This window comes from Cornus florida, unplaced genomic scaffold, assembly GCF_030987335.1.
Source record: "Cornus florida cultivar Cherokee Brave unplaced genomic scaffold, ASM3098733v1 CherokeeBrave_3.0.0_Hap2_Chr01, whole genome shotgun sequence".
Classification (NCBI taxonomy): Eukaryota; Viridiplantae; Streptophyta; class Magnoliopsida; order Cornales; family Cornaceae; genus Cornus; species Cornus florida.
In genome coordinates, this window is record NW_026775571.1 from 74,277,213 (window position 1) to 74,342,209 (window position 64,997).

General features: G+C 35.1%; 1 protein-coding gene across 1 annotated transcript; it reads left to right on the plus strand.

Annotated features, from left to right (window-relative positions):
* The first annotated feature begins 42,193 nt into the window (after nucleotides 1-42,193).
* Nucleotides 42,194-59,209, plus strand: LOC132301082 (probable E3 ubiquitin-protein ligase ARI7). The gene is made up of 15 exons (XM_059798374.1): nucleotides 42,194-42,615; nucleotides 46,642-46,766; nucleotides 47,051-47,156; nucleotides 47,311-47,401; nucleotides 47,621-47,793; nucleotides 50,762-50,866; nucleotides 50,965-51,053; nucleotides 52,358-52,465; nucleotides 52,729-52,819; nucleotides 52,967-53,056; nucleotides 53,839-53,886; nucleotides 54,631-54,702; nucleotides 55,711-55,810; nucleotides 55,927-56,053; nucleotides 58,523-59,209. The coding sequence occupies exons 1-15, from the start codon at nucleotides 42,463-42,465 to the stop codon at nucleotides 58,788-58,790; spliced, it is 1,746 nt and encodes a 581-aa protein (XP_059654357.1). The 5' UTR covers nucleotides 42,194-42,462; the 3' UTR covers nucleotides 58,791-59,209.
* Nucleotides 59,210-64,997: the final 5,788 nt, after the last annotated feature.

The window sequence follows — 64,997 nt, forward strand, 5'->3', positions numbered from 1 at the left end:
TGGCGTGATATCGGATCAAAGATTAGGTCTGACTCTAATACCAATTATAACGGGTGGGTACTTTACAATCCAACCCAAAAGCCTAACCTATTAGATGGGGTTAACACTCAATCCATATATGCCCAATCATTTTTCCATGTAGATTCGATGTGGGACAAGCTCCCCCTGGTTACACATAGCCTCCACCATTGTGACCAATAAATGCTGTAACATTGCCTTTGGAAGTATGAAATCAATGCATTGGAATTGAAATTGAGGGCTAAAGTAAATGAAAATTTACCATGAGTTATTTTAACACTTGACACGCAAAACAAAAATAAAATCCTTAAAACTAGTTTGGGAGCATTTTTCCCAATTTCCTAATTTTAAATTCAATGCGTCCATTCATTCTCCTGAACGCAACATAAATAAGTAGAAAACACAAAGTGAGTTATTAATATAAAATGAATATAAAAAAATGAAAAAAAATGAGGTAAATTACACTAACTTTCCCTTTGGTTTCGTCAATAAACACTCACCTCCTCTGTTATTTGTTAAATTACATTGACTTCCTCTGTCAAACTTGTCGAATTTGTAATTATGTTTTTGTCCTTATATAATATATATTGTATTTTATTACAATAAATATTTACAAAAATTGCTGCCATCAAATCTCAAAGGAGGGTAAGATATTTGTTATTTACTTATAAATTTCAAATGAGGCAAGTGTAATTTGACAAATAATAAAAATGTTAGTGTATATTAATAACACTTCAGAAGAGGACGGTGTAATTTATCCAAAAAAATCAGATAAAACTAGGATAGAGAAACCCTTAATTTTTTTTTTCCCAAAATTTTAAGCAAAAGAAATCATAATGTTGCGTTTTGGTGTGCATGAATAAAATAGAATACAGGTGGGAATTGAATGGAATGGTCATTCTCATTCTATTGTTTGGTTGTAAATATGAAATGTGTAAGAATAGAATAATAATAACCATTCTAGTGTTTGGTTGGACCAATTTAAAATTTAGAATGGAATAAAATTTAAATTGAATTCTCCAAAATATCCCTCTTAGTAACAAATAAATTAAATTAACAAATGACATTCTCTAATAATTTTTTAAAAAATAAATGGTGGAAGTGGCGGTGGTGGAAGAAAGCGGTAGTGGTGTAGTTGATGGTGTTGGAAGGCGGCGGTGGTGGCAATGGTGGAAGGCGGCGGCCGTGGTGGTGGAAGACGGCAGTGGTGTTGGTGGAAGGCGGTGATAGTAGTGTGGTGGTGGTGGTAGAAGGAGATAGTGGTGTAGGTGGCGGTGGTGGAAGCCAATGAAAGTGACTGTGGTGGTGGGTGGAAGGCATTGGAGGTGGTGATGGTGGTTGGTGATGGTGGTGGAAAGTGGTGACGATGGTGATGGTGAAAGGTGGAGGCAGCGGTGGAAGGCAGTGGAAGTGGTACTGGTGAAAAGCGGTGGTGGTGGCGGTGACGGCTGCAGTGGTGGAGGCGGTGGCGTGGCGGTGGTGGTAGTGGTAATGGTAAAAGGCGGTGATGGTGGTGGAAGGCGGTGGTGGCGACGGTGATGTGGTGGTGTAAGGCGGTGGCGATGGTGGAAGGTGGTAGTGGTGGTGAAAGGCGGTGGCGGTGGCGATGGTGGTAGAAGGTGGTGGCTACGGTGGTGAAAAGCAATGGCGGCAATGGTGGTGGTAGAAGGCAGTAGCGGTCGTGGTGGAAAGTGGTGGCGGTACGTGATGGTGGTGGAAAACGGTGGGTGATAGTGAAAGTTAATGGTGATGGCGGAGGTGATGAAAGGCGGAGGTGGTTGTGGTGAAAAGTAGTGATGGTTTTTGAACTTAGACCATGAGGGTTTTTTTAGAAAGTTGATTTTAAAAATTAAAAAAAAAAAAAAAAAATTACTTAGAATGGAATGGAATGGCTATTTCATAGGTTTAGCTGTGGAATGGATTTTTGTGGAATAGATTTTCATTCAAATAGAATGATCACTTTAAATTGCATATTAAACAAAAGAATAGTTGGAATGGGCATTCCATTCCATTAATGGACACCAAACGCAGCATAAGGGTCATTCTGGTAGATTGGAAATGAGAGTAGAAGAAAAGAATGGTAATGGAAAGAAATAAAAAAAATGTGCTTGGTAGGAAATGCTAGATTGAAAGGAAAGGAAAGGAAAATGACGGATTTGGGGGGATAAAGCTAGGCATGAATAGTAACTTTTATTATCATCTCAAAAATGGAGGAAATGGAGAGAAAGGGAAGAAAGCTAATATTTTTAATGAAATTTTATTAATACCAAATTTGCTCTTATATTTATGAAAGAAAAACTCTATGAAAAAAAGTATGATTGTAAATTCAATACATTAGTTTCCTTTTCTACGGATGCTTTTTCTTTTGCTTCGAATGTTGTTGCTTGGTGGAAATCTGTCTGGCGATGTGATCTTCCTTCTAAAGTTAAGTTGTTTTTGTGGCGTTGTTGTCATAATGTTTTACTTACAATTTGTTCTTTTTTTAGCCGAGGGTTAGGTCTCACTCCTGTTTGTGCTCGATGTGGGGTTGAGAATGAAGATATTGTACATCTTTTTTTCAAATGTCCTTATTCTATGCAGGTGTGAAAACTGTCCCCACTTCGCCTGGATTTTTCAAATATTGGTTTCAGTTCTTTTTTGGATTGGTGGATGTATATTTTTTGTCATATGGGTAGTTTTACTGATGCTAAACCTGCTTTGGAGCTGATCTCTTTTTGTCTTTGGGGGTTATGGAAGGCTCGTAATCGTTTTGTGTTTGATAACGTGTTATGGAGTCCTTTACAGTTTGTGCATCATGCATTGGGCCGATATTGGGAATTTGCTGATTTGCGCATGCAGTGTAGGAGGATTGTGGGTGCTTCACATTTGGTTTCTTCTTCTCCTTCAGTTTGGCGTAATCCTTTATCCGGTCATATTAAGTGTAATGTGGATGCTTGTTTCTCAGCTGTTTCTTCTAGGGGTGGTGGTGGTGCAGTGTTTCGAGATTCAAATGGCTTAATCCTTTCCAGTATTGTGTTTCAGTCTTTTCTAGATGATTCGGCATTGGTGGCTGAGGCTGTGTGTTTTCGTCGTGCTATTTGTTGGGCTCAATTGTTTCAGATGACACACATATGTTTTGAATCTGATGCTAAACTACTTGTTGCGGCTATCAAAGGTGAGGCCGATGGGGCGGTGCAAATTGCATCGTTGGTTTTTGATATTGTTGGCGCATTGAAGTGTTTTCCGCTGGCTACGGTGTCTCATATTCGGCGTAGTGCAAATTGTGTGGCTCATGCTCTTGCAGCCTTGTCGCATGGGTAGTTGATATCTGATTGTCTTCTTCCTTCACTCCCTTCTCACATTACTGTAACAAGCTTTTGTTGTTGTGTCTTGCTGTTTTTGCTAAATAAAAAAAATAAAAAAAATAAAAAAAGTTTCCTTTTCTTTCATTTCCAAAATATAATTACTATTATTTTCTTTATTTTTCTTTATTAATCAACTAAACATAATAAAGAATTAACATTATCATCTCCATTCTTTTTCTTTTCTTTTTTTAGTTATATAATATTATCTTCTCTTTTCTTCCCCATTGTAACAAACATAGCCTTAAAGTAACAAAGAGGTTGGTGGTGCAGATTAGCATAACCAGACAAAGGCAAACACACCGAGGGGAAATGGAATCATGGTGTGATGCTTTGGTGCAAAGGGACCAAAAGCCAAACTTACTTTCGTGTTGATTGGAAAAGGAAATGACATTTTTGGACCACACAAGGGGATCGAAATCATGTGGCTCACGGTAAAACGATGGAAAGTGTTTCCAGTTCTAACTTCAGAAAAGAAAACAAACAAAACACTTTAACAGAGAGGAACAAGAAATGCATGGAACATGATTTACATGAGACGTAGTTTGATACTTTGTCTTGGTCTCAAGTGCGACAAACATGTGGGACTTCTTTAATTTGGCAACACATCAGAGAAATAAGAAAGAAAAATAAACAAAAAACGAAAATAAATAAATGTTGAAACCGTAAATGACCTTACAAAATATGATAATTCATGCTTTGGCCATTACATAGTGTGACACAAGTGTGTTTAAATTAAATTCAAAGTATAATTTAGATTAAGTATTTAGGAACTCAAATGAATGATTCAATAATTTAAAATATTAGAAACATTAATTTTATATATATATATATATAACATAGAGGAACAAGAAATGCATGGAACATGATTTACATGAGACGTGTAGTTTGATACTTTGTCTTGGTCTCAAGTGCGACAAACATGTGGGACTTCTTTAATTTGGCAACACATCAGAGAAATAAGAAAGAAAAATAAACAAAAAACGAAAATAAATAAATGTTGAAACCGTAAATGACCTTACAAAATATGATAATTCATGCTTTGGCCATTACATAGTGTGACACAAGTGTGTTTAAATTAAATTCAAAGTATAATTTAGATTAAGTATTTAGGAACTCAAATGAATGATTCAATAATTTAAAATATTAGAAACATTAATTTTATATATATATATATATAAAACGTAGAGACTACGGCAAAGATTGAATAATTCAATAATTGAATAAATAGAAAAAATGTATTTTAATAAACTCATAAAAGAATTTCTAAATTTTAAATTAAGTCAAAAGTTTAAAATTATTAGTCATCATCACATTAATTAACTTTGTACACGCCACTTCATCTTTATCAACATGGTTCGTCAACTAGAGTCTAGACTGAGTCAGCGTCAATCCATCAAGTTTCATCAAAATCATTCTGAGTCCGGCGGAAGCGGTTGTAAAGATACAAAACAAAATTATGAGTTATTTTACATTTTTACCCATCGTCTCACTCTCACCCTTTTTTTCTTACCCTACCAGCTCTCTTTCTCTCTCTAAAACTCACAACTTAAATTGGTGCCTCAAACATCAAAATCAACAAATCAAATCACCCCAAATAAGATCTAATTGGTGAGTTCTTAATTTTTTGTTTTTTTTGGGTTTATTTTGCGTCACTAGTATTTTTCTAAATCCCTTTTCACTTGATCGTATACTATGTGATTACTTAATAGATTAATGTGTTTTATGTGATAAATTTTTAATTGTTTCATGTCACATTCTATTATTATTCATTAATTTAGTAACAAGTCTAATTATTAAGTTTGTTTTTTTTTTTTTTTTCTTTAAAGCATGTGTACAGATCCACAACACAGTATCATTCAAGTTAAGAATGCGATTCAAAAGAAAGATTTCAATAACTTACTGCTAAATCCATAAAGACATTAAATTTTTATTGCTAACAAGTTAAAATTCATAAAAAAAAGAAAAGAAGGAAGAAATCAAAACAAAACATTAAAAACTCACATTGATCGGATTGTAGAATTTTACATATCAGAGTATCTAGAGATTTATGTGTAAAGTAGAGAAAACAAAAAATTTACAATCCCATATAACCTATTTCATTATGTTCCCGGGCACAATCATGTGTCCTACATAAGGTACAAGGGGTGAAATAGTATTTTTACATTATAAATGGGGGTGGAATGACATTCTCCTATCTCGTTCAAGTCCCCAAAATTGTTTTAAACTTATGGGACATAATGTATAACTAAAGAGGCGGATTATTTTGCCATCCATATTCTTGATTGTAATTTATATTGTCTGGGTGTGGAAAGGAAAAATATTATATATATGAATATATACATTTCAATTGGTACGAGATCTTTTGAGATAAAATTAAAAAGCAAAATCATGCAAATTCAGGTCTAAAGTGAACAATATTAGACTATATGGTGAAGTAAATCATTATAAATAGTACCAGAGTCTGACTAATTAAAAGTGTGACCAACGAAAACATTGGACCCCTGAAGTGGGGTGATTATGGCAGCCTTGTAGATAGGTGTAAAATTCAAGAGTAAAAAACTTTTCGGAAAATAAAAGTAAAAATAAAAATTCTCATAACAGAGTTTAACTTAATTTGCCAATGATTATTTTGGGGAAAACTTTTACAGAGAAAGATTTAGGTTCATAATTATCCACTTAATTGAATGTAATTGCCAATTACATTGTTGGTGATGTAACACCACAATACAATATAACCTAGTGATATATGGTGTTAATTTATTCAAATTTTGTTTTGAAAGAATTTTACCCTTATCCACTTAAAAATTCTCATAAAAGAGGTTACCTTAATTTGCCAATGATTACTTTGAGGAAAACTTTTACAGGGAAAGATTTAGGTTCATAATTATCCACTTAATTGAATGTAATTGTCAATTACATTGTTGGTGATGTAACACCACAATACAATATAACCTAGTGGCATATATGGTGTTAATTTATTCAAATTTTGTTTTGAAAGAATTTTACCCTTATTGGTCCAACACTTTGACCACTTATTTTCTATTTGGGGCAAAAAGTTTGATTTTAACCCCCTTAATCTGCAAAAAGTGTCAAAGTGTGACATAAATATATGTATATACCCAATAAAAAAATTTACTCTCCTCTAACATGTATGAATTGGCAATATGTGATTGATTCATGCTCTCACCAAATCCTGGTCTTTTGTAATCTTCCAACTAAAGAAACTTTTGATCCGGAATCTTTGGGAGATAATGCCTTTTATGTTCAAAGGACACCATCAACTTGTCAAGGTTTGAGTAAATATATACACACTATATATGATAATATAATACAATATATAAAAGTGTTTTATTTGTCAAGCAAATCATTCATGATCTTTTACTTTAATACATTTCCACTTGCCCAATCATTTTTGCATATAGCAAGCTGGCTACCAGCTCAGCTTTGCTGTTGTTTGGTGCGCCATACATATTTTATATATGTATACATTATACACCTATCACATATGTGGATATATAAATATATATATAGTAATGGAGAGATCCTGTGTCTTGTATTTAGTGAGCAAGTCGCTGATTCTAACCGTTCCCAATTTGTTACTCAACAAAGCATTTAATTTGAGAGCCTTTACATCTTGATACCACCTATCCATTGTGCAACGGAAACATTTGAACCGTCCGTATAATATACGTATGTTCTGAAACATTGCATATATTATAAGGATGTTTAAAAATTCTTGTTGCACGGTAGGTAGGTAAAATCAAGATGCAAAGGGAGCAGGCAAAATTTTCTCTTTTGTTTGCTTCCTCAATTTGAAATGTGGAGATATTTGTCAAATATTACCTTAGATGGGATGATTTTTTTCTGTTCAAAATAATTGAGTATGTAAGTCTTAGTCACATAAAGTGGGAAATAGTGCGTCAGGATAGCATGAAAATGACAAAATTTAAATCGTAAAAAGTGATAATAAGAGCAAAAATGCGGTGAAGTGTAAGAGCGGCACCCATGCAACGAATAAGCTCTCAAAGTTGTTATTGTTATTATTATTATTTTGTAGTAGTAATGTAGATTTAATAGAAAATCTTACTAATCAGAAGACGATAGATTAAATAACCTAATTGCAAAGGTGAATTCAGGAATTGTTAATAGGGGACTAATATTAAACAAGGAAGAATTGGGGATAGAAAGATTAAAGAGTTGGAAAATTTTAGAGGAAATAAGAAACAAGGAAGAATTGGGGATAGAAAGATTAAAGAGTTGGAAAATTTTAGAGGAAATAGGGTTAGACATTATAGGGAGAGAAGGAGTGAGCTCTCTGATTTGTGCAAGATTAAGAATTTAGGAATTCTCTGTGCTTTAGCTTAATGATTGCTTAGAGCTTGTTTAGCTTGGACCTTTGTTTTAAAATTGTGGCTTATATATTGGGCTTGTTTGGATGAGTTAAAATTCCAGCCAGGGGGATAAAACATTTGGCTAAATATACCTATACTAAAAAAAAAAAATAAGGGAGGGGCTCACCCAAGCCCCCCCCCCCCCCCCCCCCGGCGCGCGTGCGCGGGTGAGGCGAGAGATATCATGTGTCTATAGGGTACCCTAAGAGCGCGCGCGCGCCCGCCGCCGGGGGGGAGGGGGGGTGGTATCATGTGTCTATGGGGTACCCTAAGAGACCTAATATTACCATCGTCGACCAAAAAAAAAATCACCACAAAGAATATAAACAATAAGAATCTCTCATAAGTTCACAAAGTAGGTTAATTAACACAAAAAAATAAAAATAAAAAATACATGGCTAAACAGTTGCAAATAATTTCGTATATATAATTAATCACTTTTTCCTTTCTTTAAAATTTAAATTAGCTACCGAACCTTATTCCCTCACTTTTTTTGTTTATCAAGGTTTTAATAAAAAAAAAAAAAAAACTACTTTAGTAAAAAATTGTTTCAAGAGAAAATTACTTTTTTTAAAAAATTTAATTCTTGCTAGAAAACATTATAATGTTGTGTAGTGTGTAAATGTTGATTAAGATAACGAGGATGTGAGTGTGAGCCAGCCGAATTGAGCTATCAGCTTTCGGCGTGGTGGGGCCTATATCACCCCGCTCCGCTCGTATATATCACTCCATCGGCAATCATCCACTTGCTGTATATGCAACATGCGTGCATCATCATTCCATCCACTTGCTGTATATGCAACATGCATTGATGATTCAAAGTATATACACATGATGGCATGACATGGCCATGTGATTCATGATGTGTCAAGTGGGCCATTCAAATTGGATGTATTCCAATAGACAATCACAGCCCAACAACCCACGTGGCCCGTCACTGTCGGGTCAATAATTTGGCGGCAATTTCCAGTCAGCATTTTCCTACGTAAATGAATATACCAAGTCCACATAAGCATAAATTATTAGATGCTCCTCATTAATAAATTATTTGGTGGTGGTCCGTTTAATTAAATTTCATTTGAATATTTTTGGTTGTATTTTATTAAAATTTTATGAGTCTATTTTTCTTAATAAAATAATTATAATTAGACTAAATGACATGATTCATGAATATCTATTATTTAATAATTTTCAAAGCAGGCGATCTTTTATATTATTTTTAAAGTTCAACTGAATGTAGACATATTTATAATATTGTCTTTAATATGTCTCGAAAATGAGATATTTTATAGGAATGACAATTTGACCTGCCCCGCAGTTATTTATCCCGCCTTGTTTTGGCGATTTTAGGAGATCGTTTAGTTTATTTGGGCCGGGATAGTTTAATGTAATAAAAACTCGTGCGGGTATGATGCGGGGACGGCCCCGTCCCGTTTAGATAGACAAATTCCTTTAGTACTCTTATTTCATTAGTATATAAATTTCCTAATATATATTAAATATCATGTATAACAATATTAAAGTAACAAATGAATTTGATAATAAAAAAAGTTGCAATGGTGAAGAACTGAAAAAAAAAAAAAAAAAAAAAAAAAAAAAAAAAAAAAAGGCAAATCTATTTCAACAATAAATAAATTATGGTTTTAAATGGGGCGGGAGGGGTGGGTACCCGTGGGAATAAAAATGTTAAACGGTTACGAGGATGGGGTGGAAAGTCGCTCCATTTTTGCGGTTTTGGACAGGAGACGGGATTTTTAAACGGTTGTGGGGGCGGGGGAGAGTACGCCCACCCAAACCCGCCCCTGTTGTCATTCCTAATATTATACCATCTGAACTAATTTCCATTAGTTAACAAGTAACATTATAGGGATTCACTTGCATATGCAATTGAATTTGATTGGTCATTCTTTCAAAATATGACCTTCGAAAAAATTTAATTTATTAAAAATCAAATTACGTTCAAGAGTGTGGAGAGAGTCCCTTTGTGTGAATCATACTAAATTATGTTATTTTTCAAAAATCTACATTATCTAAACTATTATCACTTACCAAGCAATTTGTATTTTATTTAACTCAAGAGTGTGTTGGAAATTCATTGTATATTCTTTTTTTCTTTTTTTTGGGTTAAAAAAATCAATGGTTAAGCCATCAAAACCCATGGTACATGAACCAAAGAAAATATTATTTATATTTAATTTTGACATAAATATAAATCATACTAATCACAAGGGCTAATAAAATTTCCCTTTAAAAAAAGAAATTAACGATCAAAGGTCAAGCCATCATAACCATGGTACATGAACCAATGAAAATATTATTTATATCTAATTTTGACATAATCACAAGGGCTAATAAAATTTACCTTTAAAAAAAAAAAAAAAAAATTGATCAAAGGTCAAGCCTACATAACCATAAACCATGGTACTATTGTTTTTTTCGATGTCATCAAAGATGATATGATAAGCGTAAGATAGTATATTAAGGAATAGTGTTGGTGCAAGTTATCAAAAGTATTGCTTATAAGTAGAGGAACACATCCCTTGTAAGATACTCCGAATTTCTAGAGACTTCTCTGGCATATTTGAATTAAACTATTGGATTCGAATATCCGGAGATCTGCTCCTATTTGTCCATTGTTACCCAAATGGTATCGTTTTTGGTGTATATACCATGTTTCCGACTTTTGAAAATATATATATATTTTGCATCCATCTTTTTATTTTAGATGTTCTAAAATAAAAATATATGTTTTATTTTAAAAATAGATATATTTTTTACATAATGTATTTAAATTATTCTTTTAATGTTGACTTGTGCACTAATTACAATTTAGCAATGATAACTTAAAAAATTCACCCCACTATCATAAAAATTCTCAATAAATCTTACAATTTTGAGACAATAAGAGTAATAGAGTAATTAAATGTATTGATTGTTTTATGTAAGAAGAATAACGATGTCATGACATAGACATGCATTATGAGGAGTAAATATTGAATGACGCATCTAATATCTCCTCTATTATGAAGACACATAAATGTAATAAAATATATTTAACTTAGATCATGATTTTTAATACTCACAATTCTCAAAGCGTTCAAATATTTTGGAAAGAAAGAAATAATATTTTGGGAAGAAAGAAACAATAACATATTACGTGTTATCACTAGTTAATTATATTTTATTATTTTGGAAAGGTAGAAATAATAACATATTACGTGTTATTACTAGTTAATTATATTTTGTCATACCAGTATAGATCTATTTATTTGAGTAGATTTTATCACCAACATTTAATTAGCCGTTGCTATCAGGTCACACACAAGCATTTAAAGTTTTTTCCACCCAATAGGGTACAACAGTCAACAGAATGCTGGACCACACAAAAAAATGTATAATTTTTGACCCCAAAAAAAGAAAAGAAAAAAAAAAAATCAGAACTGCATACTTTTGCTATAAAAATTAATAAACATAACAACATAAAAAATAAAAATAAAAAAACAAAAATAAAAATCCGAATAAGCCACATGTATATAGTATATAGACAATACCACCAATGATTTAACTTATAAAGCAGTATCTCATACTCCTTTCAAAAAAAAGGTTGAGGCTAAAGTGTTTGTGATATAAAAATAGTGTGCATAGGTAAACAACCACTAAAGGCCCAAGGGCCAAAGCCCAACATTACTGTTGTGAGAAGTTTCAGGATATTTTGAAGGAAAAACAAAGGGAAGTGATATTGGCACCACTCCACTCTCCGATTCTTCTAATATAAAATGACATAAAATCCCCTAAACCACACTATTTTTTAATGTCATATTTGTCTTATAAAACCTATGATTCCTTCATATCCTTTGTCACTCTCTCCCTCATTACCCTAGCCCTAGGTCACGAGAAGATATTCGATACGTTGGGCATATTATGTTATTTGTATGTCCAGCCAATAGAAATATATCATTATATAAAATTGGTCTCACTTACTTTTCAAAACTGCTCTCAACTAATTGTTATATTGATTTTCATTCGTCTGGCATACCAATGACCTAGTGTTACAAGTGAGACTTGTCCCACATAGAATTTGGATGGGGTTGAAATCAGGGGCGGAGTGAAGAAATAATATTTGGAGGGGCCAAATTAGTTAATATAAAATCAAATTAGTTAATATAAAATCAAATACTTGTAATTTTTTTAGTTCATTTTTAACATTAAGAGCATGTGTTTATAGATGATATGTGTACACACAAATTTTGTAAGTCTGTAATAGAAACAAAATATAGAGTAAATAATATAATTTGAGAAATTGAGGTACAATCCTCTGTAATATTCTTTACAAAAGAAAGAACTGATCATCTGATTAAATCTCCTTTTTTTGTTGGTTGGTTGGATCCAAGGGCTATCTTGAATCACCGTAAAATTTAATGAAGAACGGCACGTCTTTGGCTGTGCTTGTTGTTGATCACCGTGGAATTTGATGAAGAACAGCACTATTTAATGTGCTTGGTGTTCTTTGCTTTTGGGTTTGGATGTTGGGAGGAGAGTATTTGTATTTTTCTCTGGAATTCTAGATTTCTGAATTCTGACTTTGTGTGTCCCCTCTCCTTTCCTCCAGACCTCTATTTATAAGCTTCTTGGATCCATAGATGATGACACGTGTCCTCTCTGATAAGGAAAATATCATAACTGGGCAGGGCCAGATATATTATGATAATTATCTTTAAAAATAATTATTCCAAATATATTTTATTAGGAATAATTATTCTTTTTATTTGACCATCTAGACTAGGCTTAATTAAATAATTTAAGTGGACCACACTTGGGCCAATTAAATAACTTAATTAAACATTAGGCCCATATTTAATGGGTCCATTTGTCCAAATCAAAGTCCACTAAAATTTTAGTGTTTACAAATTGCCCCCACTTCGTGTTCTACGCTTAACAGGACTTGTCTCCTTTTTCAAGTTGGACTGAAGTATCCAACTTTTTTTTTTTATTTATTGGATTTTTACTTTCCAATTTATACAAATCCCTTGCCTATATATACCACCCAAGTCATAGGGTTTGACATCAATTTCAATCAGCTCTGAAGAACTTGTAAGATTGCAGCCTCTGAAGATTGTGTTTGATTGCGGCATCTGCTTGAACACATAGGTATGAATGTTCTTCTTCTTTTTTTTCTTTTTTTCTTTTTTTTTCCTCCACGCCTGTTGTTGGAGGGAACAATTTTTTTTTTTTTTTTCCTCCACGTTTCCTAGAGGATTGAGATTTGAAATTTATTTATTTATTATTATTTTTTTTTTTCACACTTGCTGGAGAAACACAAATTTTTTTTTCTTTCTTTTTTTTTTTTTTTTTTTTCACGCCTTGGAGGAATCAATTTTTTTTTTTTCCTCGCACTATTTTTTCCTTTCTTTTTTTTTTTTTCCCTTCCTTTTTTTTTTCCTTCCTTTTTTTGTTTTTTTTTTTTTCACGCTGTTTTTTTTGTTTTTTTTTTTTTTCTATTTTCCTTTTCTTTTCTTTCCTCCTTTGTTTTTTTCTCGGGTTTTTTTTTTTTTTTTACGACTTTTTTTTTCCCTTTTCTTTTTCACGCTATATTTTTTTTTCTTTCCTTTTTTTTTCTCTTCTTTTTTTTTTTTACAACTTTTTTTCCTTTCCCTTTTTTTTTCACACTAGATTTCTTTTTCTTTTTTTTTCACACTTCACTATAGGATTTTTTTTCACACTTTCTAACTTTTTTTTTTTTTTTTCACTATAGATTTTTTTCACGCTTTTTAACTTCTTCTTCTTCTTCCTTTTTTTTTTTTTTTTTGAAGGACTTGAGAAGGTATAGCAAATTGGTTTTATCAGCCATAACAGAAATTGAAATCCTCCTTCTAAACAACACCGATCGAGCTTCAAATTTGTTCGTTGTTCCATCATGGTGGTATTCAAGTGTTTTATGAAGCAAAAGGTGACTATCTTAGAGAGCGAAAATTGTCGAAGAAGTCAAGGAACCACATTAAGCATATTCGATTCACTTCTCGGTCGCGATGCCATTCATATGCCTGATCCCGAGAATAAACATTGTTCTTCTCATTGGACACGCATTCAAATACCTGATCCCGACAATGAATAATGTTATTCTCATTGGACACGCAAAGCTACAGGCGACCTTACCAACTTTGGTCTTGATCAGATTAATGAAGAATCCATTGAACTTGATATTAAATTCTCAACTTCATTGGACATGCAAAGCGACTTCTTCCTTTCAGTATTCAATTGTCTGATCTGACACTGAACACTGTTCTTCTATTTGGACACGCATTCAATTGCCTGATCCCGACAATAAACACTGTTCTTCTCTTTGGACATGCATTCGAATGCCTGATCCCGACAATGAACATTGTTCTTCTCATTTGACACGTATTTGAATGCTTGATCCCGACAATGAACAATGTTCTTCTCATTGAACACGCAAGGCTACTGGCAACCTCACGAACTTTGGTCTTGATCAGATTAATGAAGAATCTATTGCCTCAGAAGCCTTGATCTTAAATTCTCCACTTCATGATAGCATAATTGAGGAAAACCAGTTTTCTCTCTTGGGTCTCAACATTCAAGCGAAGAAAGTATCATGGAATATTCCTTGTATACTTTCTGCTGAATTGTCACACATCGAACTATATTGGGAATGGTTAAAAGATATTTTGGCGCGCTTCCATGACTTCCTATCAAAACAACATCTATATGGTGCTCTATTCGCCTCTCTATTTTCATATGATCGCCATGAAGATGTATTCAAAGCATTCCTCGAATGTTGGTGCCCAGCCATTAATATTCTTTATGGTTTAATTGTTTGCAGCTACACTTTGGCGGTGGGCCTAATTTTTTTCTTCAACAACACCCCAGCGGAAAGCCAAATTTTTCTTTCAGTAATACCTCGGCGGCGAGTAGAATTATTATTTTTTTCTTCAACGACACCTCAACAGTGATTCAAAATTTTGTTACAACAACACCATGGTGATGAACCGGATTCTTCAGCGACGCCTTAGCAGAAAATCAAATTTATTTATTTCTTCCAGCGATACCTTGATGATAAACTGGATTCTTCAGTGACACCTTGGCGGCAGATCGAATTTATTTATTTCTTCCAGCGACACCTTGATGAAAAATCGGATTCTTCGGCGACACCTTGGCGACAGATCAAATTTCCTTTGTAACTACAATTCTGGAGACGAACCAAAATTATTGTTTGCAGCTACACTTTGGTGGCGTGCCAAGTTGACAGGAACGACGAGCACTTTTTGATATCGCATGATGAATGACTTTGCCATTTTGCAACTTTGAGGAGTTTTTTTTTTTTTTTTTTATGGTGGACTAAACTTAGAATAGGTCTCCAAGATGCCTACGTACCCTGAACAAGGATCAAGTCATCACGTAGTTCAATTTTTTCCTTCTTCCAAACAGTTTATACTCGTATCAAAGAGTTCTTGACTTTTTTTTTTTATTGGGGAGATAGTTTAAACTCGTATCAAGGAGTTCTTGAATTTTTTTTCAGGGACAGTTTAAACTCGTGTTAAGGAATGAGTTTTTTTTCATCATACTGAACTTAGAATGAAATTCTAAGCTGCCTACGTACCCTCAAACGAGGGATCAAATCATCACGTAGTTCAAAGGAGACATGATTTTTTTTTTTTTTTTTTTTTTTGGGGTGCTGTACACAGTTTTAGCTCATACGGGCCAGGAACATAGTGTAGTTTAAGCTTGTACGATCAGTAGTATTGCCTTCATGGGCAATAGCGCTTTAGGAACTTGCCATTCATGGGCCCCACTCTTACTCCGTCTTCATCAATAATGAGATATATGCCGTTAGTATAAACTTCACGAACAACATATGGTCCATCCCATTTAGACACAAATTTACTTCCCTTGTGATTCATGATACAGCTAATACTAAGTCTCGAACTTGAAATGACCGAAGTTGAACTTTCTTACTGAATGCTTTAGAAAGTCGAGCTTGATAACACTCTAGCTGTTGTTGAGCTTCTAATCTCTTCCCATCCAATGCTTCCAGTTCTTGAAGACGTAAAATGGCATTTTTTTCACTTGTAAGGCCTTCCTATATGGCAATCCTTAATGAAGGGATCTGTTGTTCCAATGGAAGAACCGTTTCTACGCCATAGACAAGAGAATACGGAGTCGCTTAAATAGGTGTACGATGTGTAGTGCGGTATACCCACAATGCTTCTTCCATTCGCTCATGCCAATCTCTCTTTGTCTGGTTAACTACTTTCTTCAATAACTCACAAAGAGTTTTATTGAATACTTCCGCAAGACCATTTGCAGGGGCATTGTACATGGAGGATTTACGTTGTTTTAAACCAAACTTCTCACAAAGGTTAGTTACCCAACTATTTTTGAAATTCGTCCCATTATCAGTGATAATATATCGAGGAACACCATATCGACAGATAATGTTAGACTTAATGAAATCAACCACTGTTTCCTTTTTCACATGTTTATAGGGTGCAGCTTCCGCCCATTTGGAAAAATAATCAGTGGCAGCCAAGATATACAAGTGGCCCTTTGAAGATTTTTTTAGAGGACCAACTACATCTAAACCCCATGCATCGAATGGCTATGACGTCACAGTAGGGTGTAACGGCTCCGGTGGTTGGTGTATGAAGTTAGCATAGAATTGACAGGCTTGACACCTCTTCGCATACTCCAAGCAGTCTTTGACCATAGTGGGCCAATAATAACCCATTCTTTTGACGCGAAAATGAAGTTTTGGTCCAGACTGATGGGCTCCACAAATCCCAGAATGTTTTTTCTTCATTGCATGTGTGGCTTCATCATTTGTAAGGCAGCAAAGGAAAAAGCCCTCATATGAACGCCTATACAACGTATCATTGTAATAGATGAATCGAGGTGCTCGTCTTCGTATTTCAATCTTGTGGCATTGATCTTCAAGAAGCTTTCCATGTTCCAGATAATCAATGTTAGGGAGCCTCCAGTCTTCTTCCTCTTGTGTCCAGCAAGAAACCAAATTACTTTCTTCACATTTATTTTCGAAGACTTGTGGCAAGACCCATCGTTGACATACAGGAACATCAACCAAGTCATCAGTAGTTAACGCCAATGTTAGAGCTAAATTTACCAAAGCATCAGCTATCCGATTTTCTTTCCTCGAAATGTGTTCAAGCATGACGCTATCAAATCGTTCCAACAAATGAGAGGCATAACGATGGTACGGCACTAGATCATCTTTTTTAACCTCATATTCTTGAAGAAGTTGGTTAATCGCCAACTTAGAGTCTCCATATATTTCGAGATCCATGATCTTCATCTCATTTGCCATTTAAAGGCCGATAATCAAGGCTTGATATTCAGCTACATTATTTGAGCAGTTTTTAGCTAGTGCAAAAGAGTACGGAATAACATGTCTTTTTGGAGAGACAAATACTACTCCTGCTCCGGCTCCGTCTCCATCTGCTCGTGCTGCCCCATCGAAAAACATCATCCATGGAGGGAGGATGTCCACAAGGAAAACTTCTTCATAAGGAAAATCTTCAGAAATTTCCCAATCGGCAGGAATAGGATGGTCAGCCAAGAAATCTGTTAGGACTTGTCCTTTTACTGCTTTTCGTGGCACATAAACAATTTCAAATTCGTTGAACAAAATTGACCACCTCGCCAAGCGCCGGGAAAGGACCAGTTTAGACATGACATATTTAAGAGGATCAGCCCTTGCAACAAGATGTATCGTATGAGCCAAGAAATAATGCCTCAATTTCTTAGAGGCGAAGACAAATGCGAGACATGTTTTTTCAATTGGAGGATAATTTCGCTCCATCGGGGTGAGTCTGCGACTTAAGTAATACAATGCCTTCTTTTTATGTTCTACATTATTTTAAGCAAGTAAGGCACCCAGGGATTCTTCTTGCGCAACAATGTAAAGTATGAGCTACTTTACAGGTATAGGTGCTCCCAATACCGTAGAATTGAGAATGTACTTTTTGATGCTATCAAAAGCATTTTGGCATGATTGGTCCCAATTAAATGGAACATCTTTCTTCAGGAGTCAGTTAAAAGGCTGACAACGACCAGCTAAATTTGAGATGAACCGACGAATGAACACAAGTTGATCTTGTAAACTTTGAAGCTCACGTAAATTCTTTGGTGGGGGCATCTTTTGAATGGCCTCAACTTTATTAGGATCAATCTCAATACCACGATGACGTATAACGTATCCAAGGAATTTCCCTAAAGTCACACCAAATGCACATTTAAGGGGATTCATCTTAAGCTGATATTTTCGGAGGCGAATAAAAACTGTACGTAGATCCTGTAAATGATTTATTCACTCTTTCGTCTTTACCACTAAGTTATCAACATAACAATCAACAATCTTGTGGAGTATGTCATCGAAGATCCTTTGCATGGCGCGTTAGTATGTTGCTCCCGCATTTTTGAGTCTGAAGGGCATAACTTTGTAGCAATATATACCTTTAGGAGTGCGAAAAGCAGTTAACTCCTCATTTTTCGGAGTCATCCTTATATGATTATACCCAGAATAACAATCCATAAATGAGAGAGCTTCATGCCCCGTGGTTGCATCTATAATGAGCTCGGGGATGGAAAGAGGAAAATCATCTTTTGGGCATGCCTCATTCAAATCACGAAAATCCACACAAATTCGAATCTATCCATTTTTCTTCTTCACTGGAACAATGCTCGAAATCCATGTTGGATATTTGACCTCACGAATGAACCCTACTTCAATCAATTTGTTGAGTTCTTCCTCTATCCTCGGAACTAGCTCTGGACGGAAGAAACGTTGAGATTGCTTAATCGGACGTGTCCCATGTTTGACAGCAAGATTGTGCACTGCAATTTTAGGATCAAGACCGGGCATATCTTTGTATGTACAAGCGAAGACATCCTTGTACTCAGACAATAATTGAAAGTAATCATTTTCTTCTGAGGGGCTTAGGAATGCACTAATGAAAACTGGTGTGGGTTGATCAGCAGTCCCTAAGTTGATTTCTTTGAGTTGATCAACGGTAGCCTGCCCCCCGTCTTCTAGTGTTGGTGGAGTTTTCTCGATGTCATCTGGTTGTTCAGCGTCAGGTTCCTCTTCAATAGTGATGTGGTATAAAGTAACATAAGATGATTCGCCAATGTCTTCCACTTCTTTTACTTGATTAGTGAATACAACGGTTCGCCTTCTAACTTTTAATGTAACATCATTGGTGACATCTACCTCTATCTTACGTTTCATTCGCGAGGGCACTAGGCTCTAAACTTCACTATTGTCCACCACGTCAATGCTTGTTTCCTCTGACTCCCACCCTTGTTACTTTTTAGCGGTGCATCATTGATAATACCAATTCGAGAAAATACTGACTTTCGAGGTTGAGGTTGTAGAGCTTTTCTTCCTTGGTCATGAAAGCTTATTCTATTAAAAACAAAGGCACAAGGCAAACTGCCGACATGAGAATTTAAAACATTTGATTCTTGGCTTGACAACCTGTTGAATACAGATATTCGATCACATGGAACTCCAATACGGTCGAAGATCGATTTTTGATTTATAGTCTGTTGATCTTATTCATCCTCAACTTCTTCAAACCCAATGTAAAAAGTGTTTGAATTCTTATCCTTTTTTGTGATGTGAATTCGAAGTGGCTCAGAAAGTACGAAACCAATACCAGACTTGGGTGGAATGATTTTATGCCCTTGATCTTTCAACTTCTTCTGTGTCTCATTGAGGCCATGCATTTTCTCACTGGTGACCTCTGAATTTAGTTTTCCAAGGTTTGTAGGATTTGTAAAATCATACCCCAATTTAGCCATAAGTTGGTATGCTTTAGGATTGAATCCTTCATCAGTCCTTTGTTTTAGAAGTGATTCATGATTGACCAGAGATTGAGAAGGCCGCATGAACCCTTTTAACGGAGGCTTGGAAGGCGAAGACTTTTGAATCTTGGTGAGAGGAAGAGTTAACTCTCCTTTCAGCTTTGGCATATCTTCTCTCTTTGGTTTGTGACATTTTCAATTTAAATTCCTTGGTTTCAAGTATCTCAATGACAGGTGACTGCCCTTCTTGTCGTTGAGATTTTGGAACATATTTTAAAATAGGTTTCGTCCGATGTGCTTTTATCGAGACCCCTCTTGTTTTAGTTACCTTTACAATGTCTGTCACTGAAACGTCTAATGGATCACTTAATGCTTCTTTTATTTTTGTAGATTGAACCTCTTGTGCAGATGGATGGCTTGGGATGGGCACTTCCGAAGGTGTATCAGGATCGATATAGAACTTGGCATCGGCAAAATGAGATTCTACTTCTGTAAATGGTTTATGGTCCGCCACAACTGTTTGTACGCCATTCTTGTAGAATTTAAAGCACTGATGAAGAGTCGATGGAATGACACCATTACTATGTATCCAAGGCCTTCCTAACAACAAATTGTAGGACGTCTTTGCATCAATAACATGGAATAAGGTTTCAGCATGGAGCTCACCAATAATTAGTTTTGCTCGAATCATGCCAATAGCTCTTTGTCCTCCTTGGTTAAAACCTTGAATAATAAGACGGCTACAAGATAACTCGTCGACTGTGATGCCGAGATTTTTCATTATAAATTTTGGCATGAGATTCACCGCTGATCCGCTATTAACAAGAATTCGAGTAACTCTTTGTTCCTTTATGTAACCGGAAACGAATGCGGCTTCGAACCCAACAGAAGATCTTCGTCAGTGAAAATAATTGGTGCATAACATGAATCCAGTGTACCTCCAACTACTTCATCATCATCGGACTTTTCAATAATGGCAGTGTCCTTTGCATGATTCTCTACAGTCTGGGCTTCATCCTGATCTTTGCTATTCTCAACATCAGGGCCCGTTTTAATTTAAACCATGTAAGCTATCACAACTTCGTCATCTAGATATCCTTCTGGAAAGAACTCTTGCAAAGTAATAGGCTTCTGGATCCTTTGGCTTATAGAGGTGTGTTTGGTTGACTGTATCTTTTTGACCCATTTTTTATTATTGCCAAACTGCTTATGACGATATTGAAGTTTCTTCTTCCTTTGCCCCTTGTCAGAATAACTAGTCTGAAAAATGTCAGCTCGTTGCTTCCGTGGTTTCTTTCTTGTCAGCAAAGTCCATCCTTCTTCATCATCCTGAGGAAAGACCCTTCCAAAGGTTGAAACGTCAAGTGCACTCCCTTTGCCAAGAGAGATGGGGATTGGTTCCAATAAGCCAAACTGGATGATTGTGAAATACATCTCAGAAGTTAAAGGTTGAGAACGAGCACTCCCCACGACAGAGGTTGTCACACTAGCAGTAGTATGATTTGAAGTTACAACTTCGTCCGTGTCCAACAAGATTTTTCCTTGTTTTGCCAGATTCATCACCACCTCCTTGAAGATAAAACACTTCTCAATTGGATGACTGACAATACGATGATATTTGCAGTATTTTGGATCGTTGACACGTCCCATCTCTTGAGGGCGTTTGCATTCAGGGAGTTCTATAACTTTACTTTCGAGTAAACATTCCAAGATGCCAGGGACATCGGAATCGGGGAAGGGGTATTCCTTTTTCTCTAACTCCTTTAGCGTAGGACGCTGTCTTTCCCTCTCTTGAAACTGGCGAGGCTTTTTATCATCCTTCTTATCATCTTTAACAGATATCTTGATTGGGGTGGTTGAGATAGCCATGGAATCTTTAGCAGCGGTCTTTGACGACTTATTGCCAATCTTCCAGTCTTTCTTATCCTTGCGTGGTTCTACGGCCACGGGACTTTTGTCTTCATGGGATTTCATACTAATCTCCATGTCATGGGCACGTGTTGCCAATTTTTTAAATGTGCGAGGTTTTATACTTTACAAATTGTAAATAAGGCCCCAATGCATTCCCTGCATACACATATCTACAGCAGAGATTTCTGACAATCGGTCCTTGCAGTCAAGACTGAGTGCTCTCCACCGATTAATGTAGTCGATTACAGGCTCATCCTTCCATTGCTTCGTGTTAGTTAACTTTATCATACTAACAGTACGACGAGTGCTATAGAACCTGTTCAAGAATTCTCGTTCCATTTGGTCCCAACTATCAATTGATTCTGACTTTAGGTCGGTGTACCACTCGAACGCATTTCCTTTAAGGGAGCGGACAAACTGTTTAACTAGTAAATCCCCCTCTATTCCGGCATTGTTACAAGTCTCGACAAAATGGGCAATGTGTTGCTTGGGATTACCTTTCCCGTCAAATTGCTGAATCTTCGGAGGTTGGTATCCTACATGCATCCTCATACTGTCGATTCTCCTTGTATAGGGCTTTGAGTACATGAGAGTGCTCTGTGAGACGCCTCCATATTGGGATTGGATTGTATTCGTTATCATATCTTGCAATTGTGCAATAGATAATGAAGAGACTGAAGAAGCATGATTGGTTTGACTAGCCGCCTGTTCTGTCACTGGCATCTTGTTTTGATTAGCTACTTGTTCTGTGACCGGCATCTGTTTGGGGTCTTACATGTGAGTACCTTGTGCGGTAGAATTAAGATTCTCTGTCGGTATTGCTGTAGAAGATATAGGATTCCCAGACGGTGGTGGTTTGAAAGTTGCACGATTCCCAGTTAGCGGTAGTATGGAAGATGTAGGATGCCCAGATTGTACTGGTGATTCACCGAAGGTCTGAACTTCCAATTTGTTCATCAGCGTAGCGATTTGTAAGTCCTTCTCTTCAACAGTCCTTGTGAGGTTCTCAATGGCACGAGACATAGTTGCTAGTTATTCCTCCACCGTGGCAGCTCCAATCATCATAGCAGCGACCACATCTGAGTATGATAGGCCTTGAGAGTCAACGTTTCTTGAATTGATTGAATACTCCGAAGTCTGATGTGGTGACTTTGGGGGTGAACCGACACTAGAGCGAGTATCATGGATAGAATGAGTTGAATCTGGTGGTGGAATCTCCTCTGGAACAACATCAGGGTTCTTGACATGTTGGGTTTTCACGTTTGCTGGCTTTGCAGGATTAGTTTTCACCAAGTCTTGCTGATGTTTGGATGAAGCCATCGCCTGGGACTTGCTACGTGTCACAGGGCCCGCCAAGGTACTTCCATCACTTGATTTGGCCTTCGTGCCACTTTTCATGGTGGCTTTGGCGTCGACCTTTGTGGTAACGATGTTCTTTTGGGCTTTCTTGTCTGTCTGAGTCTTAAGTGGAGCCATAGAGTCAGATAGAGAAGAAACTTGCTGATAGGAAAAAGAAATGAGAGGCAAAGGAGATCCCACAGGGCGTGCCACAAATTTGTACACACAAATTTTGTAAGTCTGCAATAGAAACAAAATATAGAGCAAATAATATAATTTTATTAATTTGAGAAATTGAGGTACAATCCTCTGTAATATTCTTTACAAAAGAAAGAACTAGTTCTCTGATTAAATCTCTTTTTTTTTTGTTGGTTGGTTGGATCCAAGGGCTGTACAGGCTTGATCTTGAATCACTGTGGAATTTGATGAAGAACGGCACGTCTTTGGCTGTGCTTGTTGTTGATCACCGTGGAATTTGATAAAGAACGGCACGTCTTTGACTGTGCTTATTGTTGATCACCGTGGAATTTGATGAAGAACGGCACTATTTAATGTGCTTGGTGTTCTTCACTTTTGGGTTTGAATGTTGGGAGGAGAGTTTCTGTATTTCTCTTTGGAATTCTAGATTTCTGAATTCTGACTTTGTGTGTCCCCTCTCCTTTCCTCCAGGCTTCTATTTATAAGTTTCTTGGATCCATAGGATGATGACACGTGTCCTCTCTGATAAGGAAACTATCATAACCGGGCAGGGCCGGATATATTGTGATAATTATCCTTAAAAATAATTATTCCAAATATATTTTATTAGGAATAATTATTCTTTTTATTTGACCATCTAGACTGGACTTAATTAAATAATTTAAGTGGACCACACTTGGGCCAATTAAATAACTTAATTAAACATTAGGCCCATATTTAATGGGTCCATTTGTCCAAATCAAAGTCCACTAAAATTTTAATGTCTATAATATGAAAAGAAAAATATAGCAAATTAAGAATAATTGAAGTTTTCAAGTGTCAATTGTGTGTTTTTTTCTTGTGTGTGACCATGTGTGTATAAATAAAGTATGTTGTAATAAGGATTATCATAACAATGGTTATTATTATTATTATGTTTTACTATATTTTGAATTTATTAAAGCTATAGGTTTATTCAAATGTGAAGGATTATAAGTAATTTCATTAACAAACCATATATATATATATATATATATATATATATATATATATATATATATATATATTCATTTACAAACCACATTCAATAATCATAAGGTAAACCATAAATAGAATTTTTTTTTTAGAATTTGGAAAAGACAAGATTTAATTTTTATATAAAAAATCACCATTAGTAAGTATAATAATGGTTTTTTTTTCTTTAATTATTGTTTTTTGAAACAAGATGTTTATTCAAATTTGAAGGGTTGTAAGTAATTTCATTCACAAACCACAATCAATAATTATAAGGTAAACTATAAATAGATTTTTTTTTTTAAGAATTTGGGAGAGACAAGCTTTAATTTTTAAATAAAAATCACCATTAGTAACTATAATTTAGTACCATAGATAGGGTTTTACAAAAATTTTGAAGAACCAACTTTAGTTTTTAGAAAAATTACCATTAATAACTATAATTTAGTACCATAAATATATTTTGCAAAAAATTTGGGAGGGCCATAGCCACCCCTAGCCCCCTATCCCTTCGCCCCTGGTTGAAATGTGTATAAATAGGTGGGTATGTCGCATTACTCAATAGCTTGAGCTTTTGGGTAAATGAGCAAGCGTCCACCCGTTTCAGTTAATATTAGAACCAGATCTAGTCCTTAATCCGGTGTCACGTCAAGCGTCCGGCCTGGAGGGCATCCGGGTTTGCCTCGGGTACGCAGAGTGGTCCAATCGCAACAAGGGCGTTGAACGGGTTTGGGTGGGGGAGAATGTTATAAGTGGGACTTGTCTCACATCGAATTTGGATAAGGGTTGAAGTGTGTGTAAATGGGTGAGTATGCTCACTACCCAACAGCCTACCCGTTTCACCTGGTATACCTAAGGCACCGAATATTTAGTCATATATCATCGTATACGTTCATCTTTCCATCATATGGAATTAACTGAAAAATTAGGACCAAATATTGTGTGGAGTATAAATTTTTTGTAATTTTATTTCAATAGAATAAGATAGTGAACCGTGCAATTACTCAAATTAGTTATGCAACAATTTTATATCACTTATGTAATAATTATATATATATATATATATATATATATATATATATATATATATTTATTGCATTGCAACGTACTCTCTCCGTCCCAAAATAAGTGTCATACTTTCTTTTTTTGTCTATCCCAAAATAAGTGTCCACTTTCCTTTTTCAAACAATATATTTAGGGATGAAAATTTGACCCGCCCCACGGTTACCCGCCTCGCCCCGTCCCATTTTTGGCGGGTTTGGGGACCGTTTAGCTTATTTGGGCAGGGATGGTTTGACATAATAAAAACTCACGCAAGTTTGGTGCGGGGCCGGGGGGAGGTCGCCCCGCCCCATTTTGATAGACAAATTACTTAAGTACCCTTATTTTATTAGTATATATTTCCTAATATATATATTAAGTACTCTGTATAACAATATTAAAGTAATAAATGAATTTGATTAGAAGAGAAATTGCAATGGTGAAGAACTGAAAATGAGGGGAAAAATAAAAGAGCAAATCTATTTCAACAACAAATAAATTATGGTCTTAAACGGGGCGGGACGGGTACCTGCGAGGGTAAAAATGTTAAATGGTTGTGGGGATATAGTGGAAAGTCCTCCCGTTTTTGCGGTTTTGGGGGGGGGGGGGACGTGGGCGGGGGAGGGTACACTCGCCCAAACCCGCCCCCATTGTCATCCTTAATATATTTTACATCTTTCCATATATATCCTTTGAGTTTAAAATTTTAAAGTTGAATATTTAAAATTTAAAATGGCAAGTTAGTAATTTTTCAGACAGACAATGCATGTCCCACATGTCCCCTTAAAAATTACTATTCTCTATAAGTGACACTTAAATTGAGACGGAAGGAGTAGTAAATTAAAATGGCTTAAGATAGAGCAAAGCTGATAGTCTCACCCATTTTTAATTTTTAAATAATTTTTTTTTTTCTTTTAAGTTCTAAAAACAAAATTATTAATGTTTTCAAGTGTGTGAGAGGATATTCACTTTGTACAAACAACGAAAACATTATGCATTGCGTGGTCGTAAATCATTTATACCCTAGAAATATTGTTTTGTATAAATTTCTAACTCTAACCACCTCCAATGGACTTAATTTTCAATTCAAAGTCTGCCGTTGTTTCTTGTCTTTTTCTAATTTTATAATTTCTACCAATACATACAAGGGCGGATCCAAGGGTGAGCGAAGCTAGGCTTCGGCCCACCCCAAACAATTTTTTTTTTTTTTTTTTTACCATCCTACTTTAATCCCAACCCAAAAAAAAAATAATAATGGTAGTCCAGTCTAAAGTTAGTCAAGTCCAAAATTAACCCACCCCATTTAAAAAGGCTAAATCCGCCCTTGATTACGTACCAACATTTCTAATTCTAGCCAACAATTCAACAACCCTTCCTCCTAATATTAATGAATAATTGATACTTAACCCTCTTTTTTTTTTTTTTTTTTCCTTTTTTAACATGGCATATAATGATCCATGTACCTCGAGACAGAGACAACTTACAAGTGGGTTATAGATTTTGATTCTACCACACACCTTCTAAATTACATTAATTTTATTTTTCAACAATAAAATTCTAGGCTCGTGTCATATAAAAATGCACACACAGTCCACTCAAATGGCTGAAACCTCTCTCTCTCTCTCTCGTCTCTGTATCTTAGGATTTGTGTCAGATATGTATATATATATATATATATAAATAAGCATTCTTACCACCGGTTTGTTATTTTAAACCTGTAATTTTTAGGTCAGAATATAATAAGATTATCGTTGGATCAAAACCCTTCTTATAGCTCTCTTCTTGCCTCTTCACTGTCAGATTTGAAAGTGTTACATACATACGCATTCTTCCCTCCATGTGTTATTCCAAACTCGTAACTTTTATACTACAATAAAAATAACTTTATCGTTAGGTCAAAATTTGACTTATTGCTGAAACTAAAGTGTGATCTATTGTACAGCCCCATTTCACTCACCAGTGAATAATTCGGGTAAGATAATCAAAAGTCTTTAAATTTTGGAATCAACCAACCATCACACCAATAATTCGGGTAAGTGTCTTCATTCCGGGTCAGGTAGCTAGACCACCAACCCACTAAACTTAAATTGTGTATGGATACAAGTATAGGAACCCATACCGTCACTTGAATAGTGTTTAGTACCCTATCCAAACAAACATATGTAGTCCTTTTCAAGGAAGAGGATTTAATACTTTCCCAAGTTAACAAGTATGGACACTTTAGTCATACTGTGTCATGTCTGGTGTCCGCGGACATCGATACTTCTCGAACACATATATGATATTACAAATATGTGTCCATAACTAAAAAAAATATATTTAATTAAGCTAACATTTTCTTACATTTCTAACAAGTCTACCCTCATAATCTTAAAAATAATATATAATGACAAGTAAAGCATACAAGACACCTAGTTCAGTTAAAACAAAAGCACTATATGATAAAGTAGTAGAATAACGGTATACATGAAATTTAAAAGCATTACAATAATGGCAAAATTTCATTTTCTAAATAATTTAAGAGCATATTTTAGTATATGAATTAATTTTATAATATTATTACTCAATAGATATATATAAATAAAAATTTATATTTATATACAGCAGTGTCTACGTCGTATCCATACCTTACTTTTTTTCAAATTTGATGTAGTTCAACGTATTCATATCGTATCGTGCTCGTGTCTCATATCTATGTCCGTAGTACATATACACCAAGTAAAAAAGTTTTGTAAAACTCAAATATTCCTTTGGGTTTATTGATTTGTGCCATAAAAATTTTAATGTACAAGTTTCAATTAAAATATATATATATATTAGTCTATTTGTATACATGTTTTATCATAAACTCCATTTTCACATGCTATTATATTCTTTGTCCTCAATTCATTAATTCCATTGGATTATATAGCTGCTTCTTTTTTATTTTATATATTTTTGGACCAATCTTGAAGTTAGGAGAAGAATCTTGGGAACATAGATTATAGTAGTAAGACCCACCTTTGGTTTGTTTGGTTATAATGTTTATAATGATTAGAGCGGCTAATTTTTGAACGAATGTGCCGGTATTTGAATTTTTTATCTTCTAATTTGTTTGAATAAAAAATAATAATAATAATAAAAATAACCCGCACCACATCACACGAATTTCACTAATTTTTCCCCTTTGATTGTTCAAAATTTTTAATAACCCACTACTAATAAATAGAATGTTAAAAAAAGGTAAATACTAAAACATATGCATTAAATGCTAAAACTATATTCACCTTACATGAAACAAAGCTTCTACTCCTAGGATGTGACAAAAAATTATAATCAAATCACCAAACTATCTGGTATAATAAATAATAGAATCACCAAATAATGTGCTATTATATAATCTTATGATTATAATTTATCATTTGTAAAACATATATCAACCACTGCATAAAACAAAACCGATAACGTGTTCCAAAAAATTCGCACAATAAAAAATTATGGAGTCCCACATCAAAGCCCACTACTTAAGAACAAAATAACATAGTGTTCAAATTGTAATGTTCCTTCCTATTACAATTTGGAAAGGAAACACAAACTTAATTTTTTTATTATTTTGTTTCTAAATTAACTTAATAGTTATTATAATAGTTTTACTTCAAACATGTTGAAAAACCAAGTTAAATGATTGAATACCAATAATATTATACTACTAAAAGATATTATTATGAACTCTTCTGCTATGTTTGAAAGGGTCGAATTAACGGTTTGAAATTTTAATCTAATTTTTTTTTAATCTAAAATCCAAAAGTGTTTAATAATGTCGTTAGGTTTAAACCCAATTTTTGAAAATAAATTTAATCGCTCGAGTCCGACCCTCTCAAGTCCTGCCTCTAGAAGTGGCATATCTTCAATGTCCTAACAATTTGTTCCCCACACATTCTACTAATGACCCTTTTTCTATACAAATTTGGAGACATTTTCAGAGCTACTGTGGGACCCACAGTAGTGGGGAAAACCAGACAAAGAAAACAAATTTCTTTTTGTCTGAACTTCTTTTTTGCAGCCATTATACACTCATATATGAAGTGAAAGGGAACTAGAGAGCTATTTTAGGCATCTCTTCTCCTCGGTCCCTTATTATTAGTAACTCCATTAATGAGTAGCTGTCACTTGCTTTTGGGCCCAGAACTTATTTTTTTATCTAATATTTACTAGTTTACTTTACCCCAAAAAAAGTGAAATCTGGTAAAAGAAATTAAATGGTACAGTGATATGAGGTCAATATCAATTCGTGTTCATAAATGAAAGAGTAAAAATATTTAAGTCTATTCGGTTTTTTGGTGGAAGAATTTAATAAATGGATTTATTCATCTAATATAGTGAATAGGTTCAAGTGTAGGTCATATCTACTACAGTAAAGAGATAAAAAACTATACAAATAAATTAAAGAAAAATCAGCCTAACAATCATTTTCCTAAATGAAATATTAAAATTTTGAAACTCAAGAATAATGGCAAAATGACATTTTACTTACCAAGAGTCTTATCTCCTTCACTTCTCCAATATACTGTGTCTAATGTTGGGTTGCAAATTAACTGAGTTGTTCATAAACAACTCGAGTTCACTTGTTTAAGGCTCAGTTACGGTTCATTCATGAAATAGACAAGCCTGCATGCAAATGAGCTGAGCTATTCATAAACAGCTCGGACTCTTTGTTTAATGCTCGGCTTGGGATCGTTAGTTAAGAAAACAAATTGATCTTAAACAATATTGGACTTGGCTCGTGTAGGCTCGACAATAAAATCTCTTGTACGCTCATCTATGTTCGTCAATATAGGCTCGTATAGGACTTATACAGTGCTCATGAACACAATTATAAATATAGGCTCGTATAAATATAAGAACGTAACCTCGTAATTTATCTTTTATCTTGTCGTATATTATTTTAAAATATAAAAACGTACAACACTAGTCCGCTGCACCTTCAACATGTCAAGACACATTTAAGTCCATGTTTCAACTAATTTCCCATTGACTATTCAATCTAAGGTCATATAGCATTTTAGTCCAACCCAATCATCTAATTGTCAAGACACATTTTATTGCCATAATTCTCATTGTACCAATTAGTTGCATTATTAGGGTCACTCTAGTAATTTCACGGAGAAAATACTTGTTACCATAAACCACCTTGACCTGTGCCATAGGGGGTAGACAGATCATGTGAACCATCATGTAGCTTGCTCACGTTTATTGACCATGACCCAACACACACTGTCTCACAAAGTCGGTTGAGTAATAATACTGTGTCTCCCACAACTACCCTAATAGGATGTTAACAGTCTCTTAATAATTTAAATATATCTTAGCTTAATTAAAAACATCTCATTTTGGTACCATCATAAATTAAGCATGATCATAACAGCCCGCATAAAGTTTAATCATATAACACAATGAATCATTTGGGTGGTTTTCTACATTATTTTAATATTTTGTTTTTAAATGTGTTCGACAACCAAAAATAAACTTTTAAATGATAGATATTTTTGGTTCAATAAAATTCTGAATGAAGTTAAAATTTTTAACTCTTAAACAATTTGGAATAGAGATTATATGTTTTAGTTATTTGTTATTTTTTTATTTACAATTTTTTTTAAAAATATTTTATGAAAACAATTTTATCCCTTCTTTATTTTATTATTTTATTTTTTCACAAATGAAGTATCCCCACACTTTATGGTAATTAATATGAAAATTTGTTTACATAATTTCACTTAACATCTTTCCCTTTCAACTTCTGCAGCGAAATGACCTAACTCTTTGCCAAATTAGCACCAATGCATAATTTTAGGTCACGAATTTTAGTACCAGTGTCTAACTTTTCGTCACCAAGTGTTAAACTTTAATTCATCAAAAAGATAAAAAGTGCACTAAAAATAGTACATGATTCCAATCCACTATATAGTTTAGCATCCATGACTAGTTTTTTTTTTTTTCCCCGAAAATTTTATGTTACTATCTATCAACGATAATCCATAAATTTATTCAAAATTTAACATCAAATTGTTTTATAATCCAAAATTTTGAAAAAGGTCAAAGATCAAAATGTCCGGTCAAATCTTGCAAATCTACAACGTACAAAATGTCATAATCACTCACTAATCAAAATATATCATGCCGTTTTATAAAGTAAAATTTCATCTATATAGGGGTGAAATTTCCCTTCTACTCTAGTGCAGTTCTAAAATAAATGAGATAAAATTGTGTTGCTTATTAAAGCTTTTGATTATTGTTTATTTATTTTCGGGTAGTGAGGTGAGAATGTTTGCCATAATGCATTCTTTTGAAGTCAAATTAGTTATTCCTTGTGTTGGGTTTATGGCTCAAATTTGTATGCAATAATGAATCTAGAGAAGTTGGACCAGTCCCACTCATGTGAACAAGTCCAACTGTAACTAAACTAGAGATTATTAGAAAAGTTGGACCGGTCCCAACGGGCAAGAGAGTTTCCAATTTAAGCCTAAAGACTTGTGGAAAGAGACGGGAGGTTTATAAAAAAAAAAAAAAACAGTGGCATATTATGTTGTTATTTTAAAGTTGTCATTGATACGATAATTTCGTGTATGCAAGTTGTGAAATTCTTGTCTAACAAGGAATTGAATTTGAATACTTGATATGTGTGTGAGATATAGATGCCAAAAATAAAAAAAAAAAAATAATGAAAAAAAAGAAAATGAGCTAAGTTTGTTAGAAGAGAGAGAGTGTGTAACCAAAATATTGAAGTAAAGATAATTGTTTTTTCCCGTGGAAGTAGACAATTTGCTAAACCACATAAATCTCATCTTGTTTGTATGTACGTGGTTTTGTCTATTCCATTTGCCAATAATATGTGCACGATCCTAACTATTAGTATTAAAGCCATGACGACGACTATTACCAATGAAAAGTACATGGTCGAAAAGTTTGATGGAAGAAGGAAGTTCAATGTTTGGCAAGTTCGGATGCAATATTTATGCTTCATTTGGTTGGAGGGATGAAAAAATGGATAAAAGAGATAGGGGAGAGATGGATGAGGAATCCCTAGGGAAGAGAAATTGTCTCCCCATTTTTTGTTTGGTCGAATGGAATAAAAAATAAAAAAGATGGATTGAGTGATACTTTTTTTTTTTTTTTTTGATTGGAAGGACGTGGACATGGACTTTTTATATTCTTTTTACCAATATAACCTCACATGAGTAATTATACCTTGGAGAAGGAAGGTCAATAACCTCTATATTTCGTTAGGAAATACTATGATAGATGGAGCAATTATAAAGACAGAATGAAAGCATATTTCAGGATCTATTAGAGTGGACGATCAAGAGCAATAACAGGAGAAAGAAGTCTTAGAAATTATAAGAGTACCAACCTTTATCTCAAAAGTAAAAAGAGTTTGATTTAGTGATATTAAGTAGATTCCATATTCAATTATTTGAACTTAAAATTTGCTTGGAATAGATCAGTGTGGTAGAACAACGAGAATAAATAAAATGTTAGGTTCAAGGTGGAGGGATTTTCGGTCAAGGTGGAGCTATGGTGTAGCGCATGAAATTAAAGCTAAAGTGTAGATTGTTGAGTTTGTGGCGAAAATTTATGTGTAATAATGTTTATGGAGGGTCCAACTTCTATGAACCAGTCTAACAAGCTTGAGAAACTAAAGTAGAGACTACTTAAAAAGTTGGACGTGCCTGATCTCTGTGGGAGGTAGTTTTCTATCCCGTTTTGGAAGCCTAAATAATTGTAGAATGAAGCTGGAGATTTGGAAAGAAGTAGTGTCATATTATATTGCTATTTTAGAGTTGTAGTTGATATTGTAGGCAAGTTGTTGAATTCTTGTCCAATAGGGAATTAGGTTTGAAGAATCTATAAAGAAAGACGGACGTGAAAGATAAAGGTTGAGAGGAAGAGATAATTGTAGAGAGAAATTTTTTTTTTTGAATTTGTGAGAATATAAAGAGTGTGTAACAAAAGTATTGAAATAAAGATAGTCATTATTTGCCCGTGAATATATGCAATTTACCGTATCATGTAAATCTTGTCTTATTTGTGTGTATGTTTTTTATATGTTCTATTTGTCAATAGCATACTTTGTGAGTGTTTAAATAATAATGAATATTTAAGACATGGATATTTCAAATTCCATTAACTCTGGTTACATAAAAAAAATGGCTAATGCATTTCCACTTCTTATACTTTTTCTTCTTTTTTGTGTTTTTTTTTTCTTCTTCTTCTAATTCTCTCTTCTATGGACAGTGTCTTTTAATAAACATTGTGCTTGTAATGATGAAATTAGATGATAATTGGATTTTGTGTTGTTTGGATAGAATTCAAAATAAGATTTCATTTTAAGGATTTCAAATGACAAAATATATTCTAGTGAAATCCCATTAAGAACTTACTCCAATTTTAAAAATTAAAAGAAAAAGTTCTCGTGAAATATTTTTGGGAAAGGTCTTGTAAATTTTGTGTTTAAAAAAGAAAAAAAAAAAGTGTGGGAAAGTTATTTTCCATAAAATACTCCTTTTTATGTTATCTAAACTCTTATGGTTCGTTTGGTTAGAGGAGATTTATGATGGAAAGTGAAAGTGAAAGAAAGAAAAATCAAGTTTTCAACATGTATTTCTATTAGCAAAAATTATTTTCAAGAAAGTTTTGGGAAAATATTATTTTATTGATTTGGATAATATGTGTTAGATTATATTGGCTATTGTATATTAGGGTTAGGGTTACTTGTGTTCACCTACCCTCATTACCATATATACCATTACCATATATAAGGTTTACTTGCTCTCCACACATGTAACGACCCACTCCACCGCATGGTATGATATTGTCCGCTTTGGGACTGAGCCCGCACGATTTTGCTCTTGGGCTTTACCCTAAAAAGCCTCATATCAATTGGAGTGACACACTTACATATAAGCATTTCACATTTCCCTTACCCAAGCGATGTGAGATTGTGCACCCGTAATTCGCCAGTGTGGTAGCCTACCAATGTCTTGCACGGCCCACGATACACCCGTCCACATGGTCATCACAATCCACCCCTCTTGGAGGCCCGACGTCCCTGTCGGCACACTTCCGGCTGGGTCAGACTCTGATACCATTTGTAACGACCCACTCCACCACATGGTATGATATTGTCCACTTTGGGCTTGAGTCCGCACGGTTTTACCTTAAACTTTATCCCAAAAGGCCTCATTCCAATTGGAGTGACACACCTACATATAAGCACTTTACCTTTCCCTTACCCAGATGATGTGGGATTGTGCACCCATAGTACCATCAATCCCATTCTCAACGCGATCAACCTTTAAACTTATGCTTCTGCGTCTTAATCTTCAATCTAAAATTCATAATCAGCAAAAGCTTTATTTAGCTGCCCAATCAACCTCTAAGACACATCATCATAGTTTCACAACAATAACACCATAATTCCGCCTCGTCAACACATCATCCTCAGACACAGTCGATAGCAATGCTAGCAGTAGTGCTACGTCAGCTATTATGTCAGAAATAACCAGCCGCAGCCTGCGATGCCAGCAGTAGTGTCTCGTCACCTGCCATGTCATGCCTCCATCTGTAACATGGGTGAAGATCCATCTCCATCAAATTTTTGTTAGGCTGCTTTCAAGGATCTTGTCTCCAAATTCAAGATGGCTTTATAAAACCCACACTGACTTTAAGAGGGGCTCTTATATATAACCCACGTTGACTTTGAAAGGGGTTGTTAGACTATATTGTCTATTGTACCTATATTAGGGTTAGTTGTGTTCACCTACTCTCATTACCATATATACCATTACCATATATAGAGTTTATTTTCTCTCCACACGAGTCATCTCCTATATAAACCCATATGTACTCTTATATAATTAATTAATTATAATATTAGTTCATATATTTATCAATATGAAAGGGAAAAGAAAATTATTCTACTTACCAGAACGGCCCTTGTTATTTCAAAAACTAAAATAAATAAATAAATTTGTGTTAGATAAATCCCCTTTATATACCAATTGTTTATATCCATTTTTTGTTATATCAATTTTATATTATTTATATTTAAGGAAGACTTTATAATATTTTTAACGATTAATCTTAAATGCTTACTTTCAAAATATGTAGTTACACCAATATTTAGAAAGTTTCATGACTAATTAGATAGTTAAATTATATTGTAGAGATCAATTTTATTTTAATAATGTGTCTTCTAGATTATTACCCTATACAAATTTATTAGAAGTTTATAAGCAGTTAAATACTTAAAATTACTAATTGATAAGAAACATAATAGACAAATAAAATATAGAGGGGCAACTTTCATAAGAAACTAAAATTTTCTTGTATTTTATACCAGAAAAGATTTGGGAAAAATCAACCACTTACAGGAATCATACTTTTACGAAAATTTTCACTTTCTATCTAACCAAACAAGTCCTATAAATTTGGAATTTTGTCAATTTCTTTTCCTTTTTAGCTACTTCATGGTAACCAAACCAACCCTTAAGTATGAAAATTTTTCATTCTTTTCCTCCCCTACTATTTCCATCTAACTAAACTAAACCTAAGTGTTGAGATTCTAGGAGATTAGGAGGATATAATCGTTTGTGATTCTTTCCATTCTTAGATTGATTGCCTTGCAGTATATTAGCTGTGAAATCATGCTTTATTATGGGCTGTAAATGGGTGATTCATCCTCTATATATAGATTGTAAATCTACAGACAAAAATATGAATGAAAATATACCATTCTTAATTCCCTATTCTCAAGTTGGTATCAGAGCGGGTTAATCCCAGCAATTTTTTTTTCTCCCCCATAATGTCATTCATCATCCAGAAATTTATTACCAAATAGCCAGAAATTCGTTATAAAAAACACAGAAATTCTTCATCAAATTCTTACCCAGACTACTCAAAATTGCCCAAATACCCTATTTCTTACTTGCTAGAATATCATCATCACGGTAAATTGCTGTACCAAAGTACTGCCGCATTGAGACAGAGAAGATCCATCACCAAACCGCTTCGATTGACAAGAGAAGGTAAACTGCTGCGTCGCGCTTCTGCTCATCATTGGAGTTGCTTGAGTCGTCCGCCTTTACGCCGCCTCACAATTTCTCTTATCTGTGTTTGTGTTTTTTATTTGCTTTTCTTCTGTGTTTTTTGTGCCTTTTTGTATTGTTAATCGTATATCTCAAACAAAATAAAATTAAAAAAAAAAAAGAAAGAAAGAAAGAGAGAAAAAAAAAAAAAAAAACATAAAAATATGAGTGACAAAAATAACGAATCATTTGGATCCAAATCCATACATGTTATTGTTCAGTCTGAGGGTGTCTTTAATGCTGGGATCACTCTCACGAAGACCAATTATGATACATGGTCTCAGTTGATAGAGATGCAGATTGCTGAAAGGGACAAAATCTCTTATATTCGCAAGAAAAAACCACTTGCAGAATCGAATGAAGGGTATAAAAAATGGTATGCCGAAAATCAAAAAGTCAAAAGGTGGCTATTAATGTCTATGTTACCAGAAATTATGAAGCGTTATTTACGCTTGCCCACTGCTTATGAAATTTGGGATGCTCTTTCAAAAGCATTCTATGATGGAACCGATGAATTACAGGTGTTCACTTTCAACCAAAAGGCATTCACTGCAAAACAACAAGGGAAAACATTCTCTGTTTATTATGGGGAGCTCACTGAAATATTCCAAGAATTGGACTATCGTGATAAGATGGTCATGAAGGATCCTAATGATGTCGCAACATACCGCAAATCCATTGAACGATTACGGGTTCACATATTCCTCGCTGGATTGGATGAGGAATTTGATCAAATCCTACGAAAGATTTTGCGGAGTGATCCAGCTCCAAACCTGGAGGAGTGTTATTCTTTAATTCGACGAGAGGCTGTTCGTTGTACCACCCTAAAAGGCATGTCTGGAACATCTGAAGCTTTTGCTATGGTGGCCCGTAACCGGTCTAACCAGAATTGGACTCCCCAGAATCAGCAAGTCTGAGCACGACCCAACAATGGTAAAACGACCAACAGTATCGACAAGTTCAGTTATAAATGCACTCAATGCAATCGGACTGGTCATACCAAAAGTCGTTGTTTTGAGCTAGTGGGATATCCGGACTGGTGGGATCATAGTCGGTCAAAGAAGGATTAGAACAGAACATCCACTACCGTAGTTGTTGAAGCAAAGACAAAATATGATGTAGCTGTAAAAGCCTCAGAACTGGTAATAGTTGCAGATAATGGTGGTAAGGCTTTAAACATTTCTGCACCTCTTTTTAATAGTACATGGATAATTGATTCTGGTGCTACAGATCATATGACATTTGATACTAGACAGGTCTCACCACTTAACCCCACCTGACAAATATTTGTTTCCATTACCAATAGAACTTCAACCCCAGTTATTGTGGAAGGATCTTTAACCCTCACTGATACTCTAAATTTAGATTCTGTTTTAGTTGTTCCATCTTAAGATTATAACCTGTTGTTAGTTTCTCAAATAACAAAAACCTTATCTTGAATTGTAATTTTTTGGCCTGAATCTTGTGTGTTTAAGGACATTTAAACCAGGAAGACGATTGGTTATGGTATTAGGCAGGGGAAGCTGTACTATTTGGACTTGGCGTCAATAAGTTCCCACAAGCTACAACAAGCGCTGACGATGAATGGATGTGAGGGGTAGAAAAAGAAAAAGGAAATCAGGTTGTGGCGTCGGCGTCTGGGGCATGCTTCATTTGGATATCTAAAAAAAATTGTTTCCTAGTTTATTTGCAAAATTTGAAGTTTCTAGTTTCCAGTGTAATGTTTGTGAACTGGCAAAGAGCCATCGTGCTTCGTTCCCATTACGATTGAATAAAACTCCACTTTTTTCATGATTATACATTATGATGTTTGGTCCATCCAAAGTCACTACTTTGGGTGGATCACGTTGGTTTGTAACTTTTATTGATGATTGTACCAGGATGACATGGTTATACTTGATGAAATCCAAAGGTGAAGTGAACTCTTTATTTCAAGAGTTTCATAAAACGATTGGAACTCAGTATAATGCCAGGATTCGGGTTTTTCATAATGACAATGGTGGAGAATATCAGAGTACTAAACTTCAACAGTATTTGGAAGCACATGGAACAATCCATCAAACTACTTATTCCAACACACCTCAACAGAATGTGATTGCAGAACGTAAAAACTGACACTTATTGGAGGTTGTTTGCGCTTCATTAATAAACGCTCATATGCCGTTCTCCTACTGGGGAGAAGCGCTTACTTCTGCAGCCTATCTAATCAATCGGGTACTTTCCAGCACTATTGATTTCCGAACACCATTCCAAGCTCTCACTGAAGCAATTGTTGCCCCAACTGTACCAAATTTACCTCCTCGTGTCTTTGGTTATGTAGTGTTTGTACACCTTCATAAACACCAACACAATAAGTTAACTCCTAGAGCATTGTGGTATGTTTTTGTTGGGTATGTTACTCATCAAAAAGGGTACCGATGTTATCATCCTCCCTCACAGCGAACGTTTATCACAATGGATGCTGTTTTTCACGAAAACTCGATGTATTGTTCTGAGTTTGAACTTCAGGGGGAGTACCAAAAGGGAATTCAGACTCTGGATTATGATTTTTTAGAGTATGATTATCCCACTTCTAAGGAAGCTGAATCATCTAACCAAAATGTGGGCAATCTGGATTCAAGTGGTGATGACTCACAAGCTGAACGAACAAATAAAGAAATGGGTGAATTGGATTTAAGTGGTATAACATTGGATCAAAGTGGTGATGAACACCCAATAATAGAAGAAACAAGTCCACCTCAAGAAGCAAGTCCACCGCTAATTCCATTTGACTTACCATACTAATCGTTTTCTGAAGATGTTCCTGAGCCACACAGAAGACAGTTACCACAGCGTCACACCAAAGGTATTCCTAAACCTACATGTGAGCCCGAGCTTTCTAGTAAAGTCAAATATCCTATGAGTCATTATATGTCTAACCATCGTTTGTCTGAATCAAATATGTCATTTGTAAATCAATTGTCCAGTGTATCTATTCCTAACTGTGTGCAGAAAGCCTTAGTTGACCCCAGGTGGAAAACAGCTATGAATGAGGAGATGAAATCCCTGCAGAAGAATGAAACTTGGGAACTTGTTAATCTCCCACCAGGAAAGAAAACAGTTGGATATTGGTGGATTTACACTGTGAAGTACAAAGCTGATGGCATAATTGAACGCTCTAAAGCGAGACTGGTGGCTAAGGGGTACACTCAAATTTACGGGATCGATTACACAGAGACATTTGCACCAGTAGCCAAAATCAACATAGTTCGTGTTCTGTTATCTTTAGCTGCGAATTTTGATTGGCCTTTATAACAGTTTGATGTAAAGAATGTAACTACATGGCGAATTATCTGAAGAAGTCTACATGGATCTCCTGCTTGGGTGCATGATACTCGAGAGGCATAGTCAGAAGGTGTGCAGACTAAAGAAGTCGTTATATGGATTGAAGCAATCTCCAAGAGCTTGGTTCGGAAGGTTCACAAAGTATATGAGAGCATTTGGCTATCATTAAAGCAATTCAGATCATTCTCTATTCCTTAAAAAACAGCAGGGTAAAATCACTGCACTTATTGTATATGTGGATGACATGGTGGTTACAGGGAATGATTCTGAAGAAAGAATGGCCCTACAAAATTACTTGTCTAGAGAATTTGAAATGAAAGATCTAGGCCCTCTGAAATATTTTTTTGGGATTGAAGTATCTCGATCCAATAAAGAAATATTTCTATCCCAAAGAAAATATGCTTTAGATCTCTTACAAGAGACCGGTATGTCAATATATCAACCAATTGATGCACCAATGGAGGAAGGTTTAAAGTTGTGCATTGAGTCCAACCAAGTACCAACTAATAAAGGATGATACCAAAGACTTGTAAGAAGATTGATGTACTTAGCACATACAAGACTAGATCTAGCCTATGCATTAAGTATTGTCAGTTAGTTTATGCATAATCCTGGAGAGCAACATATGAACGTAGTTATGCGTATTTTGAGGTATTTGAAATATGCTCCTGGAAAGGGAATCTTGTTCACTAAGAACTCAGATTATTAAAGCATAGATGCATATACCGATGCTGATTGGGCCGGTGCCGTGGATGATAGGCGATCTACCTCTGATTACTTTACCTTCGTAGGTGGTAATCTTGTGTCATGGAGAAGTAAGAAACATAGTGTTGTCGTTCGCACAAGTGCAGAATCTAAATTTAGAGGTATGGCTCTAGGACTTTGTGAAACATTATAGCTAAGACTCCTTTTACGGGACTTGGGTTACCTGTCTAGGAAACCAATGCAATTGTTTTGTGATAATAAAACAGCATGTGACATTGCTCATAATCCAGTACAACATGATCGTACAAAGTATATCGAGGTAGACAAAATTTTCATCAAGGAAAAGTTAGATGGAAAAATTATGGAGTTGCCTAAAATAAAATCAGAAGATCAGCTGGCCGGTATCCTCACCAAAGCAGTCTCCTATCGAGTATTCTTAAAGTTTTTAGGTAAGTTGGGCATGTGTGATATCTACGCACCAACTTGAGGGGAAGTGTTGATTCTAGGAGATTAGGAGGATATAATCGTTTGTAATTCTTTCTATTCTTAGATTGATTGCCTTGCAATATATTAGCTGTGAAATCGTGCTTCATTATGGGCTGTAAATGTGTGATTGATTGTATAGCCTAATTGTAGGAGATCAACCTCTATATATAGATTGTACATCTACAGACAAAAATATGAATGAAAATATACCATTCTTAATTACCTATTCTCGAGTCTAAGGACTAAGCAAATAAGAAAATCATATGCACTTTAATATCTTATCCAAATAAGATTAGGGGTACTATCATAATTTCCTTCAAATTTTCACCATATATTGTGCTTGGATGAGAATTAGGGAGAAGAAATTCGAGTAAAATTTTAGTTATAATAAAACACAAGAGATAAAAGGATACTGTTGACACGTTCTCATGTTTGAATAAATTAGAAGGAGATAAAAAGAAAAGGATAGTGTGATTCATGATTAAAACGATTGTAGGGGAAAAAAGAAAATTACTTATATTGTAAGTGATATGAGCAAAACATGAATTTAACTTGTTCTAAAAACTAGTGACTAAATAAATAATTAGCAACTTTCTTATCATTTCCTTCAAAATCATTCAATTTTAAAAATGATAACCATAATCCCTTTCAAGAGGTCAATGTCTTCTTCCTCTACTCGTGAATGGGAATTCAACCCTCTCAAAGGCTCTACATCCACCCCCTTCCTCAGGGGTATAATTGAAAAGTTTGTGTACGAATGGGTTTAAGGTAGAATTTTTGCATGCTTGGTTTAGTTTTCAGATAATAAGTTTATGTTTTTAAATAATTATTAAAAATAAAAAAACTGTATAAAAAAAAAATATGCTTGGTTCAAAACTCAAATATATATGTTCAAAGAATTATCATTTATAGTTATCTAATAATAGTTTTTCTTTCTTCTTTTTTTTTTTTTTTTTTTTTTTTTTTTTTTTTTTTTTTTTGAAGTTCTGAAAAATTGTTTTTGTAAAAATTGAACCAATCGTACCCAAAAGTCACTCTACTCATATTAGTTAAAATATTTATTGTAAATAATTAATCATTTTTCTTTATATTTCTAACTACAGAGTTAAAAAATTCATGCAAATAATTGGTAATTTTGTTTTATAGAAGACCCTTATAATTTTATTCCTTATATTATTAGACTTCCTGAAAATTTTGTTTCCTTATCTTATTAGACCCTTTTTGAAAAAAAAAAATAATAATAAAAAATTCCTATTAGACCCCTCTTATTTCCTTATATGTTTATACTCCAATCAATAGTAAAGATTTAAGCCCAAATAATTTAATTTATTCTAACCCATAATTCTGGGAATTTGAACATGTGTATTATTTTTTTAGGTAAAAGTGAACATGTGTGTTATTGATCCATTGATCTGAACAACTCGGTTTCCTATTTCGTCTCAGGAGAGTCGGTTTACGAAGCACCTATCTTTCTTCCTTTATGTGCCACTATTTCTACCACTTCTGTCTCAAAGTCTCTCTCTTCGAGGTCGGTGAAAATCCCAAAAGCAAAACCTGAAACTAAAACCAAACACAATCCGATCAAACACTCTTGTTCCTTTTTCAATCTTCCAGCCATCACTAACTCTATACTATCTCTCTACCAGTTTCTCTGTCTAAAACTTGTTCTATAATTTGCCGACTTTCTCTCTCTAGCCGTCGAGCCACCAATTCTCAGCTGATTGTAGTTTCCTTCTAGGTTTCCCTATCGCAATGGATTCTGAAGACGATATGCACGATGCCAACGACTCCGAGTACGGGTTCTACAGCAGCGACACGGCCATGGACAGCGACTTCGATGGTGCCGATTACGAATTTATGGATAACGACTCTGATATCGCTGATGACATCCCGGTCCGTCAGCAGGTAAATTGGGGAAAAATTTCACGTCTTTAAGCTTTTCTGTTTTGTCTAGATTTTCAATATGAATTGGTTTATTGCTGCTGTATATGTAGTAATTTGTGTTGATCTTAGCCATTCTTTTTTGTATTTTGCTTTTATTTCTATTTGATTGATAATATGTGAAGTTTGAATAAGTAAATTGCATATTTGAAGCGAATTTTGGGTAAATTATGTGAATATGTAGCAGAAATTCTATATGATTGTATAATTTTAGATTTAAACTCTTGATGGATAGGGCATAAGTTTGAATGATAATTTTATTTGTAGTGGTTAGTTTGTAGGGTAGTATTGGTAATTGCTTAAATCCTGTTTGCAAAATTTATGGGTTTTGGGTTTTGATATTTTTGCATTGCTGATTGAGTTTATGGTGTTATAGGTTTTGGATGAGATTGTTTCATCTTATCAAATTGTTTGTCGTTTCTTCAAGACATTGGTTGCTTGCTTTTACAATTTTGTTTTTGTTTACCAAGTGCCTGATCCCTTTCTGTTGTTTGTCATTCCTTTTGCCGAGTGACAAGCTAATTGCAAGAATTTTGAGTGGTCATCCCGAGTTCTACAATTATTTTCATATTATTGTAAATAAAGTACCCTTAGTCACGTTTGCATGGTACTGAACTTTGGGACATCCACTGTTGCCCTAAAATCCTGAGATGTAGCGATTTTGGCAGATGAAATATAAAAACATGTTACACTTTGATCTGGAACACTAACATAGCAATCCAAGAATTTTTTTTCCCTTTTCTTGTTATGATTTATTCTTCACTAGAAGTGACTTAAATGAAAAGGTTAATTAAAATATAATAAGAAAATTTTGGTTATTTTCGTAGCATAATGTCTCATTAATCACTTGTTTGAAACTATATCACTCTTGCACTTAGAAAAGTAGCCTTAATGCATTCTGATTATGTAATTTTTATAAATATATTTATACAATACCACATTTTAGGATTTGTGGCATACCATGCTAGGTACCAAAACAACATGCATTTTTAAGCAACATACCTAACTCAATTTAACAAAGTGTTTTCACAACTACTTATGGTTGAATACACAACTATTGTTTCGTCGTTCCACTCTATCTCAGGCAGTGGCCTCAGTGAAACCACATCTATTTCCTAACTATCTCAACCCATGTTACTTTTGGCTTTCCCCTTCCCCTAGCAGCATTACCTTTGATAAGGACCATAAACCTGGTGCAACCGTGCAACTATTGGTCGTTGCTGCTCATTGCCAAATCATCTTACTGCAGTTGGTGTTACTTTAACCATTAACTGATGTGTTAGCTTTTAACTCTATCCTTTTTTGTCTTGCCAGATGCAACACATCCATCTTAAGATTCTTGTTTCTGCTACACTTTATGAATATGTTACTTGTACTCAACATTCTATCTCATTAAGTAATAAGTATGACTGGTCTAATGGTTGGTTGATAATACTTACCTTCAATTTTAGAGACATACGCTGATCACCCAAGCTGCCAAGAACACTGCTCCATTTTACTCAGCCTTTTTTTAAAATATTATTAATATCATCTTCAAATTTCTTCCGTTCTATGTATAATCAAGCCTAGGTAACAGATATGTTCCTTTTTGGTACATCTGGACTCTCAATCTTCACTATATCCCTACTTGTATTTTTTATTTTACTTAAAGTTACATTCCTTATATTCAATTTTAGTATTACTTATCTTCAATCCTTTGATCATAGAGTCCCTCCCCGAACCTCTAGTTTTAGCATTTATCACCCTTTTTTTTTTTTTTTTTGACAAGTAAGAATATATTAGAAAGCGATCAAAAGGGGAACGCATCCAGAAGCTATACAAGGGCCGAAGCCAAAGAAGAGGTCCTAAGGACCCAAGGAGCCCAAAAATTCAACAATCTCCTCTATAGATTTACATTTTTTCCCCATCACCCAACTAAAAAGAGAACTAATAATAAGAAATTTCAAATCCCCAATGGAAGATTCCTCCCCGTCAAAAGATCTTCTGTTCCGCTCCTTCCAAACGCACCACCAAACACAAAAGGGGGCTGCCCTCCAAAAATACGAGTGTGGCTCCCACTAAACAGCCTCTCCAAGTGTCGATTAAACCCCTGAAGCATTTATCACTATTTCTCTTTCCTGAATCAAAACAAAATTTAGAAAAATAGTAAAATCATGGAACCTCATCTTAAAGGTGAATTGTTAGTTCATCCATAATAAAGGCGAAATCAAAAGAGTGATATAGACCAAAAGTAATTGGGAATTCACTTATTTCTCATGCAGTTGTACTCACTATAAACATTGACATGTTCTTTAGCATATCAGTATTTCTATTAAATATTCCTTTATTATCTAAAATCCATAATGTTGTATCTCTAGGGACCCTCATGTAAGCTTTCTCCAAATCTATAAAGCCTATATGTGATTCTTTTTGTTTTCTCTCAATATATTTTCATTAATGTCCTTAAATTATTATTATTATTATTTTTGATAAATAATGTCCTTAATGAATAAATAGTTTTTATTGTGGACTCCCCAGCATAAGTCCATTGCATGACATTGTAGGTTCATGCCTTCGTGGTTGCTTAATAACTCTCTCTTAGAGTTTGATAGTATGACTCGTTAATTTATACCATGGTAGTTTAAGTAACTTTGAATATTCCCTTTATTTTTATATATAGGTCATAAAATATTTTTACGTCTCAAGCATCATTTTAGTTAGTATTACCTTATTGAACTATTGCTTCAGCTAAGGCACACCATCAACAACTAAACACTTTCAGACCTCAATAGGAATGCCATAAGGTCCTAGACTCGATCCTGTCTTCATCTTGCTTAACACATTCTTTACCTTGGATATGTTAGTCTTGCAAAAAACATTTGCTTTCTTTAATCTCCTTAGTGACACTATATTCTTCTAAAAATATAATTTTCATTCAACAAAAAGTTCTCAAAATAAATTCACACTTCTCTCTAATTTCATCATCTTTCACTAAAACCTTTAAATCCTCTCTCTTGATGCACGTAATATTGTTAAAATCTCTAGCTTTCCTCTCCCTTAACTTAGTGTATTTCAAGCAACATGAGAACATTATCAAACATGTTTGTATTTTTATTATTAGTAATTGGGACATCATGGTAAACATGGATCCCTTGTACTCTGGAATACTAAAAATCTTTTTCTATGGATTCTTTCGAGTCTTGCCTTCTAAAACCTTTGTCAGCTTGTCCTCTAGATCCCTCTGGAGGGTTGCCTTCTTGTTTAGCTTACTACTTATCTTGATCTCTAGAATCCTTCTAACCTTGACTTCTAAATTCTCACCTTCACTTAAGTTTTAGATTCCTAAAAGCATTAAACCTAAATTTCCATTTACATTGACCTCGAGATTCCACCTCCACCAAACCTTGAGGTTCCTCTTTAACTTTTCTCTCGTACACCTTAACCTGTTTAAGTTCTTGTATACCTAGAATCTCTAGATTCTACCTCACCCTGAGATTATTCCACCTTAACTTCACTACCTGGAATCTTGAGTGGAGATTCCATCTCACCTCTATATTCAGCCTTCAGTTTGAGACCTTACCTGTAACTTGACCTCTAGGTCTTCACCTCAAGATACCATCTCACCTAGACCTCTAGGTTGCTTAAAGCTCTAGATAAATAAGCCTTTTTTTATTAGTAGCTTAATTTTAAATTAGCCTTGTAATTCCTTAAAGAAATTTGCATGTGCCCAAAAAGAAAGGGAAAAGGAAATAGAAAAAAAGAAAGGAATCAGCTCACTTGCATATATAAACGAGCTATGCAAATTGAGCCATAGACATTGAATTCAAAACCTTTTTTAAAAAGGGTTTCCATGCTTTAGTGTAACGAAAGGTTTGAGATATATGGATAAAGCCTGCACTGATATGCATGTTACTTTCCCGTTCATTTTTTCAATTTGAGGTCACATGATAGAGATTGATTCTTCATTAATTTGTTTGTTCTGAATTTGTCATGTGCTGATTGTGTTTTCAGAAAGGTTATACAATCTTGGAGGTAGAAGATATCCGCAAACGTCAAGAGGATGATATCACTGCAGTTGCTGATGTTCTTTCCATATCAAACATAGATGCATGCATCTTGCTCCGCCACTATCATTGGTAAATTGTTCATTCTTTGACATTTGTCACCTATATGGCTGACATAGACATTGACCATCATCTTCTTTTTTATTGTATATATATATATTTGTTTGGTTAGAGTTGAATATAAATGTATGGAATTGAAGCATGTATACATTGAGTGTCTTATAACATTTGGAGATGATGCCATTTGTGCTGGCAGCATTTCTATACTATAATTCTGTGTATTAACTGTTAAGTGTGCCATTTTTTTTTTTTTTTTCTTTTGGTTTCTTGATGCTTAATAATATTTAATGATGTAGGAGTGTGAGTAACTTGCACGAGGCATGGTTTGCTGATGAAGACAGAGTCCGTAAGGCCGTTGGCATGTTGGAGAAGCCAGTAATTCAATTTCCAAATGCTAGACAAGTAAGTTATGTCTGACTCGGAAAATAAATTTGGAAATTATAAACATAATTTGTATCCCACTTGTGGCTATAGATTGCATTTGTATTGCAATCTTCATGCTGTTCTTGTTCTTGCTCACTACTTAAATTGCATTTATTTATTTATTGTTGGGCAGCTGACTTGCGGGATCTGTTTTGAAAGCTATCCTCTTGATAGAATAATCAAAGCTGCCTGCGGTCATCCTTTTTGTAGTGCATGCTGGACAGGTATGTTTAAATATACTATTGTTGGACTCGATTTCTTACTGAGATCTGAATTGCATCTCTTGCTTTGGTTGTGGATAATTAACTTGCTCGGGTTCTAAAAATGTACTTATTACATATTAACAGTTTCCTTTGTTCGTTTAAAACATGTATCGGTCAATTAAGTTCTGCTTAATGTTTTGTTTTAGAAAATCATAATCTTCTTTTCTAATTATCCGGCAGGCTACATTAGCACATCCATTAACGATGGTCCTGGATGTTTGACGCTGAGATGTCCTGATCCATCTTGTATTGCCGCCGTTGGTCAAGATATGATCAATCTATTGGCGTCCGATGAAGATAAGGAAAAATATTCTTGTTACCTGCTTAGATCTTATATTGAAGACAATAGAAAGGTATAATGGGACTTGAGCCCTTCTTTTTATGAGTTTGCATTTTTTCCAAGTTATGTTAATTCTTAATATCTAATTGATGTTCCAAGAACTTATATGTTGGTTGACAATGGGAGCATTGTCCCAATGAAACCAAAGAGATGATAATTAGGGAATATGTTGACACGAGAAATTATTAGATGGTCTTGGACCATTGACACTTGGTAGACCAATTCAATCCAGACTCTCGGATTGAGAAAATGGCCCCACAAGAGTGTATTAATATATTACAAAGAATATATTGCATTAGTTTTGATTAGATTAGTCCACCAAATGTCAAATGGTCAAGGACCAATTGATAATTTCTCATGTTGACACCATGTTAACCTAGAAAATTGAAGGGAAAATTATAGTTACCTCCCCTGAGGTTTGGCCCGCAATATGTGGATAGTGACTTATACTTGGTACCCTAATTACACACGATGGTCGAAATTGGCCTCAATTACATAGTCCTTCCCTTAGGTTTGGCGTATGTGTTCAACAACCCCCTCCCATTAAACAGTCATTTGAAGTTTAAGAATTTTTTGATGTTATGAAGGATTTGCCCTTTACTTGACTGAAAAGACTAATAATAATATGAGATTTAAAAAATTTCAACTATACACAAAATTTATGGACCAATCAATGGCTGAAACAACACAATGATGAAATCAAAGAGACCCCATGACTCTGGAAGTTAGTATGCATATTAAACTTGTCTAGATTGAAGAACTAAACATGTATACTAACCACACACCACGTTTCATCCTCATCCATGGGAGAATCTATCAATCCATCCCGTACTTTGAAGATTAAAATTAAACAATTCGAACAAGGAGATCCATTCTGTCATCACCTGATTAATAAAATTGGGTAACTTATTTTAATGGACAAAACATTCCGAAATGCTTAACGAAGAGCAAGTATTCAAATATTTTACTGGTACTAACCAGACAGTGAAAGAGAATTAATATATAAGAACATAAAAACCCAACCCGTTCATGAGACCCACATGTTACTCCCTCCAAGGTTTGATGCATATTCTCTCCAAAGGATCAAGCATTCCAATCCTCTGTCAATAACCAGAAATGAAGCTTTGCATGAAAATAAATGGATTCTTTACAAGGGTAGAGCGATAGAATAAGAGAAGATTATATTCTTCCCCTAAAATTACCTCCAGTTACATCAATTGGATCTTAAAATGAATTTTTTGTTATTTGAAACAAAATGTGATAGAATTTAAACGAGTTTCAAGATACACACACACACACACACACACACATCACGTTTTACAACATAGGAACAAAATATTGTGAAAAAGATCTATCAGCGGCAATGCACCCTCATTAATTCGCAAATCATCGAACAAATAGGGATGAGGTTTTGCTTGAAGGCAAAGCAAAGCTCTCAAAAGTCTGACGGGAATAATATTCTACGACTAGCAATTCATTCATTTTCAAACCGACCCATTTACTATCTATTATTTGATTGACTAATTCTTTATATTGGAATGGGTGAAAATTCAAATGTTTTGGCTACTCCTCATGAGGGGATGAATCTGTGAGGACTGAGTGCAAAATCAAAGCTCTAGAAGAAATGAAGAAAGCAACTTTTGGTCCAACAAGTGTTTCAATTTTAATTATCGGGGTGGCTGTGAGTTTTAACACCGGACCTTAACTGCTCTAATACCATGTTGACAACCATCTATGCTGAAAGTTTAAGCTGTTAGAGAGGTTGTAACTTTAATATATATATATTTTTTGATAAGTAAAATTTATTAAAAAAGCGCTCAAAAGGGGAGCGAATCCCAAGGACAAAAAAAAGGCCAAAAGAGCTTCAAACCTTCAAAGAGGCCAAAAAAACAACAATCTCCTCAACAGATCTAAAATCTCTCCCTGAAACCCAACAAAAAAGGGTGGAAATAATAGAGAACTTAAGCATAGAGATAAGCTTTTCCTTTCCATCAAAGTATCTTCGATTTTTCTTAAGCCAAATGCGCCACCAAACGCAAAGAGGCGTAGCCCTCCAAGCATCACGAATGAGAGCCCCCACTGAAAATCCTCTCCAAGCCTCAATCATCCCTCTAGCGGATCTAGGCATAACCCACGGGATCCCAAACAACCCAAGCACCAAATCCCAACAGCCCCTAGACAAACTGCAGTGAAGCAGAAGGTGATCAACGGTCTCCTCATCTCGCAAGCACAAATAACAACGATTAACCACCACCTGATTCCTCCTCAAATTATCCTGAGTTAAAATCTTACCCAAGACAGAAGTCCAAGCAAAGAAGGCCACCTTGAGGGGAGCCTTAGAGCGCTAAATAGACTTCCAAGGGAAATGGCCTCCAAAGCCAACCGTAAGACACCTGAAAAAGACCTCACCTTGAAGCGACCCTGAGGGTTAGGATTCCAAAGCCAACAATTAGAATCCCCAGCTGTAATCGTCTGACGGTACAATAACTCCAAAAAACGGGTGATTATTAGTACGACAATGAGTTTTGAACACGACCTTCCTCATATGACACCATACTTGAAAATTAAGCTGTTAGAGAGGGTATAACTTAAATATTTTTATCCTCTAACATCTAACTTTGGTGGTGAGATGAAGAGAGAGGAGAGAGATGAAGTGTTTTTTGGTGGGATCTTTCAAGAGGGTGCTTTCGTCTTTTCACATACGATATCTTTCTATTACAAAATTGTTTTTTCAATTAAGGGCATCATGGTCATTTTATCTATAAGTTAATAGCCGTTTGGTAGTTAACCCTCACAGGGGTACACGGTGTAATTAAGGTCAATTTCGACCACTGTGTATAATTAGAGCAAACGGGGTGTCAATGTAATTTACCCTTATTATTTTAATGCTTGTTTTCCTTGCCAAAGCTAATTATGTCCTTTTTTTCCGTCTCTGCTGCGTAGAGTTATTAATTATTTTTCCTCTGCTTGTTCTTTGTTAGACCAAGTGGTGTCCTGCACCAGGCTGCGAGCATGCTGTTGAATTTGTTGTTGGCAGTGGAAGCTACGACGTCAATTGCCTTTGCTCATATGGTTTCTGTTGGAATGTAAGCCTTTTCTGGATTGTTTTGAAATTCATAGTTATATATCAATATTTGTGTTTATGGGAGGTCATTAAGCTTTTTATTTTGAGCTGAAATTGCAGTGTACAGAGGAAGCTCATCGTCCAGTGGATTGTGGCACTGTGGCCAAGTGGATTTTGAAAAACTGCGCTGAGTCTGAAAACATGAATTGGTAGAGCATATATTGCAGCATCTTTGAATGCTATTATTGATAATACTAATAGTTGCTGATTTTGTCATTTCAATATTCTAATTTTTTGTTGTTTGTGCATATATATGATCATATGCTGGTTCTATGTAGATCCTTGATTGACCCTAAAATAAGAAGATAATTATATTTTTAAGCAAATATATTTTCATTTATTTATTTATAATGCTTTAGATATTCTTGAATGCTTGATTTGTCTATGCAATATATATTTTATTTTAATAATATAAACGAGCTGGTAGGTTGGGCCCCGATGGTTTGGATTTTGGATTCTGTTGAATTTAGCCTGCTAAAAGGGTTTTGCTGCGTCTTACCTCTATGTCATACCTAGGCAACCTAGTAGTGACCAAGGAAATTATTCTTTAACATTACTTATAGCTTGATCCTTGATAACTAACAGGTGTTCCTTTTCCAGTGAATATTTGTAGTAATATTTGTAATACATATTTAAATGTCCCACTTATCAAAAAAAAAAAAAAAAAAATACATATTTAAATCTCCCAGAACTTGCAATTATGCAAATCAGTTTGTTTACAAGAAAAATGCTTACAGGTTTTAAGGTGTTTGTGCCCATAGCTTGGAAATTTAAAAAGGGGACACTGCATTTAAATGCGCGCCCCCTTAAAATGTTAAAATCCCTGAAAAGGGGCAACTATTATGGACAGAGAGAGTATGGTTTTATATGCAGAAGCTTCTTTTCTCTAGACTGGTTGTTTCTTTATCTATAAGTTGCTGGAAAGATTTACACTTCATTTGGTTGGTCTGATTTTCTTGTTAAGATTTTGGATTTAAAAATATGTTTCACATAAGAAGATGTCATGGTCACGTCCTGTATTTAAACCTCATTTGGTTTCTGTTTTTCTAATTAAAATACTGGGTTTAGAAAACTGCTGCATATGAGAACAAGGAGGATTTATATACATAAATTTTTTTGGCGAATTGATATTTTTTGTATCTTTCCCTTTTTTTTGGGGGTGCTTTTGTTTTATAATTATTGCTTATAATAGACATTTGGTAATAAGCAATTCATTTGGTGAAGAAAACTTGTCCACTTTTTCACCCCTTCTCACGCGATTCCAGAAGTATTTAATGCATTGCCCTTTTCCATCAAGGATAAATGTTGACTTTCTGTGTCTCTATTTGAAGTGAAGATGCTTGTTTCCTTTTTGTGTATGTTCATAGCTGTTAAAAACGTGGGTTATATATATGTGTGTGTGTATTGATGTCTAATTTTTTTTTTTAATGGCGAATATTGATTTAACTCTCAGGATACTAGCCAATTCCAAGCCTTGTCCGAAGTGCAAGCGACCAATTGAGAAAAACCAAGGTTGTATGCATATTACATGCACACCGCCTTGCAAATTTGAATTTTGCTGGTAAGCCTTTTTTCCTGTGTTTTGAACTGAAATCACCCAAACATTTAAATGTTACTGTTGGCTCTGTTCCTTTCGGAGGTCGTCTTCTTTGAAATCCTTTACACCTAGAGGCTCTAGCACTGTCTTACTATTTTATGAAAATTTTGTGACCTAAAATGCATTCTTATTGCACCAGAGTGTTATTTTTGTTTCTTATCTTTATGCTCCGTCTCGATCTGGTTGTGGTGTGACATAATAAGTGCCTTCAATCATCTTACATACAGGCTATGCCTTGGTGCATGGTCAGATCATGGCGAAAGGACAGGTGGTTTCTATGCATGCAACCGTTATGAGGCAGCAAAGCAAGAGGGAGCGGTAATGGAACTAATGATTTTTATTTTAGTTATCTATTCAATATAGTATACTCGATTGTTTTTGTCACTTTCTTGCTTCAATGTTGATAAATATTTATGATTTTTTTTTATTTGTTTATTAGTTTTTCTTCTATTTTATTGTCTACAGTATGATGAAACCGAGAAGAGGAGAGAAATGGCTAAGAACTCTTTAGAGAGATATACTCATTATTATGAACGGTGGGCAACCAATCAATCGGTATGGACGACTTCATCATATCCAGCTCAAACTTTTGATAAATATGAGCTTGGTTTTTTAATATTCATATTTCAATATTTAAGAGTGCCATGTTCTCACTGTAATTCATGAGCACTTATTTTGGGTTCCAAATGTGAATATTTATTGTAGATGGTATTAAATTTGATAATATTGACATCAATTTATGTGACATTTAAATTCTACTTGAAATGCTTGCGCTACTATGATTCTGCATGCAGACGAAATTGTGGATGCTGTCATTTAACTATTAATTTCTATTTTGAGCGGATTTTCAGAATTAAATCTTGTTCATAATATGTAATCATAAGCAATGAACATCTTGTCACCTGCTTATCAAGTTGAAAATTCATTGTTGACATATGATGAAGAAAGTAGAATAGCTTTGTTCGAGAAGTTTTTGTTATTGAAGTATATCTGTCTTCAATGAACTATCCGTAATTGAACTAGTTATGAAGTGTGTGTGTGTGTGTTTTATTATTAATTTTTTTTATGAGGTTTCCCCATTGTTTGAGTAATATATTTTCTAATGAGTACCACTTGCAAGGTCCATAAAGAAATTTATACGGCGTTCCTTTCTTTGTGTCAGAATAACGGTTTTGAGCTGCTTGTTTTTTTATGTTGTATTATTAATTTTTTATACTTTCTTTTTTACCCTTTTCTATTAGAATTCAATAATTTTGTCAACATTCATTAATAACTTCATTGAAGTAACTTCTTTTTTTCCTTGAGCATAATGTGTTTTGTGTTTTCTTTGGTGACAGTCAAGGCAAAAAGCTCTTGTGGATTTACAACAAATGCAAACTGTGCATGTAAGCAGATTCCCTTTTTTATATTTGCAATTTTGTTATTATGATTGTCTAGGTAGTTGCAATTAATTTTTTTATGGCAATTCTTATGTACCCCCTTCCCCCACAAGTGCATACGTCCATTTAATAATTTAAAAAAAAAAATAAAAATATGAACTTCATCAACTATATGATATCTAATAGGAATCTGGAAATATTTATTTTCAAACTATAGTTTGTCACCATTGGAGGATATTCTTTCTTTTCTTTTATTGTTATTTAAAAAAATTCTGGTGAAGCATTAGTTAACTGCTGCCACCTGAAAGAAATTAATCCCCCCCTCCCCACCCCCCCCAACAACCTGAAACGGCAATCTCAATTAGTTTCTTTGCTGAACGTCTAATATTTGCCAAGCATGGAGGAATAGAGCAACTGAATGAAAGGACAAATGTTAATGTAAAGGCTCTTCATTGTAGTTTTTTGGCAGTAGAACTTGCTTTCAAGATTAATACGTTATCTTCCTAATATCATTGGACGGCATGATCATCTAAAACTGGTTGAATTTTTGGCTTAGATGATCTGCTTTGGTAAGACCAGCTGGTTAAGGTACTGCCTTATCGTAAAGCAGTATTGGACTGCCCTTTGACTGATATGATCTGATCATCTGATAAAACTGACCATTCAGCCATCTTTTGACTTCTTAGGATGTCCAATCATTCTTATTTATGCTTGATGCATCTTTCTCTTTCCATTCTTTTTTCTTTTCAGCTTGAGAAGATAAGTGACAAACAATCCCAGCCTGAGTCACAGCTTAAGTTCATTTTAGAAGCCTGGCTACAGGTAAACTGGAGTTCTTCTTGCTTTGAATTCAAGAATGTTAATTCGTTTTATTGTTTGTACAAAGAATAAGAATTTTGAATTTCATCTTAAGAATATTATGATTGTCCATATGAATGAGTGTTGCTAATTTTTGGTGTATTACCTTATAATTGATTTGGGTGGATCATCTACCAGTGTCCTCACTTTTTCTTAACTTCTTTGATGACCTGGGGGAATTGAGGGTTGATAAGTTTTGAATTTGACATATAACGAAGTTTAAGGAAAGTTCTTAAAAGAATTTGGAAATTCATGTCAAGTTTCAGGAATGTTCTTTGCGATGTCTTCTAGATAATTCCCTGGCCAAGTAAATTTCTGGTATAAAATGTAGGAGTCTTGATGTAAAAATTTCAAGCACCTTGTGCATTTTCAAAGTGTGTGTATGCATTTTCAAAGTGTGTGTGCGTTCTTATATTTTTTAAATATGAAACAATATTCGCATGATATTTGTGCTGCATCTGTATTTGGTGGTTGTAATGTGTACGAGCTCTCTCTCTATTTTTTAAATATGAAACAATATTCCCATGATATTTGTGGTACATCTGTATTTGGTAGGTGTAATGTGCACTCTATGTGTGTCCTCCACCCCCCACCCCCTCTTACTAAGGAGTTTCTTTCCCTAGGTGGGGGATAGGGGTGGCATGGTCCCTTAACAGCGTACTTTGAAGTCTTGTCTGATACCTCGACAAGTCGGTTGAGTCATCTCCGTGTCACTAATTTTAATATAGCTTCAGACATCATCTCAGAACTCGGTGGGAAAATGTTGTTTTGCCTCGTGCCACAAGATGACTCTTGTGCCTTTGAGATGATATTTCTTGTTCATGCATTATTCAAAACCCATCAAACTCCTTGGGTGTTCATTTTTTTTTTTGTCTGTGTGTGTGTGTGTGTGTGTTTAGAAGAAGAGAGATGATTTTGCTAAAGCATGATATATTAACATAAATATGTCATGATCCTTGTACATGTTTGCAGATTGTTGAATGTAGGCGTGTGTTAAAATGGACCTATGCATATGGATTCTATTTGCCTGAGCATGAACTTGCCAAGAGGCAGTTTTTTGAGTACTTGCAAGGTGTGTTATTTTCTCTCAATATCTACCACACATGATGGCGGAATTGTTTGTTTTCGATTCAGGTTATTGTTCTATTCAGGTTAGTGTTGCTTATGTGATGTTTAATTTCTGTTCAGGTGAGGCTGAGGCTGGATTAGAAAGGCTTCACCAATGTGCAGAGAAGGATTTACAAACGTACCTCAATGCTGATGGCCCTTCAAATGACTTCAACAATTTTCGTACAAAATTAGCTGGACTGACTAGGTAATTTTTGTTCTGGTGATAGACCCATAAAAATCTTTGTTATATTGCTTGGGTGTTAGGAATGCCTGCTTATTCACAAGGAATAATTCATGTCCTAACTTTTATATAATTATTATTGATCCTCAAAATCTTGTTGGGATAACTGGGCTAGTTTGTGAGAACCTAGTCATATTGCTGTCAAATGTACCTGAGTCATGAACTTGTGGTTAGGTAACATTGTTCTTGTTGTCTTAGACCACTTCCCTTTTTCCTCTTTCTTAGATGATTCTGAATCTCTTGGAGGCAATCATCTCTGCCCTCTGGAAGAATCTTCTCTCTCTTTCTCTCTCTATATATCCATATCTAGCTCTGGAATAAACCCGGTTTCCTCACCAGATCCACCCAACCTTTCACTGTGTGTCTTCTTGCCGTATGTAATATCTGAAATTTCTTTAATAGCAAAGATAGAAGTGTGATATATAATGGGGGCAATGAACCAAGGGGAAAAGCTAGCTGCTGGAAATCTAAGTGGAAAAGGGAGTTGAAGAAAAGGGATTTTCGCCAGCTGACGCTGACGTTGTCTCTCGAGCGGCAAAATCATCATTATTGACTTTAGTGTTCCTGGTCATGATGTTAAATTATGCTGATGCACACCATCACCACAACTGATAGTAATCATTGTTCTAGTGATCACTGAACACCTCTTCATTGCACAAGATTGTCTTTTGATCTATTCATAAAAAACATGTCATTGTTCGTTGTTACCTCTTTATTGTTAAATGTGCTGGCATCCTCTCTCTCTCTCTCCCTCTCCCTCTCCCTCTCCCTCTCCCTCCTAGAGGAAAAAAAGAAAAAGAAAAGCCTTCATTTTGCTAACTGCTAAGATTCCACCAGAGCTCACCATGTCTTCCAAACCCAACCTTTAGCCAAAAGCTTAACGTTTGCACCTTCAGGATCCCTAGATCCAACTATGGCCATAAATGATCACCGCCATCTTCTGTCTCGTATCACTCATTTCAATTGTTACCGTACAAATTATCAGTTATTATATTTGGAACCTTTTATGTTTGTGGGCACAATGGAAAATTTTACTGCCAGCGTACATAATTTTACATGTTCTTACCAAGCTGTTTTGGAGAGAGAAATGGGGGTTATGCTTTTGAGAGGGGAAAATTGAATAAAATAAAAAATAAGGAAGTCGAAGATACCACTGTTTTGTTTTAAAGTTGTAGATGTAGGGGTTTATGTTGTTGACTAAGAAATGGATACTAGGTAACTTATTTGTAAATTGGGTTGTTTAACAGGACTGATTTATTTATTATTATTTTTTGGGGGTGTAATCAGTAACCATTATTGCTGATTTTGTGGCTGTTCGACTGCGAGAGTTTGTTAGGTTTTACCGTCAATTTCAATGTTCAGAATATCCTTCCATTACCATATAGCAAAGAATTGTCATTACTCATTCCTTTTCAACTTAAAAAAAGAAAAAGTCCATAACCCAGTGTATGTCCCACCTGCATTATTGTGTTTGTCAATAGTTTTTACCATTGCATTAAGCAATGACCTCTAGGTCAGGGATTTTGAATTTGACATTAGAGAAGAAGCAATGGTTCAGTAGTCAGTTCCTCCATATGCATCGATACGTCTGATGAATTTGACAGTTTCCTCAAGGCTGCGTATCTTGATATTAAGGTCATCTTGCTTAGGAGTGGGTGACTTCTCTTCGACCATTGAGGTTTTTCCTTTGTCAGCAGCCCTTTGCAACTTTAAAAAAATGACGATGGAATATTGATGGATTCTCTCTGTAAAAATGCGCCCCCCATATTCTTGGCATGTGTTACTATTAGTTTTGTGCATACGGTGCATGCCGCCTCCTAGTGCTATAGAACTCCATAATAAATTTTAGGAGGTTTATGCTGACCAGAAAAAGAAAAAGAAAAGAAAGGGAAAGGAAAGAAGGTAGGACTTCCTGTTATTTATTTTAGCCATATGTGATCTTCCAGTTGATCGTATTCTTTTGGGCTTAGCGTGTACTTTTCATTTAAAATTTTGTGGGCAAGAGACCTGATTTTTGTTTCATCCTTTATTACCTTGAAAACAGGACTAAAATACCAATTTGGGTTTTGATGACATATGGGAGAGAGATTCACTGAATTGAGGTTTAAACCTCAGATATAATGGCATGTTTTTTTCCCCTCTTCTTCCAATGTACTTCTTTGAGGTTATCAATATCGATTATTTCACTGATGGTTCCATAATACTCCCTGTACTTCTGTATTTTCTCTGAAACGAAGAATTATTTCCTTATTTCTTTTGTGTCTTTTGCTTATCAAAGGTAGATGTAATTGTTTTGAGCAACTGAGAATTCATGAATTTTTGTCACACATATTGGAGTCCTTGATTGATATATCATCGTATAAGTTGCAAGTATGTTAACAGTAAATGCCACAACTTTTCTGATTTAATTATGCCATGTATATGCAATTTCAGTGTGACTCGAAATTACTTTGAGAACCTTGTTAGAGCATTAGAAAATGGGCTCTCTGATGTGGATTCTGAGGGGGCTTGCAGCAAGACAACCACTTCCAAAAGCACAGGAGGCCCTGGCAAGGGGAAGGGTGGGAGAGCAAAGGGTGCTTCTTCCCGATCTGGTGGGCCAACAAGAAACGTGGACGATTCAGGCGGTTGGTCATGTGATCATTGCACTTATCGGAATGTTAGGAGTGCAACCACTTGCCAGGTGTGTCATCAGCATTGACGAAATACTCGGTTTACCTTGCACTGATGGGTCTCTCATGGACATAATACTTGTTGAAGCAAGAATGAGAAAAGGCATTCCTGGGCATAAAAGGTTAGTTGAGGCTGTTTGATGCGTGAAAGAAAGTGAAGAAGTGGAAAAAAAGAAGAGAGGAAGGAATGAGGAAAGAGTGGCCACACCTTCTGTCTCTTGTGTGTTAGGGGGTGCCACTGTGTGGTCTATTGTATATAGTTCATGCCTATTTACTTGTTGGGATTCTTGAATTGGCTGTGTTATTGGCTGATTTTTATTTATTTCAAAGATGGGCCAGGGGCAGTTGCAAATCTACTCATTTGTTTCTTTGTTTCTTTCTTCTGGTTTCTCCTTTTTTTAAGGGAGTGATGTAACTTTGTTGAATGTATAATAAAGATATTTTCTCATGGGATCCCTTGCACATAAATAACCATTCCCTGTTGGCTTCTGCTATATGTTTATGAGCTTTGTGTGTATGCAGAAGAAGGTAGTGCAAAATTATATATATTTCATGTTCAATGCAGATCATATGCTTAATGGATCCAGTGAAGCATTTGTGGGGAATTGTTGAAAAAATGAATGGCATTTAGATTTTTTACCGGATGAAATGATTTCTATTATGTTCTGTAATAGATACAAAGAAAGATAAATATGACAGAAAATTGATCCGAGAGAGAAGATTTATGAGACCTCTAGATCTCTAGATGGATTTATGAGATCTCCAGTTTCACCTCACTATTGTCGGGAAAATTTTAGAATACCCGGGGTGCAAGAATACAATTTTTTGAGATATTTAAAAAATTAAGTTAGTCATTTAATAAAAAATTTAATCTAATAATTAAGCAAGGAGAGTTCATATATAGGAGTATATATTTATTGTCAAGTTAAAACAAATTGTATAGGTAATTAGAATATAAATCCGTAAATTTAACAATATAAGGATGTGTATATTAATTAACAAATTTAGATTAATATTAGTTTCTATTTTAAAAATTGTAATCCTTATTTTCCAAGAACTTGGATTTGGGCATGAGACTATAAATGGACATTTTTCTGTGTGTTTTAAGCAGTGACTAGAGTATCCCCTGTGTTTTATTAAACCTCTTTCCAAACCAGCCCCAATATAAACCTCTGTCTTCCTTGACTCGCAAGTCAAGAGGAAACCCTACCTCCGCATCAATCATTCTCGTGGGTCGGCGGCTTCTTCTTCTTCTTCTTCTTCTATATATATTGAAGACCGTGTCTTTTCTTGCAGTCTGGTCGGTTGTCACTGGGCAATTGGAAACCTATTTGGAAACCTGCTTCAGTGCGCAATTGGAAACCTATTTGAAAACTTGTCTTCACTGCGCAATTGGAAACCTATTTGGAAACTTATTTCACTGCGCAATTGGAAACTTGTCTTCACTGCGCAATTGGAAACCTATTTGGAAACCTTTTTCACTGCGCAATTGGAAACCTATTTCACTGCGCAAAACCTGTCTTTCTTTTCTTGCAAGTCTTCCAGAGGAGACCTTACCAATATTGCAAACGGCCTCAATCACTGTGTTGGTGTTCTTCTTCTTCTGTATTTGCGATCACGCTCCTCTGTATTTGCAAACTGGTCTTCTTCTTCTGTATTGCGATCACGCTCCTCTGTATTTGATTCCGTAATTCTGTTAGTCCCTCTTTTTCTCATTCAACTTTTTTCCCAAGTCACTGCAACTACCGCCTCTATCATTCTCCTTCTTCTTCTGTAATTGGAAGGTGTCCCATTTTTTTCTTAATGAATTCTTCTGTGTCCGATCACGAGATGTTTTTTATTCCGCTAGGATTTCACTTCGACCCCACAGAAGTTGAAATCCTCCATTACCTGAGCAGAAAAGTGAAGGGTGAGAGCATGCCTGAGGGTGTAATATTGGACATTGATCTTTATGACAAAGCTCCTTGGGACATATTAAAAAAGGAAGATCCATGGCATACGATTAGCAAGAATAATTGTCAATTCGTTATCTATGTCTTCACCAAGTTGAAGAAAATTGGCGATAAGAAGAGAGTTGTAAGGAGAGCCGGGTGTGGGACTTGGGATGGCCAAAACAAGCCCGAGGAAATTTATAATAGACATAAACAGCTTATTGGTACCAAGAAAATGTTGGCTTTTGAAGCAAATATCAAGAAAGATGAGTGGTCAATCATGCCAACAGGTCATTGGACTATGCATGAGTATTCGCTGGACGGTGTGAGTTTGGATGGGCTAGAAGATGGTACTGATCGAGATTATGTCCTTTGCAAGATAAAAAGGGATGATTCAAAATTTCTGAGGAGAGCACCAAAGCATGTTCGTGAGGTATCAAAAGAAGAAAACCCTAGTCGGAAGAAGAAGAAGATGCGATATGATCATGATGAGGCCTTTGCAAGTACTCCTCCACAAAAGACTCTGCTTGCAATGTCTTCCGATTTTCAGCCTCTCCCAGCATATTATGATGAGACTGGCAGACTCTTTGATCTGCCCAACATCAACTCTAGTGGTACAATAGAATGCCTGCAGCATATAGACTCATTTTATGACAATTTTGATGCAACTGCAATGTCTTCCGATATTCAGACGCAGCTGCCACCACATGATCATGATATCAGTACAATGAACTCTTGCGATACAATACAAGACCAAGTACAAGACCAAGACCTGCAGCAGATTGAGTCATTTTTTGGCGACTTTGATTTCGAAACTGATTTCTTTGACTTAGAGATGGAGGCACGCATTAAGGCTTTTTCTGAAAGTCTTTTGTCTTAAGATGATGATCTTGTATGTGTAGTTACTAGTTCTTCCTTTTGTTCATTGTTCATTGCTTTTGTACAGTACTCGTGAATGTTTGTTTTCCGTGTGTGTGCCTCTTAGATGTATTTTCCTGATAGTTTTGAATGAGGAAATTCGAACTTTTTTTTTTTTCTGGATCGGTGAATTGTCAATAATATGTCTGATTATCTATTCGAACTTTCATTTTGTGGGTTTTGTGAGGGGGAAGTAAATGACCCTTTGTGGGTTTTCAATGCATCTACTCTTTGACATGGTTTTATTTCATCAGTTTCTTGTCAGACTTTGACAAAGATCCAATCAGACCTTTCCATTTGGCCATTGATTTTTGGCTCTCAAAACTGTTTTCATGACTAATTTGGTCAAGATTTTGTTTCTAACCTAATTTTTCTCATGTTATGACTGATTTTCATCCCATCTGAAATTTCTTAAATCCTTTGTGAGTTGGTTCACTTAAAACCATCCTCAATTTGAATGTGAACTTGTAGGTTTCCTAATTGATGAATTTTGGAATTTCATTCTGTTTTCTTATTTTTTTTCTCCATTGTAGCTTTAACATCTTGAAAAATATCCATGCAACTCTCCATTGTAGCTTCATTCAGAGAGAATAATATAACTTCTTTCACTGGCAACAAGAAGGAAATGGTCACTGATTTTGACTTGTACTTGTAAAGTATGCATTGTTTGGACAATCCCAACTTAGAGACATCAAATTGAGCTGGAATCCTCAGCCGTACAGCAATGGATCCCAGCTCACCCACGCGTGGGTCTCCTCACGTGTAAAGGCTGGGATCCGTTGGATGTGGTACACCTACTAAAGAGGATCCCTGGGTTATGCCTGAAAAGGGTGTCTGCCCTCCAATCTACATTAGGGAAACTTTTGAACATGCATTTGAAAAGGCTGGCAAGTTGAAGATAGCGCGTGAATTGCTTAAGAAAATTGACGAAGTAAGCTGCAAAACAGAGGAGACAGAAATTAAAGGTACTGAACAATTATGTGCATGAAGTGATTGTGAGTCTCTATTACTTGATAATATAAAGAATAGCCTACGTAGGAGTAACTGCATTCATAATAAGAGTAACACTGTAGATATTTATTAATTTATGTATACATATAGGATAATCCTGATTATCTGCATCAAATATATAATATATATATGTATATGTATATATGCATCCAAGTTTTCTTGATTATTCATTGCTGGCATTAGACATTTCTGCGATGGTTGACAGACTCCTATATATTGCAGCATCCATGTTAATTTATTTTGAATTGTCCAGTGTCTACATTAGGCCATCATTAAGGAAAAGAGAAGAGGATGAGCTGTATCACAGTTCAATTAGCTTATGATAGGAGCTCAACAAATTGTCAGGGTCTTGCTTCTATGTTCAAGGATAGTCGACATTCCAGAGTTGCATGGGTTTGGAGTAGGTATGTGTCACTTAGTTTCAGTCCTAACTCTTTATTTCAGAATTTTTCATTCATGCAAGTTGATTATATAGCAGAGTCTTCAGTTACCATGGTGCTTGAATTCTAGATTACCCCCTTTTGTTCTCCTGGCCTTGTTACCATATTCAGACTAATATCAAGTATCAAAAATCAAATGTTCGACAAGAATCGAATAAAGTCTTATCTGTAATTTATTTGTCCTTAAGAATTGAAAGGCATATAACTTCTGATTCAGTTTTACTTGCTTCCAATTAGTTTTGGAGACAAAATAGTCTGGTAATTTTCAGATTTTATAGACATTGGTTGTAATGTCTGTAACTTAAAAAGGCAAAAGAAAAAGAGAAAGAAAAAAAAAAAATGTGTGGGACCCACGAAGTTTAAGTGGTCATAAGACCACGTTTTTTTTTCCTTTTTTTTTTTTTTGTTTTCTGTTGTTTCTTCTGTCTCGCAGCTCTCTGCCTCTTTGTATTTCTTTTTTTCTTTTTCTTTTGCAAGCTTTCACTCTTGATTTCTCCCTCATCTCTTATCGGATTAAAGTGCCGTTTGAGGCAAAACGACGAGCACGACGAGCTCTACGTGCTAGTACCAGAAATTCCAGCTTTTGGTCCTCTTTGGGAGCTCGAATTTAGAGACCCATTTTAAGGGTTTTGGCTCACTTTTGAGGTAGGGACATCTTAATCCACTACTTTCTTGTTCCATTGTGAGTTATAATCATTTGTTGTGCCAAGCATGCTTAATTAGAAGTTAATTGTATCAATGATTATTTTAAATGTTGTCTAGAGAAATTCATGTATTTGAATGTGAGTTGTTTTATGTGTAAAGCATGCTTAAATGTATTTTGTTATATCTTAACGTGTTAATAATTACTTGGGAGATGTTGAACATGTTGAATGTTTAATTTTATGGTGTAGAATTTTAAATGCCATGACATTGAATGTATGGAACATATATACATGCACATACCATTGGGTTTGCATGAAATGGGAGAAATTGTTCTTGAAATAAATATGGGAAATTTCAGGGAAGTGTTTTTGATGAAATGGTTTTATGTGAAACCCGGTCGCTGCGGGGTTACCAACTGGCCGGAGGTTAATGTAGCCTAGAGGGGACTAGGGAGTCGCCCTAGCGTGGTTGAGCTAGCTGGGCCCCATAATGACACCTCGGGGTTACCAAGGGTCAGGGACACTAGCCAATCCTCCTCTCGTGTCGCAGCGGGGCTACCAAAGGGCGGGCTGTATTAACAGTTTGGAAACGATGTTTTGGATTATGAAAATGGGGAGCGACACTAGCATGCATTGCATCTCATACCATTGCATTGGATATACTTGAGATTGAATCGTTATGCTGTATTATTTCCCGACATTGTATGATCCCCATTTCCCATTGGCCTATGCTTTGTTTGGATTCACAAGGACACAAGATGTGTGTCTTAAGTGTCACCTGCTGAGCTTTATGCTCACCCTACTATTTATATTATTTTTTTCAGGTCTTGGAAATGAACTGGTGGACGACAATCCACCTCAAGCTTGAAAGTTGTTAGAAGGGTGTTTGCTATTTTGTATTTTGACCGTTCTATGTATATTCGTAGTTGTGGAAATGTAACTAAGTTAGTATTCATGGCCTTGTAACTTAAGAACGAACTTATCTTTTGTTTGATGTAATGAAACTAATGGAATTATGGTATATGTTTCCATGCAATTGTATCATGTAACGTTGTAAGACAGGGATTTTAAATCTTAACCATGTATTTTGGGACTGTAATTATGATAACTTAGATTAATTGGTGTGTGGATGTTCCACCATGAGAGGAACTATGTTGAGGTATAATGAATGGATGAATGGGATGCTGGATGATTTTATGTGTTTTGTGTATTGGGACAGGTTGTTGAAGGCCCATTTTTAGGGGAGGTTATGCCGAATTTTTTTAAATTTTGGCATCAGCTAGGGTCGTTAC

Bases quoted from the DNA above. Each gene is read 5' to 3' on its own strand.
- LOC132301082 (XM_059798374.1), top strand. From the start codon at position 42,463: ATGGATTCTGAAGACGATATGCACGATGCCAACGACTCCGAGTACGGG. The intron at 51,054-52,357 runs GTAGAGCATATA...TTTAACTCTCAG, and splicing joins GAGTCTGAAAACATGAATTG to GATACTAGCCAATTCCAAGC. The intron at 56,054-58,522 runs GTAATTTTTGTT...ATGCAATTTCAG, and splicing joins AAATTAGCTGGACTGACTAG to TGTGACTCGAAATTACTTTG.